Source organism: Amblyraja radiata, chromosome 5 (genome assembly GCF_010909765.2).
Source record: "Amblyraja radiata isolate CabotCenter1 chromosome 5, sAmbRad1.1.pri, whole genome shotgun sequence".
Lineage (NCBI taxonomy): Eukaryota > Metazoa > Chordata > Chondrichthyes > Rajiformes > Rajidae > Amblyraja > Amblyraja radiata.
Genome location: NC_045960.1, coordinates 30882171 through 30954259, shown reverse-complemented (window position 1 = coordinate 30954259; position 72089 = coordinate 30882171). Strand labels below are relative to the sequence as shown.

General features: G+C 43.4%; 1 protein-coding gene and 1 non-coding gene across 3 annotated transcripts; one reads left to right on the top strand and one right to left on the bottom strand.

Annotated features, from left to right (window-relative positions):
- Positions 1 to 25329: 25329 nt before the first annotated feature.
- On the bottom strand, positions 25330 to 25452 carry LOC116973900. The gene has a single exon (XR_004412180.1). It is a non-coding gene; the product is annotated as a U6atac minor spliceosomal RNA (small nuclear RNA).
- A 9385-nt stretch (positions 25453 to 34837) lies between these two features.
- On the top strand, positions 34838 to 67708 carry slc2a12 (solute carrier family 2 member 12). 2 transcript variants are annotated; one of them, XM_033020929.1, is made up of 7 exons: positions 34838 to 34957; positions 42012 to 42128; positions 43639 to 44940; positions 46721 to 46843; positions 51623 to 51755; positions 57266 to 57342; positions 67011 to 67708. In XM_033020929.1, the coding sequence occupies exons 2-7, from the start codon at positions 42032 to 42034 to the stop codon at positions 67043 to 67045; spliced, it is 1767 nt and encodes a 588-aa protein (XP_032876820.1). In that variant the 5' UTR covers positions 34838 to 34957; positions 42012 to 42031; the 3' UTR covers positions 67046 to 67708. The 2 variants fall into 2 exon arrangements, with proteins under 2 accessions (XP_032876820.1, XP_032876819.1); XM_033020928.1 differs by lacking the exon at positions 67011 to 67708 and having other exon boundaries at positions 57266 to 57605.
- The last annotated feature ends 4381 nt before the right edge of the window (positions 67709 to 72089 follow it).

Below are 72089 nucleotides of genomic sequence, written 5' to 3'. Positions count from 1 at the left end.
ATCACTGTGGTAGATGTTTATGTTAAGTTCTATCGTTCTTTTAATTGTGTTGTGTTCTTTTAATTGTATGGCTGCTTGGTAACTCAAATATCACTGTACCTTAATTAGTGCATGTGACAATAAATGTGAATTTGAATTTGAAATTGTGAATTTGAATTTCAAGCCTCGATCTCTGGCACCCTCTCCTACCAACTAAAAGGGCATTGCCGAAGGCATGGGTTTTCTCCGAGATCTTCGGTTTCCTCCCACACTCCATAGACGTAGAGGTTTGTAGGTTAATTGGCTTGATAAATTGACTTGATAAAAAATGTAAAAATTGTCCAGTATAAAATTGTCCAACTTCCAGTATAATCCCCGGTGGACTCTTCAGAAGTAATGACCACAAGGTACAAGGTACAAGGACTGTGCATGCGATGGACCGGACTGAGTACACCACTATCTGCAGCCTCTTATGATCCTGTGCTTTAGAATTTAGTTTTGTTTATTGTCACGTGTACAGAGGTACAGTAAAAAGCTTTTTTGTTGTGTGCTATCCAGTGGAATGACTATAGGCTGTGATGCAACAAGTTAGGACACTTTCGGGCTACTTTCTGTAAATGTTAATTAGAATTATTTTTGAAAGACAAGGTGAAAACTCTCTTCACTACTGACCCGCCAATAAAAACAAGCATGTGGTCTTCTGACTACCCCTTTCTTTTTTTCTTTTTTTTTTTTAATCAAAATTATTTATTCAAATATTAAAATAGTATTTACAATACAATAAAACAAAACACCACCATAATACAAGACGAAACAAATATGCGAAGCAACTGCTAAACAACTATATTGCACTTCTTGTCCAGGATACATTCAACCCCCCTCGGTGCCCAGCGGTCGCGGAACTCCCTCAGGGTGCCCGTAGACAGGGCGTATTCCCTTTCCATCCGCACCCGGGCACGGACGTATCCCCGGAAAAGGGGCAGGCAGCCGGCTCGGGTAGAGCCCTCCACCGCCTGGCGCCTTGACTTGCGGATGGCCAACTTGGCCATCTGACTTCCCCTTTCGGTAGTTTACAATTAGTTCCCTTGTCTTGTTGACGTTGAGCGAGAGGTTGTTGGTGTAGCACTGCCCAACCAGGCGTTTTGTCTCTTTCCTGGCCACCCAGGAAATTACAATAGTAAATTACTTTAATCACCACCCATGATTCTGCTGACTACAGTGATGTAATTGCAGAACTGGCAGGCGGCATTGGGACTATGCTAAGAACAAGTAGCTGTTTGGATTTTCTCTGGGGACTCTGGTTTCCTCCAACATCCCAGAGATATTCTGGTAGATTGAATGGTATATTGCCCATTTGGTGAGTAATTGGCTGGAGTTGACGAACATTTGAGAGAGAATATATGGGGGAATTATAAGAGGCGATTGAGGGAGGCATGGTGGCGCAGTGGTAGAGTTGCTGCCTTACAGCGCCAGAAACCTGGGTTCTATACAGACCTCAGGTGCTCTCCCTGTGACTGCATGGGTTTTCCCCGGGTGCTCTGGTTTCTGCTCACGCTCCAAACATGAGCAGGTTAGTAGGTTAATCAGCTTCGGTAAAATTGTAAATTGTCTCTAGTGTGTAGGATAGCGCAAGTCTACGAGGATCACAGGTCGGCGCGGACTAGGTGCTGCTTCCATGCTATATCTTTAAAGTAAACTGAAGGAAAGAAAGAGTAATAAAAGGATACTTCACATTTTCCTCAGCATATAATATCTCATCCAAACATGGTACATCTGGGAGGGCATTGCGGTGGCGAGGGAATGTTAGCGCTCAAATATCTCTGGTGGGGCATTAGCCTTAATCTCAGACCTTAAGTGTAGATTAGTGGCTCATGCTCTGAGTCATGCATTTGTAGTTACGCCCACTACTTGTTAACGTTGCGGTCTGCTGCATTCCATTGGTCATAAGGTGAGCTCTAAAGTGAGAAGCTGTATTGCTTGTATCCAGTAAACTCTATATAACCTGACATGGTGTGAGGCCATTGTTATTATAAGGACTACAAATCGACATGGTGTCAGAAGTGGGATACAAACCCACGCTTCCAATCGGAGACCAGAAACCACCCCAATACGGTCATGGCCTTTGTCAGTCTGTAAGCGGGCCACCTGTCCTTTGGTCAATGGTGGCAGTTGCCTACTCGTCTTGTCGAACCATTTCTTTTGAACGTCACGCTTCTGTTGCAACCTGGCTTGAACCTCCTTAGGCGGAAGGACATGTGGGACTAATGTTTGCTCTGCTACGGGGAGCGTAGTACGGGTCTGCCTTAACAATAATTGTTGAGCCGGTGAACCCAAGGCAGGGTCACGGGAAATGTTGCGTATGTTGAGCAAATCCAGGAATACGTCAAATTTAGCTCTGTGAGAGCGTTCCATTAGTTGTTTTGCACGTCTGACAGCCCGTTCAGCCAGCCCGTTAGACTGTGGATATTCAGGGCTACTGGTGACGTGGTGAAAATTCCAGTGTTTGGCAAACTCTCTGAATTGTTGGCTGGTGAACTGACTGCCATTGTCAGTCAGCAGCTTGCCTGGAGTTCCGTGGACAGAAAAACGACGAGATAATTTCGAAATCACACACTGCTGAGAAAACCAATGTCGAACCATCCTGAATACGAATCCACGAGCACCAGGTACTGCTTGCCTTGCCATTCAAATAAATCAGCTGCCACTGTAGACCATGAGAACGCAGGTACAGGATGTGGCAGAAGTGGTTGCTTTTGTTGATGAGGCGCCAGGCGCACATCGCACAAGCTGCCACATTGTCATTGATGTATTTGGCCATGCCAGTGCAGTAAAACATGCTTTTCGCCCATGAGTGGCTTCAGCACCTGTGTGACCTGCATGGACAGCGTCAAAATACCAGTGATGCAGCGAAACAGGAACTACGGCTTTGTGTCCTTTTTAAAAAATCCCGTCTTGTAGCACTAGCTCATCTCGAACAGGGAAGAAAGGTCGGACTGGCAAAGGAATGTTGTAGTGTTTGTCTGGCCAGCAGCGCTTAAGGACAGAGGTCAGGGACCGTAGGGTCTTGTCGGTGGCAGTGTGGGCAACTAAGTCCTCCATCCATGATGAAGGGATGAAGGATACGGACATCACGATAAAGTCATCATCCTGCGAGGGCAGATCCTTGCAGGTTTTTCGAGGTGCACGTGAAAGAGTGTCCGCCAGATGCATATCCTTTCCACGTTTGTAGGTCAGGACGATGTCATATTTCTGAAGTTGTAGTAACATCCTTTGTAGGCGCGTTGGAGAGTTATGAATAGGTTTATTGAAAATACTGATAAGAGGTTGGTGGTCGGTTTCAACTGTAATAGTGCGACCAAAGATGAAATCGTTGAACATTTTGCAGGCGAACACAACCGCTAACAGCTCTTTTTCGATATGGGTGTATCATTGTTCTGTGTCAGACATGGTGCACGAGGCATAGGCGACAGGCTTATTGCCATGGCCGTCATTCTGAAGGCATGCAGCGCCCAGGCCATGCTATGAGGTGTCACATGTAAGTGTAACAGGCAGTCTATGATCAAAGTACGCTAGAGTAGGGGTGGCCGACATCTGCCGTTTAAGAGTGTCAAATGCTGTCTGTTGTTGTTCATGCCAAGCAGTGTCTTTGTGTGTGAGAAGGCGTAATGGGGCTGATATTTTGCTGAAATCTGGAATGAATTTACTCAAATAGTTCACCATGCCAAGGAACCTCTGCAAGCTGGGCACATCCGTGGGTGCTGGAAGCTCGTTAATAGCACTGGTTTTTGCTGGATCAGTTTTCAGGCCGTCCTTGGTAAAAATATGGCCTAGGTATTTTACCTCATTCACTCTGAATCTGGAGCCAATCCCTCCTCCTTATTATCCGGATCGTACAAGTTCCTTTCAATCTGCATCTAGTGACCCCCACATGCTCTTGCCAGCACAACTATCCATGCCTGTGACAGTTCCTCTGTGAGTTCCAACTTCGCCTGCGCCACGGTCTCCTGCTTCGGCTCCAGAGGCGTTGGTCCACTCCCCCATGGTGGTGAAATCGCCTGCTCTTTCCCCGTAGAAAATGAATGGAGATTGCTTGTATTGCTTGTACCCAATATACTATATAACCTGACATGGTGTGAGGTTATTGTAAGGACTACAAATCGACACTAAGCACTTGACCGCTCTTCAGAAGATAGGAAGCAAAAGGTAATCCTTCCATTTCTAGCAGCACCTTTACTATCACATGGGTAAAGTGTAACAGTTCCTGAAACAATAGCGTAAAATAGACTGTAGAAACAAGGAACAGCGGATGCCGGTTTATACAAAAGGACACAGTACTGGAGTAACTCAACAGATCAGGGAGCATCTCTGGAGAACATGGATAATTGATGTTTCGTGTCAGGACTCTTCTTCAGACAGATTCTCTGCCTTCAGGCTAAAGAAAGGTCCTGATGTTAAATAGAGTATCTGGTACTTATTTCCTTTCTGTTTGTGTGAGAGCTTATTGAATGCAAAGTTGCTATTGCTTCTTACTTATCCCCCTTGGGTACTCTTCAAACGTACTTTATTGGCTGTCAGTTGTTACGTCTAGATGAACAAAGACAATACACTAACAAATACCTCTCTTTCCTTGCTTTCTTTCTTTAGCCAAGAAGTACAAGCATTAGAATTTCTCCCATTAATTTTTCAAGGCTTCCAGCCCTGGAACCTCTTTTCCTGTGCATTCCCATTCCCTTTAGATTTTAAATGTTTACCTGTAATACAATGTCAGTTTTAATCAGTTATAATATGCATTAAAATAGTGATTATGCTTGCAAGAGTTATGCATTAATTCTCCTCAAAAATCTGATTAGTCAAAATCAATTGCTTGCATGCAAAGGTCACCCTTAATATTTTGATTAAATAATTATCTGTACTTAATATTTACACTTTTTATACCATTTGTTTCACTGAAGTTCCGGTTGACATGAAGTAATTGCTGATCAAATACAACCCCACCTTAATATGTTATATAAAAACGTTCTGAAAACTTGGCAGTGTCGGTTGGTGTCGAGTTACGTGCAACTTCTGAAAGAGTGTGAATGTTCTCAGAGAATCACATCAGAAAGGTATTGTTTTAACTTCTGCTTGGCTTGAGGATTTTCTGTTAAAGTGGAGCTGCTGGTGTAACTATTGTGTAGGAAAGAACTGCAGATGCTGGTTTAAATCGAAGGTAGACACAAAATGTTGGAGTAACTCAGCAGGACAGGCAGCATCTCTGGAGAGAAGGACTGTGTTTCTATTGTGTTTGACACTGGTGAGTAATACTGGGTATATCCGGCTATGTAACCGTTGTATGAGGTTTGATCAGGAGCCATGTAGGCAGCACTGTAGAAGTGCTTTGTCCTAGTTGGGATCAGATGATGATTTTGAGTTTAGTTTAGAGATACAGCGCGGAAACAGGCCCATCGGCTCACCGGGTCCGTGCCGACCAGCGATCCCCGCACATTAACACTATCCTACACACACTAGGGACAATTTACAATTATACCAAGCCAATTAATCTGGAAGCCTGTACGTCTTTGGAGTGTGGGAAGAAACCACAGATCTCGGAGAAAACCCATGCAGGTCACGGGAAGAAAGTACAAAATCCGTACAAACTCCTTAATCGGGATCAAACCCAGTCTCTGGCACTGCAAGACAGCAACTCTACCGCTAATGATGATGAATAAAATAAAGAAGTCAGGTGGAAAATACAAGCGGTAGAATGTGGAGGAGCTAGACGGTGAGCAGAAACTGAGAAGGAGAAGATGTGAGCAAAGACCCAGATACCCAGTAATGTAGAAACAAGGAACTGCCGATGCTGGTTTACAAACAAAAACACAAAGTGCTGGAGTAACTCAGTGGGTTAGGCATCATCTCTGGAGAACATGAATAGGTGAGGTTCCAGTTTGCGACCCTTCTTCAGGCTGATCCCCGTAATGTTTGAAATTGTCCTGAAAGTTTTTATTTTAATTTGCCTGTTGTGTGAATAGGGAGAGAGAGAGAGAGAGGTTTTATGTTTGACTAAATCATGCATTTAAGTTTAGCACCCAAAGCAAGTTAGCTTAGAGGAAACATTTTTGATTAAATCAATATTATTCAGCTCCTTCTTAACTGAGTTGGGAACTTAATTTTTGACACTTTTGAGCTGTGCTTGACATTTGCTGATAAATGAATTGTATAAAGCTGTTGTGTGTTCAATGTTGGTTAGTCTGTTTCTCAGAGCAGTGATGAAATCTATTGGTATAGTTCAGGGCTTTAAGATTGTCCCAGCGTATAATGCAGAAGTCACTATTCCATTTAAGTTTATCCATGCATTCTTGTCCTTATTCACAATACAAAGTTTCCTTGGTGTTATTTGACTGTATTAAAAATGCACATTTATCTTAATAAATGTTCAGAAAGGAGGTTACACATGTTTTTAAAAAAAATGTTTCCAAGGTCAACCTTGTGATTCAAGGTTGTACAAGTGACCGATGGTATGTGTGGTGAAGGTGATAGCTGGTATTTGTACTTCTCCAAGTGACATTGAAAAGTTAAATACACTTGATTATCATGATTAGTTCAATGTTTAAGATCTGTTATCATGCAACTCAAAAATTTTGATGTTTGATTAAAACCGCTCTTGAATTGTGCTTAAATGGAATGTTCTGACGCAACAAAATCTGTTATTCACAACTTTTGAAAGATCAGAAGAGTTCCTTGTAGTCGGTGTCTCTTAGTAAAGAAGCACAAAGAATGGATCTGACATTAACCCCGATCACTTTTCAATGATGTTTATTGGGAAGTTGATTGAGAAATGTTGGATAGGAATTAGAATGGGCTCCATTGTCAAGCACTCTTTAGGAAATATTAAGCTTGCATCTTGTTTTCTTTTTAATGTTAATTGGTAGAAACAAATAACTGCAGATGCCGGTTAATACACACTGGGACACATTGCTGGAACAACTCAGCAGGTCAGGCAGCATCAGTGGAGATGGATAGGTGATGTTTTGGGTCGAGACTCTTCAGTCTGATGAAGGATGGGTGGGTGGTGGGGGTGAGGGGGGTCATGGGTCAAGCAGTGTTTACCACTGTGATGGATCAAGAAGTGTTTACCACTTTTTGTAATCTCCTTCATTCCTGGACGTTCGAGTTTCTGAATCAGGCCGTGATGCAACCAGTCTATGATGTTCATAAGTTCATAAGTGATAGGATCACAATTAGGCCATTCGGCCCATCAAGTCTACTCCTCCATTCAATCATGCTGATCATGTCTCCCACCTAACCCCATTCTTCTGCCTTCTCCCCATAACCCCTGTTACCATATAACGCACAAATCAATGCTAGAAAAGTGAGATACAAAACTGGAACAGATCACCATTTGAAATCGCTGAGTCAGTTTTAAATTCCAATCAGCTGCAACAGGCCAGTTAGAAGAAACGGTTCCTGAATCTTGTGTTGGGATTTGTTGGAACAATGTAAAAGGCCTAGATACTTCATTAAAGCTACTATTGTAATTATAAACTGTTCTTTAAACATTGTGCAGCAAATTCTTATCACAAATCAAAGTAAGGATGGGGATTGGTATGGAATCATAGACCATTATCAACTTGCAGTTGCTTCTGAACTGGATGGTGTACAGGGTGATCACTGGTTGGTGCGGACTTGGTGGGCCTGTTCCTGCGCTGTATCTCTAAAGCCTAAAGTAAAGTATCAAGCCTAAACTGTTTGTAACAGTCCGTGTTGGCACAGGAACTGGAATAGCTTGCCTGACCAGACTATTTAATGTATTTTTCAGCTGGTTCCTCAAAGCTAACCGCAGCCTAAATTGAATAGGTTGCACTGAATTCACAAGTCGAGTCAAATAGATTTTATTATATACAAAAGTATAGTGAGGAGCAGGTAGGTGCAATGATAATCTTTCTTGTAGCAGGTTCAGAGGCACCGAGTCTCAGACCAGCTTGATTCGGCTCTCTCCTTTACATTATAGACTTTCAAGCTCAAAACCTGTGGGTATTTCTGCATAAACACTCATTGGTTATTAGCTTATGGTCTCCTCAGGTTCATATTGAATCTTTCTGCATCTTCTACATGCTATACAAGATGTTATACAAATCATGTTATGCAAAACGTACACTACCAGATCTGGGGACAGTTTCTTCCCAGCTGCTATCAGGCAACTGAACTATCTACCATAACCAGAAAGCAGCGCTGAACTACTATCTACCTCTTTGATGACCCTCAGACTATCCTTGATCGGACTTGCTGGCTTTACCTTGCACTAAACATCATTCCCTTATCATGTATCTGTACTGTAAATGGTTCGATTGTAATCGTGTTTAAGAAGGAACTGCAGATGCTGGAAAATCGAAGGTGGACAAAAATGCTGGAGAAACTCAGCGGGTGAGGCAGCATCTATGGAGCGAAGGAAATAGGCAACGTTTCAGGTCAAAATCCTTCTTCAGACTGTAATCATGTGTTGTCTTTCTGTTGACTGGTTAGTGTCAAACAAAAAGCTTTTCACTGTACCTTGGTACACGTGACAATAAACTAAACAATGTTTGGTGAACCCGCACATAGAATATTTTGTTCGGCTTTGGTCACCCTGCTATAGGAAGGATGCCATTAAGCTGGAGAGAATGCAGAAAAGATTTATCAGGTTGTTGTCAGCACTTGGGGGACAGAGTTAGAGGTTGGGCAGGCTAGGTTTTTATTCCTTGTCACCGCTGGAGACTGAGGGATGATCTTTTAGAAGTGTATAAAACTATGAGGGGCATAGATGGGGAAAATGCACAGTCTTTTTCCCCAGGACAGAACTATAAGGCATAGGTTTAAATTGAGAGCAGAAAGTTTCAATAGGAACCTGAAGGAAACATTTTTGACACAGAAGTGTGCATATGGAATGATCTGCCAGTTTAAGTAGTTGAGGCTGGTACAATAATAATAATAAATTTTATTTATGGGCGCCTTTCAAGAGTCTCAAGGACACCTTACAAAAATTGAGCATGTAGAGGAAAAACATGTAAGGGGAATGAAATAAATAGTAGAGACATGACTAGTACACAAAGTAAAGACAGAATTCAATACAAAACACAGTATGAGGCAATTAATGCACAGATGAAAAGGGACGGGGACATGGGGCTAAGGATAGGCAGAGGTGAAGAGATGGGTCTTGAGGCGGGACTGGAAGATGGTGAGGGACACAGAATTGCGGATCAGTTGGGGGAGGGAGTTCCAGAGCCTGGGAGCTGCCCTGGAGAAGGCTCTGTCCCCAAAACTGCGGAGGTTGGACTTGTGGATGGAGAGGAGACCGGCTGATGTGGATCTGAGGGACCGTGAGGGTTGGTAGGGGGAGAGGAGGTCAGTGAGATATGGGGGGGGTGGGGGGGCGGATGGTGGAGGGCTTTGTAGGTGAGGATAAGGATTTTGTAGGTGATCCGGTGGGAGATGGGAAGCCAGTGAAGTTTTTTGAGGACTGGAGTGATGTGATGCCAGGATTTGGTGTGGGTGATGAGTCGGGCGGCTGCGTTCTGGACCAGTTGGAGTCGGTTGATGTAGGTGGAGCTGATGCCAAGGAGAAGTGAGTTGCAATAGTCCAGTCGGGAGGAGATGAAGGCATGGATGAGTCTTTCAGCAGCAGGTGGTGTGAGAGAGGGTCTGAGTTTGGCGATGTTGCGGAGATGAAAGAAGGAGGTTTTAATGACATGGCGGATGTGAGGCTCAAGGGAGAGGGTGGAATCAAAGATCACGCCAAGGTTGCGGGCCTGGGTAGATGGGGAGACAGTGGTGCCGTCGATGGTGAGAGTGGGGTTATTGATTTTGCTGAGTGTGGCTTTGGAGCCTATGAGGAGGAATTCTGTCTTATCGCTGTTGAGTTTGAGGAAATTATGTTGCATCCAGGTTTTTATAGCTGACAAACAGGAGTTGATATGGGAGAGGGGGGGGGTTGTGGGGGGATTTGGTGCCAAGGTAAATCTGGGTGTCATCAGCGTAACAGTGGAAGTCCAGATTGAAGTGGCGGAGTATCTGACCAAGGGGGAGGATGTAGATGATGAAGAGGAGGGGGCTGAGTACGGAGCCTTGGGGAACGCCTTGAGTGACTGCGGCTGTAGCAGAGGTGTGGTTGTGGAGAGAGATGAAGTGGGATCTGTTGGAAAGGTAGGAACGGAGCCAGCTGAGTGCAGAGCCTTCAATGCCGAGGTCTTTGAGTCTGGTGAGCAGGATGTTATGGTTCACTGTATCGAAGGCTGCGCTCAGGTCGAGGAGGATGAGGATGTTGAGGGAACCAGTGTCAGCAGAGGTGAGGAGGTCGTTGAGGACTTTGAGGAGAGCAGTTTCTGTGCTATGGAGGGGGCGAAAGCCATATTGGAGGGGTTCAAGTAGGTTATACGCAAGGAGGTGGGAATGAAGTTGCGACGCAACGATACGCTCCAGGGTTTTTGAAAGAAAGGGGAGGTTTGAGATTGGGCGGTAGTTAATGAGAGAGGAGGGATCAAGACCAGGTTTCTTTAAGATTGGTGTAACGGCAGCAGTTTTGAAAGCGGAGGGGACAATTCCTTGGGACAATGAGGAGTTGAAGAGATTAGTGAGGTAATAACAACATCTAAACAACATCTAAACAATAACAACATCTAAAAGGTAATTGGACAGATGCATGGATAGGATAGGTTTAGAGGGATTTGGGGCAAAGTGGGGAGGTGGGACTAGTGTAGATGGGACAGCTTGGTCAGCATGGGCAAGTTGGGCCGAAGGACCTGCTTCTGTGCTGTACGACTCTGTGACTGCCTGGAGGTGCTGCCGAGTGCAATTACTCGTAATGGACCTGCCCCACTTACGCGACTTTTTCGGCGACTGCCGGCACCCGTCATAGGTCGTTGCACGTCGCCGAAAATTTTCAATATGTTGAAAATCCAGCGGTGACCAGAAAGACGCTATGGCTCTTCAGGTGACAAGGTACGACTCTTTGAGCGACTACTCACGACCATATAGTCGACAGCCCGGTGACATGTCGCGGGGTGAGGCCTGTATGGTCGTGAGTAGTCGCCCAAAGAGTCGTACCTTGTTCTGGTCGCCGCTGGATTTTCAACATGCAGTCGCTGAAAAAGTCGCTTAAGTGGGACAGGCCCATTACTCTAGCTCATTTGGTTATTCTGTTCTAAGTTTTTCAATATGTTTTGATCCAAAGCAGGCACAATTTGATTGCTAGACAACTCATGGTTCCTCCCACAGTTTCAACATCCACATGTCTGATTTATTGCTGAGTATCTTTCATCGTAATTTGAAACTTTGTTCTATCAGCTCCAATGATTTCCGTGGGTTATGCGTTGCACTCACATTCTCCTCCATTTACTTACTTGTTGCAAGTGTGAATGTTGCTGTCAGTGACAGCATTATTGACAATCCTTAATCCTCTCTGAACTGATGAGCCATTTAGGAATTAACTACATGGGAGGGTTGGTTTTCACAATACAGGCCAGAACAGGCAAGTATACCCTAAGGATATGGAGTACCGGATGAGTTTTTAAAACAACCTTGTTGTTTTCCGGTTACTGAGACTAGGATTAGAGATTAGGAGAGTGCAGAATCAAGCTTGTCTGAGTCTCGGTGCCTCTGAAGCTGCTGCAAGAAAGGTTATCATTGCACCTACCTGTTCCTCACCATAATTTTGCATATAATAGAATCTATTTGACGACTTGATGACTCAACCAGTGAATTCAGTGCAGCCTATTCAATTAAGGCCGCGGATAGCTTTGAGGGATCAACTGAAAATGGCATTAAATAGCCTGGTCAGGCAAGGTATTCCAGTTGCTGCACCAGCCCTGACTGTTTCAATCAGACTTGAGACTTTATTTTAGACTAGAGATACAGCACAGGAACAGGCCCCTCAGCCCACCAAGTCCGCATCAACCAGTGATCACCCTGTACACTATCCAGTTCAGAAGCACCTGCGAGTTGATATTCAGCAAGAATGGTCTATGGTTCCATACAAATCCCCATCCTTACTTTGATTTCTGATATGAATCTACTGCACAACATTTAAAGAACAGTTTATAATTACAATAGTAGCTTTAATGAAGTAGCCAGGTCTTCTACATTGTTCCAGCAAATTCCAACACATGATTCAGGAACTGTTTCTTCTAACTGGCCTGTTCAGCCTATTGGAGTTTGAAACTGACTCAGCGATTTCAAATAGTGCACCGTTCCAGTTTTGTATCTCACTTTTCTAGCATTCATTTGAGCATTATATGGGTATCAGGGGTTATGGGGAGAAGGCAGGAGAATGGGGTTAAGAGTCATGATCAGCCATGATTGAATGGAGGAGTAGACATGATGGGCCGAATGGCCTACGTGATCCTATCACATGAAATTATGAACATTATAGACTAGTTGCATCACGGCCTGGTTCAGAAACTCGAACGTCCAGGAATGAAGGAGATTACAAAATGTTGTAAACACTGCCTGATCCATCACGTGTACTGACCCCTCCCCCTCCCCCCTCACCCCCCTCCATGTTCTCCAGAGAAGCAGAGAATTACAGATGCTGGTTTACACGGAAGATAGACACAGAATGCTGGAATAACTCAGCGGGTTGGAAAAGGTGGTACCTACAATGGTCCATTGTGGGATAATTGTGATCACAGCTCCACATTTCCAGAGTCATAGGTGCCGGCGCTGATTTGTTCTGCACCTTTTTGTACCTCTAGCTTTCCTCTCCCTTGACTCTCTTTCTGAAGAAAGGTCTCGACCCGAAACGTCACCTATTCCTTTTCTCCAGAGATGCCGCCTGTCATTACAGGAGGGGCTTGTTCCCTAGTTTAATATTGCCAGCTATTGGAGAGATGTGAACCATGTTCCTAGCATTACATTGTAACCAGGTACCTGTAGCTCCTGACTGTGTTTTCTAAGGTAGCCTGCGTCTCAGGTCGCCTCCTTACTATTGATTACACACATCTTTGATCTCTAAGGAGGTGGGAGCAGCTGTTTGAACTAGTTGAAATACTTGTTTCACTAAACAAAATAACATAAGGTTGATTGTGATTGGTGTACCGTTGTAATTGGTACTTTCATTAAAGCAAATTGTCCCAAGTCATCAAGGGGCTGCTGCAAACAGGCAGACATGTGAACTGTAATTTCTCTGAAATAAGAATAAAATCCTGGATAAACTCAGATGATCAAGCAGCATCTTTGAAAAGCAAAATATTTTTTGTATCTGTGACACTGGCAGAACTGGTAAAAAAGAACGATTTAAAAAAAAAGTAGTTTCCTGCACTATATGCAGAATAAAGAGAATGGGTCAGATAGGGCGAGTTCTAATGGCTTTATTGGGGCAGTTACCAACACGGTGAGTCTCTGGTGCCTCCTAAGCTTCTTGATAATGACAAGGTAATGACATTATTGGCAATGACAAGGTGTGGGACCTTTCCAACAGGCTAGACAGATGAGTTGGATAAGGAAAATGGAGTCACAATTATGTAGCAACCAAAATATGGGAATTGTTGGAGAAACTGGAGATTCCTGGTTCTACCCCCATAGCCTTTATTGACTTTAACGAAAAATGGTACCCCATAATCATTTGGGACATAATACCCTCACTTCAGATGCACAAAGCTGTGTACAATATAAGATGTTTAAGAAAGAACTGCAGATGCTGAAAAAAATCGAAGGTAGACAAAAATGCTGGAGAAACTCAGCGGGTGCGACAGCATCTATGGAGCGAAGGAATAGGTGATGTTTCGGGTCGAGACCCTTCTTTAGACTGATCTGGGGGGTGGGGCGGGAGGAAGAAAGGAAGAGGCGGAGATAGTAGGCTGTGGGAAAGCTGGGAAGGGGAGGGGAAGGAGGGAGAAAGCAAGGACTACCTGAAATTGGAGAAGTTAATGTTCACACTGCTGGGGTGTAAACTACCCAAGTGAAATATGAGGTGCTGTACAATATAAGGTAGTTGGCAACTCCCATTAAACAATGCAGAACTAACCATTTAAATAACCCAGTGTCGGGCAGGCCATGGGTTTCGGATAAGGATGCCAGGAATGATTGGGTTGACACAATGAGTGTTTGACAGCACCGGCCCTGTACTTGCTGGAGTTTAGAAGGATGAGTGGGTATCTCATTGAAACTTACCAAATGATGAAAGGCCTAGATTTGAATGGATGTGGAGAGGATGTTTCCATTAGTGGGAGAGTTCCAGGACCAAAGAGGACAGCCTCAGAATAAAAGGACGTTCCTTTAGAAAGATGAGGAGGAATTTCTTTAGCCAGAGGGTGGTGAACCTGTGGGATTCATTGTGACAGACAGCTTTTGAGGCCAGGTCTTGGGATTATTTTAACTCGGAGATTGATATTCTTGGTTACTAAGGGTGTCAAACGTTACAGGGAGAGGTAGATCAGCCACGATTAAATGGTGGAGTAGACATGGACGGTCTAATTCTTAAAATGGAGGCTGGATATCAGATGAGCCCCAGGTATACACAAAGTTCTCCCCACATTCTCTGCATGACTCGTGTCATTCTGCAAATTTCAGTTTCAGTTTAGAGATATAGCATAGAAACAGACCGAGGCACACCAAGTCCATGCCCAATTAATTATTGATCACTTGTTCACACTAATCCCTCTTTCTCATCCACTCCCTTCACATTCAGGGCAATTTAGAAAATTAACTTACAAAGCGTAAATCTTTGGCAAGAGGGAGGAAACAGGTGCACCCAGAGAAAACCCAATGGTTACAGGGAGAATGTGCAATCCCCATACAGGCAGCACCCAAAGTCAGGATTGAACCTAGATCTCTGGCACTGAGTGACAGCAACTCTACCAGCTGTGTCACCATGCCACCTCACTCAAGAAATAGATTTGAGGGCATAATTATGTCAAGGGCACCTCTTGTTTAGAGAGCGTCAGCAAGCATCCTGAGGTGTTTTTATTGAACAATACCATTTTGTGCTTATCATATTTTTCAAGGCTGTTAGTTTTGTAGTATTTCAGCCTGATTACTCTTTCAATGTTATCTGTCATTTACAAAGTATCGAAGCTGATTTTCCATTTTCTCCCAGAAAAGAATTGCAAAATTAATCTCACGGTTTTAATCAAATCGTTTGATAATCCACTTTTTTCATGCAGGCCTGACCGTCAATGGCAAAACATATGTTTATTTCCAGTCTTCAATGACCCTTGCACTACTGTAAATGGCTTCTTTATATATGATGTATATGATGTAAACTTTATTGTGACAGCAGAATTTTCATCTACATACATTTAATTATTTAACTAAATTTAAATTTCACAGCTACTGTGGTGGAATTTGAATTTCTCTGAATCATTAATCCATGGTTTTCGAGTATGGGACAGAACAAAGTAGTTAATTCCTAATCCATGCAAAATGACTTTAATCTGTATAGTGTAAGAGGAGGATATATAAATTATCATTTTCAGATACTTGCTTTCGAAGAGACTAGATTTCCCTTTGCAAGATAAACTCTGAAACCAGTGATTATTGATTTTGTCCTGTGTGTCTGCAGTCTGGTCTTAGCTGGATTTATGAATGAAACCATTAAGTTGTAGGTTTTATTTTAATCATTAGTAACACAAGGTGAAAATAAAATCTTATCAGTGGATTGAGGACAAGACACACATGATTAATGGCTGTATCATTTCAGTTCCAGAACCTGCATCCGGTCTTGACCCAAAATATTGGCATACACCTTTTGCCTATGCTTTATCCACTGCTTTATCCACTGAGTTATTCCAGTGTTCTGTTCTTAGCCAGAGGTAGTGGAATTTGTGCTTCCTTTATGGATCCTAGTGCTAGAGGTTGTGAGTTTAGGACGTTCTGTCAGAGTAGCCTAAGCAAATAATCATAGTGCATTTTGTAGATGATGCACATTGCAGCAACAACGCAGTATTTGATGGATACCTATTTTAAATATGTAAAATGGTGAATGGAGGCATTTATAATGTGGGCTCTTTGTTCTGAATGTATTTAGTCCTGGAGTACCATTGGAGCTGCACTCATTTATTTATTGTTTTTAGCTGTGTATATGTGGGGGGTGAGGGGGGGAGATAGGGGTAACTCTTCAATCTCTTCCCTGCATGGGAGTCACGACCTTTTCCCTGTCGGGTCTCCGTTGTCGTTGGGGCCTAGCACCGTGGAGCGGCCTCCAGCCGGAACGACCTGGGGGCTTCAGTCGCGGAGCCTGCGGACTTCCCATCGTGGGGCTGGCCGGCCTCGAAGCGTGGAGAGCTGTGGTGGTTCGCTGCTGCGACCAGACTTCGGGGCTTTGGAGGCTCCAGCTGCAGGCCTGTGGACGGTGACATCGGGAGCTCACGGTGGGAGACCGCTTTTCGGAGCTCCCGCCGCGGCAGCTTCTCCCGCCCAAGTTGCGGGGTTGAAGACAACCCAGAACAGGGACTGACATCGGCCGGCGTTGCTTTAATGGCCGCGGGACTTGCCATCGCCCGCCGGGGGCTCCAACATTAAGACCCGGAGCAGGGCCTTACCTTGCCGGCGTGGCCTTAGCATCCGCGGGACTTACCATCGCACGCCGGGGGCTTTAACATCAGGAGAGGATGGAGAGCAGGGGAGAGACAAGACTTTGCCTTCCATCACAGTGAGGAGGAGACTCACTGTGATGGATGTCTGTGTAAATTGAGTTGGTTGTGTGTCTTGTATAATTGTTTCTTTTTGCTGCCAAAGGGACTAAAGATGAAAATTAGCTATTGGCTATAATCTTGCATATTTACATGTAAATGTTCATCAATATGCACTGTACTTGTTTACATTTAAAAAATTCAAATTCAAATTCAAATCCGTGCAAATAGTTTTCCATCACACTTCTAATGGGATTTACTGTTTTACTGTTCTTTATATAAATCATGTTTCTCGGGGTATCTAAATCTAAATTTTATTAGTTGTTTAAGTTATGACATCGGATGGAAGCTGCATACCAAACATATGTGCAATGACAATAAAATATATTAATATAATAATAATAATTATTATTATTATTATTATTATTGAGGCTTTGAGGTGTCAGGATGAAGCTCCCCACTGTAGGATGCCCAGCCTTTGGCCTTCTCCTGTAGCATTAGTATTATACGGTCGGTCGATTTGAAGTTTTAGTCAAGGTTACTTGCAGGATGTTGACGGAACTTTAGTTAAAGCCCTGTCTCATGGTGCGCGCTGACCCACGAGGTACCCCGAGTGAAAGACTCGTGGTTATGTAAGAGATTCCAAGTGTATGATCAAGAGTTTAACCGAGTTCCCACGGGTATGACTAAGTTTGCCGTTTACTTGTCATTTATGCGATGTTCCAAGTTCCTCTCCCGAGTTACTCTTGAGCCAACCGTGAATGAAGGTCTGTTTTAATAAGCAACAGTGTTAAAGAAGACATCTCCATCCTGAGGCTTTGAGTTAAAGATAGAATTCAGCGCGGCCGCATCTATTGATGTGACCTACAAAGGGAAAATGCGCACCGTCCAGTGCCAGAGCAGTTATACTTATGATTTGTTCGTCGGGAGGTACAATGAAAGGAAATCAACGACAATTGAAACTAGATCACAAAAGAAAATAGGAGGAATCACATTCTGTAGCTGGAACATAAGGGGTATTAATGAACCAATCAAAAGGGGCAAGATACCAGCTCAGTTGAAATCATACAACATGGACATTACTTTTTTACAAGAAACGCATCTTAAACACCAAGATCAGATGAGATTGAGGGCGAATTGGATAGGCCAAACATATCACTCTTCACACCTCGAAATCCAGAGGTACCGCAATTATTATTCGCAAAGGAATACAATTTAAATCAAAGAACATTATATCAGATAAGGATGGGAGATATCTTATAGTTGCAGGAGAGATCCATTCTACGCCAATCACCTTGGTAAATATATATGCGCCCAATTTTGATAATCCTCAATTTTTTAATAAAATCTTGAATACAATCGCAAAGTTCAACTACCAAAATGTTATAATTGGAGGAGACTTTAATTGTGTTTTAGACCCGTACTTAGATAAATCGATGCAAAAACAGGTATTATGAAATCTAAAACTAGTGAACTCTTAAATACATACACAAAAAATACAAACATAACAGACGTTTGGAGGATCGCGAATCCGACTGGAAGGGAATACTCGTTTTATTCAATGGTACACAAAACATACTCACAAATAGATTATTTCCTAGTGGATACAAAACTAATCCCTTATACAATGAACCCTAAATATCACACCAATACGATTTCAGATCACTCCCCGCTAACTTTCTTTTTAAAACTGGAAGGAATGTCTACGAATAAATCGTTTTGGAGGTTTAACTCGCAAATTTTAAAAGACCCACAAGGGAGTATATATCTAAAAAAACAGATGGACTTATTTTTTGAGACAAACAATACACCAGACATATCGCCCACTTTACTATGGGAATCCTTCAAAGCATTTATTAGAGGAGTCATTATCTCATACCAAGCTTTTCAAAACAAAAAGATTAAGAACGAACAAAGACAGTTATAAGACTATTCCAAATTACAAAACAGGAACACTTTGAATTCGGGGATAAACCCCACAAACTTCTGGCACGCCAACTGAAAAAACGGGAAAAAGACCACACAATTTTAAAGATTAAATCAGATAGAGGGGAATTATTAACACTACCCAATGATATCAATAAAAGATTCGTTCAATTTTACCAGAATTTATACACATCCAAAACGCTAACAGACAATAATAAAGTTTCAGAGTTCCTGGACAATTGTAATCTTCCAAAACTAGAATTGAAGGAACAAGAGGAACTGGGAGCACAAATTACATCTAAGGAAATAGAAGACACAATAAACACACAAACGAATGGAAAAACACCAGGACCAGATGGACTCAGTACTGAATTTTATAAAAGTTTTTACGACATAGTTACACCATGTTTACAGAAAATGTATACATATGCTTTTAAAGAACAAATCCTACCTGAAACACTAGCAGAATCAACGATTACATTAATACTTAAAAAAGACAAAGACATAGAAGAACCAGCTATTGCATTGTTAAATACGGATCAAAAAATATTAGCAAAAACACTAGCTAGAAGACTAAGTAAATATGTTAGTAAATTAATAAACGCAGATCAAACGGGATTTATACTCAAGAGACACTCATTTAATAACCTGAGACGTCTGCTTAACATAATGCATTCACACAAACCTCAAGAACAAGAGTTATCAATCATTTCATTGGACGCAGAAAAAGCATTTGATCAAGTAGTATGGGATTATATGATTAAAGTATTGCAAACATTTCAAATGGGAGAGAACTTCATCGCATGGATAAAATTATTATATAACAAACCTACGGCTAGAATATTAACTAATAATATACTATCTACGAAATTCCAATTATCAAGGGGCAATAGACAAGGATGTTCATTATCACCGCTGTTATTTGCTCTGGTAATTGAACCTTTAGCTGAAAGAATCAGAACACACCCGGATATTTACGGTTATAATACAAAATATTCAAATAACATGATATCTTTATATGCAGACGATGTACTACTGTACATCACAAAACCCCAAATTAGTGTACCAAACATACTAAACCTAATTGAGGACTTTGCATATTTCTCAGGATACAGAATAAACTGGAACAAAAGTGAAATTATGTCGATAAAACCGAAAGACTCAACATATCTCTTAAAATTACCCTTTTAAATAGCCACGGAAAAATTTAAATATTTGGGAATTGAAATTACTAGAAATTATCATGCTATGTTTAATGCCAATTATAGTCCCTTACTTAAGAAACTAAATACTCTAATCAAATTCTGGAAAATGCTCCGGATGTCTTTAATAGGTCGAATAAATGCTATAAAAATTATCTTTCTACCACAAATCCTATATCTATTTCAATCAATCCCTATATACCTTCCAAAAAAGTTTTTCAAAAAACTGGACTCAGACATTACAAATTTTATATGGGATTATAAATCCCACAGAATACAAAGAACGCATCTGAGCAAACCCAAAGAGCTGGGTGGTCTAGCACTCCCTAACTTTATGTACTATAATTGGGCAGTAAATATTAAAAATATGATTCACCTGCTGGACAACTCTGCCCAGCAGGTGGACTGGATTGTAATGGAGAGAGAGGACTGCTCTCCGTGCAATATAGGAGCGACTCTCCTCTCACCAATGAATCTGAATAACAAAAATTACAATAAAAATCCAATTATACATAGCACAATTAGAACTTGGAAACAAATAAAACAGAATCTAAAATTAAGAAATCTATCTCTTTTATCGCCAATAGTCAATAATCCGTCGTTTAAACCCTCTACTATAGATAAATCATTTACACAATGGGAAAGAATAGGAATCAAAACGCTCGGAGACTTGTATGAATTTGGAAAATTACTGTCATTTCATCAATTACAACTGAAATATAATTTGAGAAATAATCAATATTTTAAATATCTTCAAATGTGTGACTATCTGAAAAAATACACAAAAGACTATCATAACATGCCTCCAGACTTACTGGACGAAGCAATGAAGACAAAGGCCGAATCAGCAAACCTAATATCATACTTATATAACACTATTTTAAATATAGAAATACCTACAACTGACGGTATTAGAAGAGACTGGGAACAAGAACTAGCTATAAAAATTTCAAAAGAGAGCTGGGATAAACACTTACTATATGTGCATAAATGCTCGTTCAACGTAAGACACACTCTAATTCAATTCAAAGCATTACATAGACTATACTATTCAAAAACCAAAATAAATAAACTTTTCCCTAACGTCTCACCCATTTGTGATAAATGTCACTCAAGAAGCTACCATAGCATACTCTTTTGTTTTTTGTATAAAAATCCAAAAATTCTCGAACAAAATATTTGAAATCTTCACAAAACTATTTAAAATAAAACTGATACCAAAAGCAGAATGGATTATCTTTGGAATAATGGAAGGTAGCCCTGAACTAAACATGTTTCAAAATAATTTATTTAATTACGGGCTAATTATGGGGGAAAAAGCTTATACTCAAATTCTGGAAAAACGCTCCTATACCAACAATAAAAATGTGGATTTCAAACATGTTCGAAACATTACACCTGGAAGATATGAGACTCCTCCTCGCAGGCAAAGCAGACCACTTCCAAAAGACGTGGTCTGCATTTATGGACTTACTACAAGCATAAGGTGCAATAGTAATTTAAAAAATAAATGGTGCCTGGATCTAGTAACGGGGGGTGAAAAATATGGTTGGTATATCCCTTTTTGCGGAGTTTTTTTTATAATAGAGCGATTGTTTATCTTTCTTTCTTTTCTAGGGTCTATTTCTTAACTTTCTTCTCTAACTCTTTTTCTAATGGGCTTTCTTTTCCCAACACTTCCCTGCACTATCACGACTCTTTCTCACTTTCCTTACTTCTTTTATTTCTATCTTTCTTAAAGCTCAAAAAATGAAGGGGTACAACAAATGTAATAAGATATATGTGGTGTGTATTACTGTAACTTATTGTACTTCTAATAAAATTGAAATTAAAAAAAAAAAAGAAAAAAAAGAAACTAGATCTGATTGAAAGAAAGGGGTCTGTAGGGTTTTGAACAGTTCACATGCCAGTTCCATTCCGCAGTACTCTCTCAAAATGATTCTTCATCGAAAATCTTAGAAGTTGATACAAGTTCCTAATTAAATAAAGTACTTAATTTCCCAGTTGAGAATAAACAGTTTTAGAATGAAACAATTTATCACAGGTTCAGAAAATGTAAACAAAAAATTGATTAAGCGATTCAGGCAATCAACTAAATGTGAACTAATCATTCAGCATTTATTACATTAATTAATAACGTTACGTTAGGAAATATTATTTAATGTTCATATCCTGAGGCCAGTCCACAGAAACTTTTCTGACTGTAACGTGTTAATCTGACATCAGGCCGTTATTCTAAACAGATTCGCGAGGCCAACCTTTCGTACCTTACAAAGTGCACGTTTTCATGTCCATCGGCAAAATTATGATTTTTTTTGTCTGTCGAGTCAATTGCAGGTTGAAGAATAAAAGCAGATTTTTTAATGCCCATTTAAAATAACTCGCGGCAATTCAATGAAATTTAGCGCCAGCAGCTGCGATTTTCTGGTTGATTCAAAACCACTTTTTTGTCCAGTGCAAGTTCATTTATAACCACAACACCGATGCGTGTATATTTTTAAAGGTTCATCATATTCCACTGGGGGAAATGGCGATAAAGAAGGCCTTGTGAACTTATACTCTGAAATGGACGTCCTTTCAATAACCGTGCATTACAAACACATTGGCTGAGGTGAGATTCTGAACACTTCACCCAAGACATAGTAAGATAAAAGAACCATTATCAATCCAATAATAGGTACCTCCATATTGACTCTAACGTTTTCATTAAAACAAAGTAACAAGTAGAGTATTAGACCTGTTTATCCCAAATGCTCACCGTTCTTATTTAGTAATGGTGTAGAAATATTTGAATTTCAATATTTTGACATTAAAGATAATCGAACGCCTGGCCAGCTATTTATAATCCTGATATGCAAAGTTTAAAACAAAATAATACTCTAAAAGTTATTTTACAAAGAAATCTCGAGATATTTCATCACAAATAACACAACTATTATGATTACGATGAGCTCTTTTCTGGAACAGAGTAAACCGCTTTTGATCTGATTTAAACTTTTTTTTCTTTGTGCAGCTGCCGAGTTCAGAGTGCCCACGAGTTAACACGGTAGACTCAAGAGTCACTAAGTTTAACTCAAGGGCCACCAAGTTCTTACAACAAGTTTAAACGTTTCAATTTTTAACTTCAACAGTACATTTTACTCGTGGGAAACTTTAAACGTGCTTGAATTTTTTCAAAAGTCATCAAGTTTCACGGGTACCTGCCGTTAGCGCCACGAGTCGCTAAGTTGCGTCCACGAGTTCCGACGTTCCCGCTACGTTAATTGTATGTGATTACCACGAGTTAAATTTGTTTTAAACTCGGGGTACCTCGTGGGTTAACTCGCACCGTGAGACAGGGGTTTAAGGCTATTAAATATCATGGGAAGATGTTTAGACTCTAGTTTGGAGGTGGTCTTTGCATGGCATTTTCTACTTCCTGCCCCCCCCCCCCCACCCTCACATCAGTCTGAAGAAGGGTTTCTATCCGAAATGTTGCCTATTTCCTTCGCTCCATAGATGCTGCCTCACCCGCTGAGTTTCTCCAGCACTTTTGTCTACCATATTCCTTCATCTCCCTCTACATATTTATGAGGATGTTGCCAGGACTAGAAGGTCTGACATATAGGCAGAGGTTGAGTAGGCTGGGACTTTATTCCTTGGAGCACAGGAGGATGAGGGGTGATCTTATAAAGCTGTATAAAATCATGAGGAATAGATCGGGATGATGCACACTCTTCCCTAGAGTGGATGAATCGAGAACCAGAGGACATAGGTTTGAAGTGAAGGGGAAAAGATTTAATAGGAATCTGATGGGTAACTTTTTCACACAAAGGGTGATGGGTGTATGGAACAAGCTGCCAGAGGAGTTAGTTGAAGCTAGGACTATCCCAACATTTAAGAAACATTTAGACAGGTACATGGATAGGACAGGTTTGGAAGGATATGGAATAAACATGGGCACGTTGGGCACAGTTAATGGTCCTATAACTTAATTCTTTGTCAAAGACCCATTTGAAACGAACTCCAAGCCGTCAGTTATCTGTACCGTATTAGATGCAACTTAAGTATTTAAACAAACACTTCCCATCTCCTGAAGAGGAAATGTAATGCTTTCCTTTCTTGGTGCTATCCCTGCATTTGCAGCGAGCACATACATGGATCGCTCTGACAATCCGAGTTGCAGGAGCGGTCTACTCAGAATCTATGTCCATAATTGATTTATCAAGTATTTATCTATCTATCTATCTATCTATCATGCAGAGACTGGTTTCCCGAGCCACAGGCTGAACTAGCAAGTTTTATGTTTAGAATAACCATAAAAGGTTGTATTATTATTCCCGACAAAGCGGAAAGCATGGCTGCATAGCCCAGTCAGACAGAGCGACAACCTAGAGCGGGACCTTGCTGACTTTATTGCAAGACCCGACTAATAAGGCAAATTGAAGGGCGACAAACATAACTTCTTTCTCCTTGTAGCGCGTGTATTTTTTGCCACTGTTATGCCACATATTTTTGCAACTGGTGAATGAGCCTGGAAACAAACATCAATTCGGTATTCCATTGAGCCATAATTTCATTAAATGCTTTGTGATCCAACACCCATTTTGTGTTGTCATTGATTATACGTGATGATATTCAAACGTAAATTGAGATTAGGTAAATTATTACAGGATATTCTGTCTTGATCGCACACATGTGACTAACATACGCCACCACCATAGTGATCAACTTAACGTTTGAGCATGCAGATTATGCACATTCACTCAATAACCCTTTAACCTATAGAATGCACCTAGTGTCTATAGGTAGTTCATACCAAGAACTGAATAATTGTTAAATGATGCAAATCTCCTCTGCCTCTGAACTAATTTTCCACCTTAGAGCCCCATCAGTTTATAATATAACTTAAATTTTACTGACCAGATTACTGGAGCAACGCTGAATATTTTTCGTCTACCATAATGACCGTGGTAGCTTCAGCTGGTAATAGCATAAGGTCTGTCAAAAGACTTATATGGTATTTGAGATTACTACTTTGCACAGCTGAATTACAGCCACTATATTGCCAATTATACTTAATGAATAGAAGGCTGTTTTATCACAACAAGATTGTTCGAGGCTCCTATTAATTCCAATCTCTTACCCCAAGGCGGAATCACAGGCTAATTAATAGTTAAAAGTAAATCCCAATGATGAATAAATCTAATTGGTATCACCTTCATTTTCTTAAACATAGTTTGAGGCTGAAACAGTTGATTTTAACAACATACAGCTTTAGAATATCCACCAGACATAACAAATGTTTTTGAGCTCTGAGCAGTCCAAGCATTGGTTTTCGTAAACTGGTAAATAACCTGGGAACTGAAGTTAACTCATTTTGCAATGTTTTATCATTGCCTTATCCAGATAATTTTCAAAATGTCTCCGGTGATCTCTGTAAATGGGAGCATCCTAAGGAAATCAGATTTGAAGTTTCCTATTTTGGAATTTTTTTTACTGCACATGCGAGTTAAACGACATTCTGCATTTTTTCCACAATGAACAGTCCATGCCTGCGAATTCCGTACCTGCTCGAGCTACAACTGTGGCCCATTTTCCGAGCCAGTCCCGAAAGCCATTCCTGGTTATAATACTGAGCCTGCCTCGAAAGACAACTCTGGACAATTCTGTGCTTGGAACCTTAGTATTGTGCAGCTTTACATGGTTAGATGCCAACCATGTGTGTGTTGTAAGGCCACTAGGACCCCTTCCATCCTAAGGGAAATGCTGTTTTCATACAACACATAAACTAAACTCATGTTATCATTATCATTAGTACAAAACAAGTGTGAATATTATCAACTTGTAGATGGTCCCATATTTTTCCTGAGCCCGACTTGGGTCTCGGATTTAAGACCTCCATCCAGCTTTCATGCTGCCACCAACTTCAGTGAACTGCTTACTGCCAACGAAGGCGTGTGATGTGTTGTTGCCACAACGATGAGGCTTTGCTCGTTGTTGGTACCTCGATTGGTCCGACAGCTTTTGCTTCCTTATCCAGGTTTTACCTGTTGAATAGGTCTTACCTCAAGAGAAGGTTCAGCGGCTTGTTTTAATGTCACCCCTGAAGTGGTGTTCATTCCCGGCATTTATAGCATGAGGGGAACACTAGCCCCTTCCGGATATTCTGCCACCTTCGTTTGCGAGGACTCCCTTGAATCCATACGCATTTATTCCAGTATGTTCCACAGACATACTTTTAGAATTTTGAAGTCGGTTACACTGACCACTCGCACTCCCCTCCACAGAGAGGGTTTCTTAGACAGCCATGAACAGGTACTGCCGCAGGCCCCTGCCTCGTAGTATGCTTACCAGCTATACCTCCGATCTCCGAGTCAGAACAAACTGATTCCGTGTGTTCACTTCCTCCAAGAGGGAGATATCATGCAGTCCTTCTATAGGTGCTGCTGCCAGAGTCTTCCGAGGAGACCCTCGAATATAAAGCTCCTCTTACTGTAGCATATCGTGCTGGAGCATCCTTTCCATCAGGAGCTCTTCCCAGCGCCCTTCAATAGGTGCTGCTGCCACGGGCCCCTGAAGAGACTCGCGGATATAAAGCTCCGCTTGCTGGAGCATATCATGCTGGAGCTCTTTTTATTGGCTCAACAGCCCTTCTTGGCTTTCAATATGCTCTGCAATACCTCCAACCTCATGGTCAGAACAAAACTGCCCCGGTAAGCTCACCTCCTCCATGAGGGAGGCATTATGCAGCCCTTCTACAGGTGCTGCTGCCATGGGCCCCCAAGAGGACCCGTGGATATAAAGCTCCTCTTCATGGAGCAGATCTTCCCTATACAGCCCTTACCAGAAGCTGCTGCCACGGGCCCATGGGGTGACCTCATGGATATAAAGCTCCTCCTGGAGCATGTCGTGATGGAGCATCCTTTCTATCAGGTGCTCCATCTTTACCTGACGTCCACAGATGTCGCTTCTATTGGGAGGAGAATCCTCCTGGCCCGACTCCACGGGCTTACTTTTGAATGGCTTTTTCTGCCCACAGGATTAGCCACGGTGCTCTACAGTCGGCACCCTGATACCACATGGGCTTACCCCTCCACGGGAACCACAGCGGTCTGGAAGCCGCTGACCGCCTTGTCAGCGGCTGGAGTAGCGCACCCGAAGTCCGCCGGCTCCCGCGTTCCGCGGTCTGGACCGGGGTCTCCCCACAGCCCAAAGCCGGTTTCCCCGCGGCTCGTCCGGACTGCGCTACAACATCCAGCAGGAAACCTCTGTAAGAAGAGGTTCCTGCAAGAAAACACAACCTGGTAAGTATTAAAAACTTACCTGCAGGATTAAACTTACCGCTGGCAGGAGTGCTTGTCGGCGGCTGAAATTGCCTGCCAGTCCGGTGCTTCACCATGCGGATGACGATATGACACGCATGTGGACTGGCAGGGCTTCTTCACGGAATCACTCACGTGACCGGAGTAAAATCTGTCCTATCTGCCTATTTCTAACCTTATTTCTCACTAGCATGTGGCACTAGGAGTAAACCCGAGATTGCTACCCTTGGAGTTGTGCTTTTTAATCTCTGCCTAACCCCCTATATTCATTTTGCAGGGCCCCATCCCTACTTGCATCCCAACAATGACCTCTTGCTGCTCACCATTCCTCTTGGGAGTATTCTGCAACCACTCAGAGACATCCTGGACACAACCAGTGAGGCAACACGCCATTCTTGGGTCCAATTTTCTGCCTCAGAATTTGATATCTGAAGCGTCTAACAAGGCTCTGTCTGACTCTGCTTCTCGCCAATGGCTCAGAGGCAGGCCTGACACTGTAGACTGGACCACTCTGCTGCTGCTCTGCCCCAGTCAGTCCTCCGCCCTAACAGCATACCTGTTGTGCAAAGGAACAGCCCCCGGGGATGATTGCCCTCTCTGCCTACTCCTTTGCTTGGTGGTCACCCATCTACTTTCTGCCTGTACTTTAGGCATGGCCACCTCACGGTAACTCCTATCTATGACACTCTCACACCCCCAGATAATCCTGAAGTCATCCAGCTGCAGCTCCAGTTCCTCAATATGTTCCTTTCTGCAGCTGAACACACTTGTTGCAGGTGTAGTCCTCAGGGGTACTGAGGACCACACTTAAATCCCCCTGACTTCCAATATCTTACAAGCACAACATTCAAATATTTCACCTGCCATCTAAATGACACCAAAACCAACAAAGAATTATAAGTTTATAAATTCCAGGAACATTATTAGGCCATTCAGCCCATGAAGTCTACTCCACCATTCAATCATGGCTGATCTATCTTTCCTTCTCAATCCCATTCTCCTGTCTTCACCCCGTAACCCCTGACACCCTTACATTATATTATACAGAAAAACAGACTGACGCTTAACCTGCCATTACCCTTTCCACAGTACTTCTCACCAAAGCCTCGTGAGCCAACACCTCAGTGCTGCATTTTCCCACAACACAGCATTTAAGCCTCGTGAGTCATTACCTCCGTGCTGCACTTTCATAGAAACATAGAAAATAGGTGCAGGAGTAGGCCATTCGGTCCTTCGAGCCTGCACCGCCATTCAATATGATCATGGCTGATCATCCAACTCAGTATCCTGTACCTGCCTTCTCTCCACACCCCCTGATCCCTTTAGCCACAAGGGCTACATCTAACTCCCTCTTAAATATAGCCAATGAACTTGCCTCAACTACCTTCTGTGGCAGAGAATTCCAGAGATTCACCACTCTCTGTGTGAAAAATGTTTTTCTCATCTCGGTCCTAAAAGATTTCCCACGACACAGCCTCTCCTCCAACATGGCTGCTCCGCTGACCCAGTCCTGCCTTTTATTGGCTGCTGAGTCTCATCCTCTCGCCTCAGTGTCGCACAACCCTCAACACAGCACTTAAGCAATCGCCACTTAAGCCATCGCCATTAAACCATCGCCTCCATGCTGCGCTTTCCGCCCACACAGCACTGAAGCCTCATGACCCATGACCTCGATGCTGCCCTTTCCTTCTCCTCCAGCATGGCGGCTCCACTGTCCCATCCCTGCCTTTTATTGGCTGCTAGGTCTCGTCCTCAGCCAATCAAAGGCCTACTTCTTTGAACGTCCCAACAACAACATGATCTCCACCAAAGATTATAATAATAATAATAATGGATGGGATTTATATAGCGCCTTTCTAATACTCAAGGCGCTTTACATCGCATTATTCATTCACTCCTCAGTCACACTCGGTGGAGGTAAGCTACTTTGTAGCCACAGCTGCCCTGGGGCAGACTGACGGAAGCGTGGCTGCCAATCTGCGCCTACGGCCCCTCCGACCACCACCAATCACTCACACACATTCACACACATTCACACACAGGCAAAGGTGGGTGAAGTGCCTTGCCCAAGGACACAACAACAGTATGCACTCCAAGTGGGATTCGAACCGGCTACCTTCCGGTCGCCAGTCGAACACTTAGCCCATTGTGCCATCTGTCGTCCCTCTATATTCTTTGATCTCCACTCTCCCACCGACATTTCACAATTGATTCCTCAAAATGGCTGCTCACCCGCTCCCTCCATCACCTTTGAAGGTAAAAAATAATATTTTGAAGGTGCCTCAGATGTGGGTCGTAAATGACTGGACAGGGGAGATAGGGTGGAAAGGAGGTATTTGTTGGTGAGTTGTGTGGGGCTGGAGAAGGCAGAAACTGCTAGGGTCATTCTGTGTGAATTTGGGGGGGGGGAGATGGGGGGAAGGTAGAAGCGGGCAGTGCGGGGCTGGGGAACAAAAAGGTTGGAGGCTGTGGAGGGGGGATGACCAGATTTTTTTTTTAGTGGTTTAGTTTTAGTTTTAGAGATACAGCGCGGAAACAGGCCCTTCAGTCAACCGAGTCCGCACCGACCAGCGATCCCCGCACATTAAACAATTTATACTTATACCAAGTCAATTAACCTACAAACCTGCACGTCTTTGGTGTGTGAGGGGACACCGAAGATCTGGGAGAAAACCCACACGGTCACACAAACTCCGTACAGACAGCACCCGTAGTGGGGATCGAACCCAGGTCTCTGGCGTTGCAAGCGCTGTAAGGCAGAAACTTTATCGCTGTGTCACTGTGCCGCCCAGAGGAGATGAGATCAGAAACAGTCTGGGAGATGGCGGCCTGGTGTTCGTCTGTGGGGTCATAGTCAAGGGCTAGGTATGAGGAGGTGTTCGAGAGCTGGTGCTTGGCCTCAGTGTGGTAGAGGGGGACGTGTGATGTTGCACAGGCAGTTGGCAATAAAAAGGTCCAGAGAGGGTGGAAGGCCGGCAGAGGGAGACCATGAGAGGGAATAATGGAGATGGGAGATGGGTTCGTCACTGGGCGGTGAGGAATCCTCACTGGAGAAAATGCCCGGAGGCGGACACGATAGAAGGCGGACACGACATGGCCCTGCACACTGACCTTTCTGTCCTGGGCCTCCTCCACTGTCAGACTGAGGCCCAACACTAATTGGAGGAACACCACCTCATATTTCACAGGCAGCTTACAACCCAGCGGTATGAACATTGACTTCTCTAACTTCAAGTAACCCTTGCTTTCCCTCTCCCTCTATCCATCCCCATCATAGTTTTCTGATTAAATTTTACAGAATGTATGGCTCATTGTCACCTTCCCCTCAGCAAACAATTCTACATTTTCCTCGATCACGTCTGCTTTGATCTCTCGTTTTCACACCTTATCCTTCCATCCCTCTATGTCTTCCTCTCCCCTGACTCTCAATCTGAAGAAGGGTCACCCATTCCTTCTCTCCACAGATGCTGCCTGTCCCGCTGAGTTACTCCAGCATTTTGTGTCTATCTTCGGTGTAAGCCAGCATCTGCAGTTCCTTCCCACACATGATGTTGAGCAGATCTTCCATCACCTCTGACCGGGCATTTTTCTCTGGTAAGGAGTCCTTGCCACCCAGTGATGACCCCTTCTCCTGTCTCCAACATTCCTCCTCCTCATGGGCTCCCTCCCTTCTACCCTCTCCGGACCTTTTCATTTCCAACTGCCAGTGCAACATCAACCATCTTGGCTTCTCCACTCCCCTTACCAACCACAATCTCACCACCTCTGATGGCACAGCCCTCCGCCAGAGAGGGTCGAATGGGGAGTCAAGACCATGATGGGCTCAGAATTTGTTGAGGTGTGGACGGAGGGTACAAAGGTAAGGCCTCTGCTGAGGGCAGACTGTTTTGCATTGGAAAGAGGGAGGTTGGGGCAGGAGGGTGGAGATAGTGAAAACCTCTGGTCATCTGCTCCAAAGTTAGGCTTTCCATTGTAGTACATCTGAGATGTCCTCTTTCTTTCGTGAATGTGGTTTCCCCACGTGCTGTCATAGGTGGATCCCTCATTTGCATCTCCTCTGTGCTCTGTAGGTCTGCACTCGCCCCCCCCCCCCCCTCCCCCCAGACGGAACAAGGATAGTTCCCCTGGTCCTCATCTTTCACTCCACCAGGCTCTGCTTCCAACACATCATCCTCCGACATTTCCATCATCTCCAACATGATCCCACCAGACAGATCTTCCCATCTCCAGCACTTTTTGTCTTCTATAGAGACCACTCCCTCCTCAAATGTTGGTTTAATCCCTTCACATCAAACCACTCCCCTCTCCCTACTTCACCCTGCAATCGCAAGAGATGTAACACCTGTTCCTCTTCCATCTCTGGGATAGACTAAAATGCTGGAGTAACTTAAAATGCTGGAGTAATGCAGCATTTCTGGATAGAAGGAATGGGTGACATTTTGTCTCTATCTCCCTCTCCCACCATCTCCCTCACTGCCATCTAGGATCTCCAGCAGCCCTTCAATGTTAGCCAGAGGGCCACGTGCACCTCTGCTAACCTCATCTATTGTATCTGGTGTTCCCGATGTGGTATCCTGAACATCGGCAATACCAAGCATAGACTTGGCAACCGTTTAGCCGAACACTTGCCAGGGCTTATTGGATCTTCCGGTTGCTAACCATTTCAACTCCTCTTCCCAGTCCCATACTGACTTTCTGTCCTGGGCTTCCAGCTTTGCCACAGTGAGACCACATGCAAACTGGAAAAACTGTACCTCATATTCCACTTTGGTAGCTTACAACACAATGATATGAACATTGAATTCTCCAAATTTAGATCACAACAAGTATTGGGAAGAAGTATTGTCAAGATCGTTGTGGGAGCCTGTGGGGTTATGATGGTTGGTTGTGCCTAGCCTATCCCCTGGGATGGAAACAGAGATATCCAGAAAGGCAAGGGATGAGTCAGAGATGAACTGTGTGAAGATGACAGCAGGATGGAAATTGGCAGCAGAAGTGATGAAATATTTGAGTTGTTAGTGAGAGCAAGCAGTAGTATTGATGCAGTTGTCAATGTGGCAGAGAAAGAGGTGAGAGAGGGTGCGTCAACAAATACTGCCCCAAATATCCAGTTAAAAAGACAGATGTAGCTTGGCCCCACGTCAGTGCCCATAGCTACAGCTTTGATGTGGAGATAGTGAGTGGAGGTGAAGGAGAAGCTGTTCAAAGGGGTGGGAGATTGCAACCTTCACGTGGTCCGCCCTGTTTTGACAAATGCAATCAACCCGGCGTGCACAATCAAATAAGATCAAATAGATCAAGTTGTCCTACAACTTTAGGCGGTGCACGCCATACGCAAGAAGAAGAAGCTGTTCAATATGATGTCAGTGAAAATTAAGAAAGCTGCACATGCAGCATCTGCAATGTTTTGATTTTCAGAACTAGATTTGTCTTCTATTATCAAAACAAGGCTATGGGTGGCAGGGCCGGCCTTAGGAGGTGCGGGGCCCAATTGGGAGCTATTTTCATAGAAATATAAATATGTAATTATAAATGAGTCATATTCAGGCATGTGCCGTGAGTAATTACTCAGGGTAGGCAGTCAGTCAAAATCTTAAACCACGCATGCGCAGATTGTTCTCCTCTCTGTAAAAATAAAAAATAAAAATAAAGAAAGTAACAATTCAATTTGCCCAAGGCTTCCAAATCTCCTTCTTTCTGAATTACTGAATGGGTGGGGGGGTGGAGGTGGAGTGACGTGGAGAGATGGTGGGGAAAACGGGAGCACACCGGGACAAGTTGAATCAGTTGTGATCTTATTGAATGACAATACTAGTTCAAAAGACCAATTGGAGGGAGAGTTCCTTTCACAGCGTTTGGGGAGTCTGGCCAGGGGTAAAGTTGCGGGAACGGCAGCAGCGTTGAGAAGGAGGGGGTTGGGGATCATGCCAGTAACCCACTCACTCACCGCTGCCGCAGTGTTACAGGCGCGGAACCACCGCATTGTGGCCGGATGGCTACGGGTGGCCTCCGGGACCTCAGCATCTTCTGCCGGCCCGCTTACCTCTGGCAGTGCTCTCCGTCTGAACAGTGAGGGGACCAGCTCAAGAGCAAAGATCATAGAGCAGAGTGGGTCAGCAGGTGATGGATAACAGGACAGCGGGCAGTGGAGCATTCTCCTATGTGAGCGCGAACAAGGGACCAATTGAGGTTACTCGCACTGACATATTGAGTAAGCTCCACCGCCCGCTGTCCTGTTATCCATCGCCCGTTGATCCGCCCTTGAGCTGGATGCTGGCATGATTCCCGACCCCCTCCTTCTCAACGCTCCTGCCCTCCCCGCAACTTTACCCCTGGCCAGACTCCCCACACGCTGTGAAAGGAACTCCCCCCCAGCAGCACTGTCCTTTTACAGCTGCTCCCCACTTTACAGCTGCTTCCCATCAGCTGCTAGGAATGAGGGATAGACTTGGCTTTCCCTCAGTACAGCAACATCGTTCTTGATCTATCTTTCTTGGCTAACAACTACGTGTTAACTACTGGCTGTTAACAAGTGCTAACAGTGGTAGTGAACAAATCGTTTTTGTCTGATGGCCGGTGCAGCGGTTTTTATCCGTGTTCAATTTTTTAAATAATCCGTATTTAACAAGGCAAATGTTTTTTTTTAAAATCTGTATTTAACAACGCGAATTTGTATTTCCGTACGCAATACGGAGAATTAGCGTGGGGCCCAATTGGGAGCAATCGGTCCAATTGGCTTAAGGTCGGCGCTGATGGGTAGAGCTTTAAACATTGGCTGGGTAAGAATGGGGCCATCATTAATGGTTCAAGGGTTTATTTATTGCCACGTGTACCAAGATACAGTGAAATACCTCTTTTGCACACAGATCAGCAAGAGTATCCTTGTACGTAAACACAATCCCCCTGGTTAGCGCAGAATGTACAGAACAGCCCACTAAGTCCATATGCAAGAGGTGCCACTTTGGCATCATTTTTCAGTCCCAGCTTTTTTTTTTAAATTTCAAAATAGACTTTATTCTGGTAATAAATATATACAATACATGAACCGTGCAAAAAATTCATCCGACATTTTCAGAGACTATACAAAATATTCAATACAGTCTACATACATTGCACAAATTTCACAAATTTATCCCCCACCCTTGCCACTCATGTGGCCCACTGGCGTGGAATCCCTTCCCTTATTTTGAGGGACGTCTCCACCACACCCTGCCCCCCAATGTCCAGCAGCGGAAGGAACCTAGACTGTGGTCCTCCCCCACCGAGCCTTGCCGTTGGCTGCATCGAGCTTCAGTGCATCCCTCAGCACGTACTCCTGCAGTCTGCAGCGGGCCAGTCGGCAACATTCCCCGACGGACATCTCACTCCGCTGGGTGGTAAACAATGTTCGGGCAGACCAAAGAGCGTCTTTCAACGAGTTGATGACCTTCTGCAGCAGGCCACAAAGGCCCATTGCAGCCGTGCCTCCATTCTGGTCGTTCCGCGAACCAAGGTCCCTCTCCCACCCTCTTCAGCTATCGTTGAGGTCGATCATTGTACAGTCCACATGATTTTCCATTAATGTGTAATTACGTGTTCTCTCTATGTCCTAGATCATTGCTTCTACTTTTTCCCATCTGCTGGATGCTGTATGAGATTCGACCCTGCAGCTCTCAATGAGGAAAGTTTGCTCTTAAACCGGCAAGTTCTCTTAACGTCATTTATTTTAGCCTCTCCTTGTTTTGCATTTCTCGTTTTGATGTAGTTAGTGCAAGGTACAGTAGCTGTAGCAACAAAGGTGGCTCGGTGCCCAATGTAATCTACGCTCAATCTAAGCAGGAAGTGTGAGAGCCTGTAAAATCTTGGTTGAAATTATAATACTCTTTCAAATTTAAATCAGTTTACTTACGGCGGACACATTGCAGTGCTCAGGTAACAGTGCCTTCTTCTAAACTCCTGAACAGCAAGGAGATGAGGTGACCTACAGGTAAAGAATTTCATTGTAGTAACTGATTGATTTGTTATGGTTGAACTACAACCTCATTGCGTTGCTGTCAGTAAATGAGGAAGAAATAGAATGGAGTTTGAGAGAAGCAAACTATTTTGGTGGGTGTGGTCAGGACCAAAGACGCAGGGCTTTATATTTAAGCTGTACGTCAGAAAGCAGCAGAAACTCTTATTTTTAACCAGAGGTCATGGAATAGAGAAGCAGAGTTAATGATTTACAGAGGTGAAATCCAGCTCCTAAGTGTGAAAAATGAGCGCTGTACAATTGACGCTTGGGAGGTGAAATACTTTGGTGTTCCTTTCACTCCTAAGGCAGGTGGAATGCAATATTTCAAGTTTAAAAATAAATAAATGCACGGTACCCCTTAAATGCAAATCACAATTCTATGCCTTCCATTGCATGTTTCTGTTTCAGTTGATACCGACATGAGGATACCACAGAAAAACTACAAAGGTTGCGTAAAGAACAACACAACTGTTTTTTTTTGTTGGAAGAAACTGCAGATGCTGGTTTAAACTAAAGATAGACACAGAATGCTGGAGTAACTCAGCGGGACAGGCAGCATCTCTGGAGAGAAGAAATGGGTGATGTTTTGGGCCAGCCCAGCCCATGAACCAACGTCCCTTTCCTTGCCCGCCCGCCTTTGATTCTCAAGAGGCTTCTCCTGCAGCTGAGCTTGAAGGCACCGGAGGCAATACCCCCGGTCCCTCTCCTACCAGCCGACTCCTCGTGTCTATTATCACTAGCGGCTCTGTCCTCCTCAACTCCCCAGTCTTCAGCTAACTTCCTAACATCCCCCACAGTCAGCTGCTGCCTGCTGGGTCCTTCATAGCGGGGAACCAGGCCTGCCGCTGCACGTGGCAGGCCCCAGATCCAAACATGTTCACAGTGGCTGCCGGGTCCGTCCTCGTTCTCGTTCTCGTCCTCGGCAGCCCACTCTTGTTGGGCTCTGTCATGTTGGACTCCTTGGCATATCCCAGGAGATTTCTGCTGCCACCGTAGCATATCCTGGGAAGGGCCATTCTGTGCGCTGTGTAAAAACAAACTTGAAATTATGTCATGGAAATAATGTGGCAGTTCTCCTGAAGAAATGGTTTAACTACTGTTTAGTTTTGTTTAGTTGATTATTGTCACATGTACCGAGGTACAGTGAAAAGCTTTTGTTTGCGTGCTATCCAGTCAAAGATAGAACACGAATATAATCTAGTCATCCACTGTACACAGAAAAAGGGTAAAGGATGCAGCCTTCAGTGCACAGATATACAATAACATTGAAGTACGATAAAGTGCAACTAAAGATAGTTCGAAGATCTCCAATGAGGTAGATGGGAAGTTCAGGACCCGCACGCTAGCTGATGAGAGGACCGTTCAGTTGCCTGATAACAGCTGCGAAGAAAGTTCCTGAATGTGGAAGAATGCAGTTTCAAACGTCCGCACCTCTTGCCTGTTGGAGAGGGGAGAAGAGGGATTGATTGGATCCTTGATTATGCTGGCAGCCTTGCTGATGCATGATGGTGCAGATGACGACAGCGGAAGGGTGGCTAGTTTTTGAGATGGTCTGGACTCCATCCACTTCTTTATGGGCAGAGATTAAGAAGACATCTGCCAATTATGGATGCATTGAATTAAGAGCATTTATAACGGGGAAACAGAAGATATTTGCCGATGGCAAGATGGCGCCGGTGTGTGTGGCTGCTCGTCTGTCGCTCTGTCTGTGTTTGGTGTTTTACCTTGGCACTATACAGTCAAAGTCTCTGCTGGTGTACGACCGTCAATCTCTCCAAGATCTACGACATAATGTTGGTGCGTTTGTCGGTGCGTTTGACTATCGCGAATATAATACCCTGCCACCGTTCTTATCCGGAATCTCGACTCACCTGGACTGGGCCTTGCCTCGAAGGAAGCGTCGCCGACGCCGTGGAAAGCGCAGCGGTCGACTGGTGAGTTTTAAACTGGGTGCGCCCGGGCGCGGCCGTCAGCAGCTCCCTTGTCAGCGACTTCTTCGTGGGCTTCGCCTTCGGGGTCTCCAGCCCAGTGCTTTTCAGCTGCCACCGGACCACCTCCTCCCAGAGGGTACAGAGCGCTGCCTGCCTGCTGCGGCCTGGAGAGCTGCCCGGACACGCCGCCTCGGAGGGGAGGGGGGCAGCCACCAGGTGAGCCCGCTCTTCCGGGGTCTCCAGCCTGGTGCTTCTCAGCTGCCACCGGACCATCTCCTCCCGGAAGATGTAGAGCGCTGCCCGCCTGCCACGGCCCGGAAAACTGGACGGACACGCCGCCTCGGAGGGGACGGGGGCGGTCGCCGGGTGTGCCGGCTGCTTCAGGTTGCTCCTTTCTCCCCCCCTCCCCCCCTCCCCCCCTACCCACTTACGATCGGAGGCTGCAGCGGGACCGGCTCCGCTCCCCCTGCTCTCCTCGGCCCCGCCATCACGGGGTGAATATCCGGAACCTGCGGACACTGCCCCGGACTCCCCGATCTGCAGACCTAAAGAGTCCATCCCCTTCCCGGGTTGGCCTGGTGAACGCCAGATCGCTGGCAAACAAAACTTTTATCTTGAGGGATTTCTTCTGCTCCCGGGCCCTGGACTTCCTCTGTGTGACAGAGACTTGGATCGGTCCTGGTGAGTGCAGCGCTTTTACTGAACTTTTGCCGGTGGGCTGCTCTTATTTCAACTCGCCGCGGATGTCGGGCCGTGATGGTGGAACTGCAGTCATTTATAAAAGCAATTTTAAATGCAAACAGTGCACTACATTATCAACGTTCTCCAGCTTTGAAGCTACTTTATTTGAGGTGGGTCGCTCCGACGCGGTGCTTTGTGCTGTCATCTACCGACCCCCCAAATACCACAAGGACTTTGTGAATGACTTTTCTGAGTTTCTGGCTGGGATTATGCCCAACTATGACCGTGTCCTTATGGTTGGGGATTTTAACATACACGTGTGCTGTCCTGATAAGCCGTTGGTGAAGGACTTTTTAACTCTTATTGACTCTTTTAATTTTGTGCAGTGTGTGTCTGGTCCCACACACGAACATGGACATACATTGGACCTTGTTCTCTCTTATGGCTTGCCTGTGTTAAACTTGGAGGTCTGTGATAGTGTGTTTTCTGATCACATGCCTGTACTATTTGATGTTGGTTTTTCCAGTGCTGCAGTTAGACCTGTAGCGTCTGCTCGGCGCTGTGGGACCTTTAACCCTTCTGCTGCTGGCCAATTCTCTGCTGCTTTCGATCAGCTCTGTGCCCCCTCTGCGTCCACTTCCCTTGGTACGGAGGAGATTAGTTCTTGGTTCCACTCCTCCTGCAGAACTATACTGGACTCTGTGGCTCCGTTAAAAACTTTGCAGCCCAGAGCTAAACCCGAGCCCTGGTTCAGTGACGCAACTCGTACAGCTCGACGGGAGTGTCGCAGAGCTGAACGAAAGTGGAAGAAGGACAGGCTGCAGGTTTCATCGCAAATTCTAAAGGACAGCTGATGAAATTACCAAAATACTGTTAAAGAGGCCAAAAGATATTACCTGTCTAATATAATAGTGTCTAAGCGTCACGACCCACGTGTGTTAATCAAAACCATTGATTCTGTTTTAAATGCCCCACAGCCTGTCTGCCTGGAAGCATCGTCCGAATTGTGCAATGGCTTCCTGCACTTCTTTATCAATAAGGTTGTTTCTATAAGGGCTCTCATCTCAGCTCCTGCCTCTGACCCCTCTGTTCCGGCCCCATGCCTGGTGGCATTCGATAAGTTTGTGCCTCTGACATTGTTGGGTCTAGAGGATGTGGTTAGCCATATTAAGCCGTCGGGTTCCCCTTGTGATGCTGTCCATCCTCTTCTTTTTAAAGAGGTTTTCCCGAGTATAGGGCAGTCGGTTCTCGCCATCATAAACAGTAGCTTGTGTTCTGGGGTTGTCCCCGTAAATTTTAAACATGCAGTAGTGCAACCACTACTTAAGAAACCCGGCCTGGATCAAACTGTTCTGGCCAATTTTAGGCCGATCTCCAAGTTGCCATTTATCTCTAAAATCATGGAGAAAGTAGTTTATGCTCAGCTGAAACTCTTCCTGGATGAGCACAATATTCGGGAGGTTTTCCAGTCTGGATTCAAAGCTATGCATAGCACAGAGTCGGCTCTGCTAAGGGTTTTTAACGACATCCTCCTGGCAAACGACTCCGGTAATTATGTGGTTCTTGTCTTGCTGGACCTATCTGCCGCCTTCGATACAGTGGACCATGGAATTTTAATTTCCCGATTACAGCGCCAAGTGGGCATTTGTGGCAGTGCCCTGGGATGGTTCAGGTCCTAGGTACACAAAATTGCTGGAGAAACTCAGCGGGTGCAGCAGCATCTACGGAGCGAAGGAAATAGGCGACGTTTCGGGCCGAAACCCTTCTTCAGACCTATCTGGTCTGGCAGACAGAACCATGCGTGTAAGCCTTGCTGGCTTTGAATCCTCCTCCACTCCCTTGGCATATGGGGTTCCACAGGGATCAATTTTAGGGCCCCTGCTCTTCTCTCTATACCTACTTCCTCTGGGCTCAATTTTAAGAAGGCATGGCATCTCCTTTCACTTTTACGCAGATGATAGCCAGTTATATATGCCACTCAGGAAAGAAGACGACTATTCTCTAAAATCACTTCTGTCTTGTCTTGAGGACATTAAGTCCTGGATGGCCTTAAACTTTCTGGGACTTAGTGAAAAAAAGACAGAGGTGATTTTGTTTGGCCCCAATGGCTGCCGTGAACCTCCTTTGTTGACTTGGGTCCACTGGCATTGTCCGTAAAGCCAACAGTTTTAAACCTGGGTTTTAGGATGGACGGTGATTTTAAACTAGATAAACAAATAGGCGCGGTGGTTAAGTCCAGCTTCTTTCACCTAAAGAAGCTGGCAAAGGTGAAGCCCATCCTCGAGCGGCAGCATTTTGAAACAGTAATCCATGCCTTTATTACATCTAGGCTGGATTACTGTAACGCACTCTACTCTGGAGTCGCACGAGCTTCATTGGCTCGTCTCCAGCTGGTTCAAAATGCTGCCGCTCGCCTTTTAACCGGAACTCGAAAGAGGGAGCACATTACGCCAATGTTGGCCTCCCTTCACTGGCTCCCAGTGCACTTTCGAGTTCATTTTAAAATTATTTTATTTGTTTTCAAATCGTTGAATGGGCTCGCCCCGCCTTACCTCTCTGAGCTGCTCCACCTATATGCTCCTGCCCGGTGCCTCAGGTCAGCTGATCAGCTGCTCCTTGAGGTACCAAGGTCTAAGCAGAAGCTCAGAGGGGATAGAGCCTTTTCTGTTGCTGCTCCGGTACTCTGGAACACCTTGCCGTTGCACATCAGACAGGCCCCCTCACTGTCCATCTTCAAATCCTCCCTAAAAACTCATTTTTATTCTCTGGCTTTCGACACTGGCTGAGACATTACTCCTGTTCTTAGTGCTTTTAATGTCTTTTAATTTTTACTGTTTTTTAGTCCTTCGTTTTACGGTTTTTAATGGTTTGTAATAACTTTTTGTCCATGAGTTCTCATGTACAGCACTTTGTGGCAACTGCGGTTGTTTAAAGTGCTTTATAAATAAAGTTATTATTATTATTATTATTTATTATATTTGCAATATCAAATTGCCTCAGATAATCAAATAATTCCGGGTGCAAACTGCTTTTGAAGCAATGCCATTTGCCTGATTTTACTTCGGAGTCACGTGAGTGATACCGTGAAGAACCCGCTCAGCACGCATGCGCGGCATTACGTTCAGCAGAGCAACAGCGGCACAGCAGGAGTCAGGCGCTCCCGCTACGGAGGTGAGAGAACGGACCGTCAGGTAAGCTGACGTCGGGTTTTTCTTTCACAGGGAGCCTTCTGCTTTCAGGCAGAGAAGAAAGGCTCTAGAACAAACCTGTCCCCCGCTCGACTCCACGGAGGAGCGTTCCATCTTGGGGGGGGGGCAGCAACAAGGCGGTAGGATCACCTAATCCAGTCGTGGAATTCCGGGCTTACCCGCCAGAAACACGGTTATGTGCCATGACCCTACTATCCTACATAGAAACAACCAAAATATTCGAGGGAGATGAAAAGCCTTGTGGGTCAGTCATAAAAAACCTTACGGTCGGATGACGAGCCAAACCATTTCGAGATGGCTCAAGCAGGTGCTAAAAGCTGCTGGGATAAAAACTAACATGTACAAATTTCATTCCACCAGGGCAGCATCCACGTCGACGGCTAAAAGAATGGACGTGCCTATAGACCACATCCTGGCTACAGCAGGATGGTCGGGGGAAAGACCGTTCAGAAATTTTATAATAAGCCATTGGCAAAACCTGTTTTATTTGCAGGAAATGCATTTCGTTGTCTCTGTACTGTACACTGACAATGACAATTAAAATTGAATCTGAATCTGAAAGATTTTACAGACTGCAAATATTTAATTTAAGCCCAGGGGAGCAATTTAATTTCTTTGTTGTTATTGTTAAAAAATACCATTGTGTTTTTCTACAAACAGATTCATTGGTTGATTACGATAACACACTTTGTCCCTCAAAGACTTCGGCAGTGATGTAGTAATAACTGTTACACGGTTTGAAATCACAGAGCTTTGAAATCTTCACGGAATCACTCACGTGACTCCGAAGTAAAATAGTAAGATTAAACGAGAATTTACCAGTTTGAAGTTTGATCTGTATTTTATGAGGAGTTACGATGAGGGATTATGTGCCCTCCGCTCCCACCCTCAATAATATGGATCAAACTGATAAACTGATGTCTCCTTGTCTTTACTATGTTATTTCAATAACTGTGTCTATCTGTGATTCCACACCGCTGCTTTGAAGTATACCGCGCATGCGTGCTGAGCGGGTTCTTCACGTAATCCCTCATCGTAACTCCTCATAAAATACAGATCAAACTTCAAACTGGTAAGTTCTCGTTTAATCTCACTATTTTGGTGGTCTGAAGCTTCTCCATGATGTCAGGAAGATGCATTTCATATTTTTACATTGTGCCTCTGTATAGGCAGATAAAGAAGCATATCTTTAATTCTGTTCTTCAGAGCAAATTGTAGCAGAGAACATGGAGCCAGAATTTGAATTGGAAATTGTGACCAAGTCAATCGAGAATCAAGATGATCTTGAATTTCCTCAACCTGACCTGCCTCTGCCTCAGAAAGGTATAAGTTTTATAGTACATTCCTTAAAATCGTCCTATTAACTTGATATTTTTCTCTTTACTGACCCAAACATACATCCCTTCGCCCACTCCTAGTTTAGTTTAGTTTAGTTTGGTTTAGAGATACAGCGCGGAAACAGGCCCTTCAACCCACTGAGTCCGCGTCGACCAGCGATCCTGTACACCAGCACTATCCTACACACACTAGGGACGATTTACAATTATACCAAACTAATTAATCTTCCAACCTGTACGTCTTTGGAGTGTGGGAGGAAACTGGAGATCCCGGAGAAAACCTATGCAGGTCACGGGGCGAATGTAGACACTCCGTACAGATAAGCACTTGGAGTCAGGATTTAACCCGGGTCTCTGCCACTGAGGCAGCAACTCTACCACTGAGCCATCATGCTGCCCAGGCTCTTCTTAATCTCATCTATAGACAAACTAACCTTACCCAAAGATTTCCCACATTTTCTATTGTCTAATCTCTCAAGTCTAAAAGTAATGCATGTTCAAAGTACCTAGATTTGGGTAGAAACCTAATTCATTTTGAAATAATGTATTTATCATCAATTATCATGCAATTACATTGAGTACTATACATTGGCATACATAAATTGCTTTACCAATATAAATGATCAGTTTTATTATTGTTATCGTTTATCGTCAAGTTGGGAAATGGGGAAGTACAATGGGATCTGGGGGTCCTTGTACATCAGTCTATGAAAGTATGCATGCAGGTACAGCAGGCAGTGAAGAAAGCGAATGGCATGTTGGCCTTTATAAAAAGAGGAATCAAATATAGGAGCAAAGAGGTCCTTCTGCAGTTGTACAGAGCCCTAGTGAGACCACACCTGGAGTATTGTGTGCAGTTTTGGTCCCCTAATTTGAGGAAGGACATTCTTGCTTTTGAGGGAGTGCAGTGTAGGTTTACAAGGTTAATTCCCGGGATGGCTGGACTGTCATATGCTGAGAGAATGGAGCAACTGGGCTTGTACACTCTGGAGTTTAGAAGGATGAGAGGGAATCTCATTGAAACATATAAGATTGTTAAGGGCTTGGACACACTAGAGGCAGGAAACATGTTCCAGATGTTGGGCGAGTCCAGAACCAGGGGCCACAGTTTAAGAATAAGGAGTAAGCCATTTAGAACGGAGACGAGGAAACACTTTTTCTCACAGAGAGTCGTGAGTCTGTGGAATTTTCTGCCTTGGAGGGCGGTGGAGGCAGGTTCTCTGGATGCTTTCAAGAGAGAGCTAGATAGGGCTCTTAAAAATAGCGGAGTCAGGGGATATGGGGAGAAGGCAGGAATGGGGTACTGATTGGGGATGATCAGCCATGATCACATTGAATGGCGGTGCTGGCTCGAAGGGCCGAATGGCCTCCTCCTGCACCTATTGTCTATTGTCTATTGTCTATTGAGAAGGCATTAAATAAGTCCTCTCTGTTTGGATTAATTATCCCAGTTTTGACTGCCTTAAGTTTTGTCAATGACTTGTCTTTTTTTCTAGGATCATTCAACTTTGCCCTCCTTTCTGCATCTGTAATTGCTTCCATAAGTGGACTTATCTTTGGCTATGAGCTTGCAAACATTTCGGGAGCGCTTCTGCAACTGACCATCGATTACCAGCTTACCTGCAGGATGCAAGAATTACTTGTCAGTGCAATCTTAATTGGAGGCTCAATGGGTTCCATTGCTGGTGGTTACATGATTGATCGATGGGAAAGAAGGATAGGAATCGTTCTAACAACTTCGTGTTTTGTAATTGGCAATGTCATTATGTCTTCCTCTATGTCCTACCCAATACTCGTTCTGGGTCGCATCATTGTGGGAATCGCTACAACCTCAGGTGTATTTTCAGCATGCATTTATCTGTCAGAGATTGCGCCATTCAACAAAAGAGGAATGTTGGTTGCTCTGATTGAATTCCAGATCGTTACTGGAGTTTTGATAGCATATGTTGTTAATTATGCGTTCGCTAACATCTCGCAAGGTTGGCGATGGATGTTTGGTATTAATCTCATTCCAGCTGTGCTGCAACTCATTGGTGTGTTCTTTCTCCCATCAAGTCCTCGCTTTATGATTAAGAAAGGCTATGATGAAAAGGCAAGTCTCATCCTAATGAAAATCAGATCCTATTCCAATGTTGCCGATGAAATAACAACCATCAAATCTTCCTTGAGCAATGAAAGCAATTATACATTTCTGGACTTATTTCGGACAAAGGAAAACATAAGGCGACGAGTGGGCATAGGATTTGGTTTGGTTATATTCTTGCAAGCTTCAGGCCAACCAAATGTTTTATATTATGCATCAACTATCTTAAGATCCGTTGGATTTGCAAGTGAGAAAACGGCAACCTTAGCTTCAATAAGTGTAGGGCTGGTGAAAGTGCTTGGCACAGTTACAACAATGTTCCTCATCGATCGAATAGGACGCAGAGCATTTCTTTACATTGGAAGTATTGGTATGATTGTAATGTTGATTTTTCTGGCAATGGTAGTGCATGAAATTCCATTGCAATTCAGGGATGTCTGCCATCCACCCAATTATACTTATCATCAGCAAAATAATGTCACATATTCAATGCCTGGATATAATTCAACAACTCCCACTGTCTTTGCATCAAAGGCACATGTTGGTTCATCTGAAATTAGAAACTCTTCAATTATGGAACAAAATAACATGGGAAATACAACAATGTCTGTGAAGAATAGAGATGGGATGGAACAAGTCTCTCCTTTGTTGAAATGGCTGTCCCTTGCTTGCCTCCTTACATATATTGCTGCCTATTCAATAAGTTTTGGACCAGGTAAATATCACTGTCAAAATTAATCTTGCATGGATGATACTTTGGATAGGAAATTGATAAACTGTAATCTCAGTTCCGTTTAGTTTATTGTCATGTTTTGTATCAGGTACAGTGAAAAGCGTTTGTTGCGTGCTATCCAGTCAGCAGAAAGACAATGCATGATTACAATTGAGCCATTTACAGTTTATAAGCTAATAATTTTTAGTGTAAGGAAAAGCCAGCAAAGTCCGATCAAAGATAATCCAAAGGTCACGATAGAAGTAGATGTGGCAGGATGATTCAGTTCCCTGATAACAGCTGGGAAGAAATTATCCCTGAATCTTGAGGTGTGTGTTTTCACGCCTGATGGGAAAGGGGAGAAAAGGGAGTGGCCTGTGAGACTGCTCCTTGATTATGCTGCTGGCCTTGCCAAGGCAACATGAGGTATAAATGGAGTCAATAGAAGGGAGACAAAAGTGCTGGAGAAACTCAGCGGGTGAGGCAGCATCTATGGAGTGAACAAAATAGGCAACGTTTCGGGCCGAAACCCTTCTTCAGACTGATGTAGGGTGGTGGTGGGGTAGGGTGGGGAGAAGAAAGGAGAAAGGAAGAGGAGGAGCCCGAGGGCTGAGGGAGAACTGAGAAGGGAGGAGACAGCAAGGGCTACCGGAAATTGGAGAAGTCAATGTTTATGCCGCTAGGGTGCAAACTGCCCAAGGTGAGGTGCTGCTCCTCCAATTTCCGGTGGTGCTCAATCTGGCCATGGAGGAGGCCCAGGACAGAGAGGTCGGATTCGGAATGGGAGGGGGAGTTGAAGTGCTGAGCCACAGGGAGATTAGGTTGGTTAATGCGGACCGAGCGGAGGGGTTCGGCGAAACGATCGCCAAGCCTACGCTTGGTCTCACCGATGTAGATCAGCTGACATCTAGAGCAGCGGATGCGATAGATGAGGTTGGAGGAGAGGAGATGCAGGTGAACCTCTGTCACACCTGGAACGACTGCTTGGAACCTTGAATGGAGTCGAGGGGGGAGGTAAAGCGACAAGTGTAGCATCTCTTGTGTTTGCAAGGGAAAGTGCCCGGGGAGGGGGTGGTGCGGGAGGGAAGGGAAGAATTGACCAGGGAGTTGCGGAGGGAGCGGTCTTTGCGGAAAGCAGACAGGGAGGGAGATGGGAAGATGTGGCGAGTGGTGGGGTCACGTTGGAGGTGGCGAAAATGACGGAGGACTATTTGTTGTATGTGATGGCTAGTGGGGTGAAAGGTGAGGACTATGGGGACTCTGCCCTTGTTACGAGTGGGGGGATGGGGAGAGAGAGCAGTGTTACGGGGTATTGAAGAGACCCTGGTGAGAGCCTCATTTATAGTAGGGGAGGGGAACCCCCGTTCCCTGAAGAATGATGGCCTGGTTTGGAACACCTCATCCTGGGAGCAGATGCGGCATAGACGGAGGAATTGGGAGTAGGGGATGGAGTCCTTACAGGAAGCAGGGTGGGAAGAAGTGTAGTCCAGATAGCCATGGGAGTCAGTGGGTTTATAGTGGATGTCGGTCAGAAGTCTATTGGGGACATGCCAAACTTCCTAAGCCTTCCAGAATTAGGGTTTAGAGTTAGAGTTCTTTAGTTGGTTAAATGTATTGTAATATAATGTTGACCTCATTGTCGTGATTATGAATTGTGCTTCATTTGCACCGAAGGTTTGAAACCTGCTGAGCCTTTACACTCGTGCTAACATGATGCGCTGTTAAATTTGTAAAATGATTGCCTAAGAACAGTATTTAAAGTTTTTTCTGTCTTTAATTACAGTGGTGTGGGTACTGCTGAGTGAACTATTTCCACTTGGGATAAAAGGCAGAGCTGTAGCTTTCATAGGAAGCTTGAATTGGTGTTTGAACCTGGTTATTGCTCTAACCTTTTTGTCCATGACAGGTAAAGAAAAGTTAATTATCGGATGGCTTGAGATTATAACGTAGACAATAAGTGTTACAGTTTAAAATTTGAATTGTAATGTTTTGCAAATCACTTCCCCAGACTAACAAAATGGAATTGTGTGTATGTAGTGTCCTTGACTGCTCATCCCTCTATCATGGAGGACTGGACCAATGCTGTTTCCCTAGTGAAGAATCAACAAAAACAAAAGCATTAGATTGAGTGCAATGAAAATAGAGTCCACTTTTTCAGTTTTTAGTTTATTGTCATTTGTACCACTGATGTACAGTGAAAAGCTTTTGTTGCATGCTAACCAGTCAGCGGAAATACAATACATCATTCCGATCGAGCCATTCACAGTGTACAGATAAGGGAATAACGTTTAGTGCAAGGTAAAGTCAGTAGCCCGATCAAAGATGGTCCCATGGTCCCCAATGAAGTAGATAGTAGTTCAGGACAGCAGGATGGTTCAGTTGCCTGGGAACAGCTGGGAAGAAACTGTCCCCCATTCTGGAGGTGTGCATTTTCACACTTCTCTCCCTTTTGCCCGATGGAAGGGAGGTTGGTTTGTGTGATGGTCTGGGCTGCGTCCACAATTCGCTGCAATTTCTTACGGTATTCCCAAGCCAAGCTGATCAGTTCCCACAGCATTTTTGCAGGGAAATGGAGCTGTTCCCAAACCAAGCTGTGATGTATCCTGATAAAATGCTTTCTGCGGTGCATCTGTAGAGGTTGATGAGGGTTGTTGGGGACATGCCAAACCTCCTAAGCCGAGAGGCAATAAATCTAAATAGTGTGGTAAAGTGCCTCAAGATTATTTTTATATGAATTCTCTCGCTCGTTTCAATCTTCAGACCGTCCCTTTCTCCCTTCTTAAACAACGATACAACAAGAGTGATCTTCCAGTCCTCCAGCACAAAGCCTGATTCCAGCGAAGTTTGGAAAATAGTGCTTGGAGCCTTGTCTATTTCCTTCCTTAATGCTTTTCAGAGTCTGGAACACGCCTTATCTGTCCCTGGATATTTAAGGTGCCAATCCTTCAATATTTATCACCCTCAAATATCGTCATATTTAATATGGACAAACCTCCTTGCTTCCTGCTCTTCATGTACATTTCCGTCTAGTTTAGCAAAAAACAAAGCTTGGGAGGAACTAAGCGGATCCAGCAGCATCTGTTGAGAGAATGGACAGGTGATGTCTTGTATCAGGCCCCTTCTTTAGTCTGATTGGAGTGGACGTGTGGGGGAGAGAGAATGCAGGAAAAGAAAGGTGAGGTCGACAAAACCTGGCAAGTGATGTTAAATATGGGAAAAAGAGGAGGTCTGAAATGTAAAGCTGAAGGGAGGGATATGGTGGGGAGGAGAAAGGGGGAATAAAAGGGAAATGCCAGACTCGATGAGCGTATGGAGAGGGGAAAGGATGAGGGTGACTGGGTGGTGGGTGATGGTAGGAAAATTGTGTGTGTATTGGGGTGGAGGGCTCGGGGGAGATTAGAAAGGGTTGGGAGGGTGTTGCTCTCCCACCCCATTTCTCTTTTTCAGCTTTCTTCCCCCTCCTCCCTCCACTCTAATCAGTCTGAAGAAAGGTCCCCAATCAAACATCGTCTGTCCATTCCCTTCACAGAGTACCACTAACACTTTATGTTTTGCTCACAATTCCAGCACGTGTAGTTTTGCATGTCTCCATTTAATTTAGTATTGTCAGCAAACTTGAAAATATGACATTCGGTCCCCTCATAGATGATAAAGATTATGAATATTGGAGAACAAGCACTGATTCCAATGGCACCCCAAAATTCACAGCCTACCAGTTGGAAAAGGAGCAAATTTATTCCCACTCTTTACTTTCTTTCCAATAGCCAGTTCTGAATCAATGCCTGTAGATTACTCCCAATTTGCATGTGCTCTGACCTTGTTGGCTAATCTCTTGTGTGGAACTTTATCGAACATTTTCGTAAAATACAAATACATCACTGCTGTTCCTTATCTATTTTACCAGTCACATCCTCAGAGAACACCGGCAGATTCAGTGATAAATATTGCCACACTTTTCCAGCTGTTATGTAATGACATCCTTCATTATAGATCCCAGCATTTTCCCCACCATTGATAAAGGCTAATTGGTCAGTATTACCCTGATTTTCCTCACCCTCCTTTCTTAAATAGTGGAATCACATTTGCCATCCTCCAATCCACAGGAACAATAGAAAACCAAGAGGACTTTGGAAGATGATATTCAAAGCATCCACTTACCATAAAACATTCCCAGCAAATAAAAAAACAAAGTGCTGGTGGAATTCAGCAGACCTGGCAGCATTCGTGCAGGGAATTGGACAGTATATTTTGGTTTGCAAGCCTTCTTCAGAATGATGAATGGTCCCGACTCCTTAATGCGGCCTGTCCTATTCCCTCCACAGATGCAGCCTGGCCTGTTGAGTTTCACCAGCACTTTGTTTTTTTGCTCAAGTTTCCAGCATCTAGTTTCTTGTGTCTCCATAAAACATTCCCAGTAGTTTCCAATGTTCTGTGTTAACATACTTTAAGGTAATTTCAGTTTCAAAACTAACTCTCCACTCCAAACAAGAAATATGTATTAGAAACAAGGAACTGCAGATGCTGGTATTTACAAAAAAGACACAAAGTGCTGCAGTACCTCAGTGGGTCAGGCAGCATCTCTGGAGAACAGGGATAGCTGACGTTTCAGATTGGGACCCATCTTCAGACTGAGTCTGAAATTGCAATTGTAAATTTGCTTTAGACTCTTGCATAAAATAGTCCGTTTTTCATTTCAATTAAAGCTTCACAAAATCCAGGTTTCTACTGCAAACATAATATCCAATATAACTAGATCATCTGATTAACTAAATTGCAACTAAATATTTAGTCGGTTGACCGAGTCACAATATTTGTAATATTTGCCAAAATCTAGAATTGTCTAATGTCCCTTAAAAAAAAGCAGCACACTAATATTTTGAACGTTCAGGGATCGTTATAACAAATCAATGTTTGTTTTTTTTAACAGATCCGGAACACGGTGTACTTTGATAAATCACGCTTATTCCATTGTGACAACTCGGTAGATTTGTAGCGAGGAACTGATTGACTTTCCTGTCCAGCTCATGTTACCAAATGAGATCTTGGCTGAAAGACCCAAAAATGTTTTTTTCCCTTCAACTGCAAAGCCAAATGTAAATGTCAGATAAGCTGGGACACAAAGTTATTTTATTACAAAATTGGCATTTACAATGATATAAATTTTCTGCTCTTGGCTTTCAAAGGTACGCCAAGAATATATGCAGATGGACAAATATTCAGCGAAGCACCACAATTTGTCTGCACCATTCCTTTCATTTCTCATTAAATGGTTACCCTGATCAGCCAAAATCCTCTAGTCAATAGCTGAATGGATGTGTGGAAAGAACACTTCATGCTTCCTTTCATGATCCTTGAAATACTGCCTCTTGAAATCCCAGGGGGAATTATCATTCTTCAATATTACAATTTTACGATCAGTTCAGACGCTGCCTGAACATGTTATTGTGGCAGGTCCAGCCACAGCATCTGTGGAAATCATGTGTGGAAAGTGCACAGCATCTCCATCCACGCTTTTGCAGTCGCCCAGATGGAGTAGCTGGATCCCTTTCTGTGGAAGCTTTCTGCTTGCAAATTGGCCACCATGTACATTGAATTATAATAAGGGAATAATAATTTCCCTTAAATATTACTTAATTTGCTCTAAAGTACTTTTTGATTCACTGAAATCCAGCCAGTGCTATTTGAAGTTAGTTGTTTTTCTTGTTTGCATATGCATTTGTGATCCAGATGTCAAGGCAGGGCCCCTTATCCGCTTTATGGTGAATAAAAGTCTTGCCTTGACAGAGACAAATCTGAATGAAAGGGAGACATAAGAAACTGCAGAGACTGGAATCTTGAGCAAAACACAAAGTGCTGGGGTAACTCAACGGGCCAGGCAGCATCTGGGAAGGGAATGGACAGGCAGCCTATCGGGTCCCTTCTTTAGACTTAATGACAAAACTTCGCCTGTCCATTCCTTGCCCAGCCGCTGCCTGATCCACTGAGTTCCTCCAGCACTTTGTGTATGACAGGGAACTAGAAATGCGAGGCAACGCTATCATATTGCATTGAAATATCTCCAAACTCTTGATTCAGTGAATTTTGGTTTGGGACACACTTGGCTTCTCACTGAAGAATATTTGTCTTTGCACTTCAAAACAATATTTCAGTATTTTAAGTACTTTGAGGCATTTAACCATGATAAGACAGTACTGAATCTAAACTTCCAATATCTGCATTTATAAAGGTTGGATCAGTTCATTTGCATTTGAAGGGAATCTGAGTCCAACCTACTCAACTATTCACTAAGCAAACTCGCCCAAAAGTCTGTGGATGTTTGGCTCAAATGGATCTCTCAAGACTGACAACAATTTATTGTGGATAATGAACTGCTAAGGATGAACTAGCAGGTTAATGGAGCTGTGACACAAGTCAGTCATAAGCTTGGTGGATTGGATCCAAAGGGCTGAGTGATCCACGTTTTATGCTCTTGTCAATAAAAGATTCATTAACTGGCATGAATTAATTATTTGTTCAAAAGATTTTAAAAAAACCACTGCAAGTCACCTTTAAAACTAATTGAAAGAGAAGTAAAAGGTGAATTTACACCATAACAGTCACTCTTGTGTGATTAATTGCAATTTTAAAAGTATTGTAATTCTTTGTATTGTTTGTATTTGTAAATTGTATTGCTTATTTGTTCCAGATTATGTTGGGCTGACATGGATGTTTCTGATTTATGCCATGCTCAGTTTTGGCGGGCTGATTTTTATCATTTTATTTATACCTGAGACTAAGGGTCGGACGTTAGAGAACATATCAGAACAACTAGCCAAAGGGTAAGTTGATATGAAATTCCAAACTTGTAAATTGAGAGCAGCAAATGTAAACCTGCCTTGGGATTGGCTGATACTTTTTGCACGGGTAGATAAGAGGTTAGTAACATTTGCAGCACAATAACAGTAGGTAATGACCGTCTCTTTAGTTTAGTTTATTATTGTCGCATATACCAAGGTACAGTGAAAAGCTTTCGTTTGTGTGCTGTTGAGGGTGGCACGGTGGCGCAGCGGGACTGTTGCCTTTCAATAGAGACCCGGGTTCAATCCTGACTCTGGGCGCTGACTGTACGGAGTTTGTACGTTCTTCTCCGTGACCTGCGTGGGTTTTCTTAAGGATCTCCGGTTTCCTCCCACACAACAAAGATACACAGGTTTGTAGGCTAATTGGCCCCAGTGTCTGCAGGTTAGTGTTAGTGTACGGGGATCGCTGGTTGGTGTGGACTCGGTGGACCGGAGAAGCTATTTCCCTGCTGTATCTCTAAACTAAACTAAACAGTCAGTGAAAAGACTGTACATGAATACAATTAAGCCGTCCACAGTGCACAGATAAAGGATAAAGGGGACAACGTTCATTGCAAGATATAACATTGAAGTCTGATAAAGTCCAATTAAGGATAGTTCAATGATCTCCAATGAGGTAGATGGGAGGTCAGGACTGTACTCTAGCCAATGAGAGGACCGTTCAGTTGCCTGATAACAGCTGGGAAGAAACTGATCCTGAATCTGGAGGTCTGTGCTTTCAAACATTTGTACCTCTTGCCTGATGGGAGAGGGGAGAAGATTGAGTGACCAGGGTGAGACTGGTCCTTGATTATGCCGGCAGCCTTGGAGAGGCAATGTGAAGTGTAGATTATGGTAACTCGCTCACTCAAGAGAGTGCAACAACCCACCAGTGTCAAGTTCCTCACATTCATATACTTATGTATTGCCAGTGACCAGAAGCTCAGCTGAACTAGTTGCATGGATGTGCCTACAAACACAGGTTAGAATATGGATATCCTAATTTCTCAATGGCAATTAGAGATGGACAGTAAATACACACAAAAAATAATTTAATACAAGAAATCTCTTAGTATATCACTTTAATCTTTTCTAGACTGCACGGTTAATTAAACTTTGCTAGCAAATTAGTTGTAGAATAGCAGATTATTTGGAGCCTAGTACTGAGCTGGTTATTCACTCATGCATATGTGAAAATGAAAAGAAACACATTTGAAATTCGCGACAGTGAGAGTAGGAATGGAGCGAGGTGGAGGATAAATGAGTGGATGAGGGACTGGTGCAGTGGGTATGGATTCAAGTTTCTGGATCATTGGGACCTCTTTTGGGGAAGGTGCGACCTGTACAGAAAGGACGGGTTGCACTTGAACTCGAGAGGGACCAATATCCTGGCGGGGAGATTTGCAAAGGCTACTGGGGAGACTTTAAACTAGTATGGTTGGGGGGAGGGACTCAAATTGGGAAAGCTAGCAGTCAGTGTGTGAGGCAGGAGGCAGAGAATGGTAGCACTCTGACCCAAAATGTAGGGGAGAGTGAAGAAAAAGACAATAAACAGAGAATAAGAGAGGGGGGGTTTCTTAAATGTGTATATTTTAATGCTAGGAGCATTGTAAGAAAGGTGGATGTACTTAGAGCCTGGATTGACACCTGGAAGTATGATGTTGTGGCGATCAGTGAAACATGGTTGCAGGAGGGCTGTGATTGGAAACTAAATATTCCAGGATTTCGTTGCTTCAGGTGTGATAGAATTGGAGGGGCAAGAGGTGGAGGTGTTGCATTGCTTATCAGGGAAGATATTACAGCAGTGCTTTGGCAGGATAGATTAGAGGGCTCGTCTAGGGAGGCTATTTGGGTGGAACTGAGAAATGGGAAAGGGGTAGCAACACTTATAGGGGTGTATTATAGACCGCCAAATGGGGAGCGAGAATTGGAAGAGCAAATATATAAGGAGATTGCAGATATTAGTAGTAAGCACAAGGTAGTGATTGTGGGAGCTTTCAATTTTCCACACATAGACTGGGAAACACATTCTGTAAATGGGCTGGATGGGTTGGAGTTTGTAAAATGTGTGCAGGATAGTTTTTTGCAGCAATACATAGAAGTACCTACTAGAGAAGGGGCGGTGCTGGACCTCCTGTTAGGAAATGTGACGGGTCAGGTGGCAGAGGTATGCGTTGGGGAACAGTTCGGGACCAGTGATCACAATACCATTTGTTTCAATATAATTATGGAGAGGGTCAGAACTGGACCTAGGGTTGAGATTTTTGATTGGAGAAAGGCTAACTTTGAGGAGATGCGAAAGGATTTAAAAGGAGTGAATTGGGACAGTTTGTTTTATGGGAAAGACGTGGAAGAGAAATGGAGGACATTTAAAGGTGACATTTTAAGAGTACAGAATCTTTATGTCCCTGTTCGGTTGAAAGGAAATAGTAAAAATTGGAAAGAGCCATGGTTTTCAAGGGAAATTGGACACTTGGTTCGGAAAAAGAGAGAGATCTACAATAATTATAGGCAGCATGGAGTAAATGAAGTGCTTGAGGAGTATAAAGAATGTAAAAAGAATCTTAAGAAAGAAATTCGAAAAGCTAAAAGAAGATATGAGATTGCTTTGGCAAGTAAGGTGAAAGTAAATCCAAAGGGTTTCTACTGCTATATTAATAGCAAAAGGATAACGAGGGATAAAATTGGTCCATTAGAAGTCAGAGTGGACAGCTATCTGCAGAGCCAAAAGAGATGGGGAAGATATTGAACAATTTATTTTCTTCGGTTTTCACCAAGGAGAAGGATATTGAATTATGTGAGGTAAGGGAAACAAGTAGAGTAGCTATGGAAACTATGAGATTCAAAGAAGAGGAAGTACTGACACTTTTGAGAAATATAAAAGTGGATAAGCCTCCAGGTCCGGACAGGATATTCCCTAGGACATTGAGGGAAGTTAGTGTAGAAATAGCAGGGGCTATGACAGAAATATTTCAAATGTCATCAGAAACGGGAATAGTGCCAGAGGATTAGCGTACTGCGCATGTTGTTCCATTGTTTAAAAAGGGGTCTAAGAGTAAACCTAGCAATTATAGACCTGTTAGTTTGACGTCAGTGGTGGGCAAATTAATGGAAAGGATACTTAGAGATAATATATATAAGCATCTGGATAAACAGGGTCTGATTAGGAACAGTCAACATGGATTTGTGCCTGGAAGGTCATGTTTGACTAATCTTCTTGAATTTTTTGAAGAGGTTACTCGGGAAATTGATGAGGGTAAAGCAGTGGATGTTGTATATATGGACTTCAGTAAGGCCTTTGACAAGGTTCCTCACGGAAGGTTGGTTAAGAAGGTTCAATTGTTGGGTATTAATGGTGGAGTAGCAAGATGGATTCAACAGTGGCTGAATGGGAGATGCCAGAGGGTAATGGTGGATGGTTGTTTGTCAGGTTGGAGGCCAGTGACTAGTGGTGTGCCACAGGGATCTGTGTTGGGTCCACTGTTGTTTGTCATGTATATCAATGATCTGGATGAAGGTGTGGTAAATTGGATTAGTAAGTATGCAGATGATACTAAGATAGGTGGGGTTGTGGATAATGAAGTAGATTTTCAAAGTCTACAGAGAGATTTATGCCAGTTGCAAGAGTGGGCTGAAAGATGGCAGATGGAGTTTAATGCTGATAAGTGTGAGGTGCTACATCTTGGCTGGACAGATCAAAATAGGACGTACATGGTAAATGATAGCGAATTGAGGAATGCAGGTGAACAGAGGGATCTGGGAATAACTGTGCACAGTTCCCTGAAAGTGGAATCTCATGTAGATAGGGTGGTAAAGAAAGCTTTTGGTGTGCTGGCCTTTATAAATCAGAGCATTGAGTATAAAAGTTGGGATGTAATGTTAAAATTGTACAAGGCATTGGTGAGGCCAATTCTGGAGTATGGTGTACAATTTTGGTCGCCTAATTATAGGAAGGATGTCAACAAAATAGAGAGAGTACAGAGGAGATTTACTAGAATGTTGCCTGGATTTCAGCAACTAAGTTACAGAGAAAGGTTGAACAAGTTAGGGCTTTATTCTTTGGAGCGCAGAAGGTTAAGGGGGGACTTGATAGAGGTCTTTAAAATGATGAGAGGGATAGACAGAGTTGACGTGGATAAGCTTTTCCCACTGAGAGTAGGGAAGATTCAAACAAGGGGACATAATAATAATAATAATAAATTTTATATTTAATGGGCGCCTTTCATACAAAATCTCAAGGACACCTTACATAGTAATCGGAATAAAGACATATAATCGGAGTAAAACAAGTAATTAAAGACATCACAATGACACAAATTAAAAACAGAATTCAATCCAAAAACAGAAAATCAAAAACACAGTGTGAAGAGAGAGCAGCGGCAACCAATTCGTGCCAGCGTCCACTCTCCCTTCACGGCAGCCATGACTTGAGAATTAAGGGACAGAAGTTTAGGATTAACATAAGGGGGAACTTCTTTACTCGGAGAGTGGTGGCTGTGTGGAATGAGCTTCCAGTGAAGGTGGTGGAGGCAGGTTCGTTTTTATCATTTAAAAATAAATTGGATAGTTATATGGACGGGAAAGGAATGGAGGGTTATGGTCCGAGCGCAGGTATATGGGACTAGGGGAGAATACGTGTTCGGCACGGACTAGAAGGGTCGAGATGGTCTGTTTCTGTGCTGTAATTGTTATATGGTTATATGGTTATAAATAATAAAGTGTGGCCTTGATAGCAATGAAGATGAATTTGGCTGACCAGAGACATATGATCTGGTCATTGCTTTAGCACATATTTTCTCAGGTGGGAAGCTTACTCATCTGATGCGTTCTCTGCTACCATCAGTGCTGCTCCCTCATTGTTTAGTTTAGTCCACGTTGAGTCCATGCCGACCAGCGATCCCCGCATACTAACACTATCCTACACACACTAGGGACAATTCACAATTTTACCAAGTCAATTAGCCTGCAAACCTGTACGTCTTTGGACTGCAGGAGGAAACCGGAACGCCCCGAGAAAACCCACGCAGGTCACATGGAGAACGTACAAATTCCATACAGACAGCACCCGTAGTTAGAATCAAACCTGGGTCTCTGGCAGTGTAAGGCAGCAACTCTACCACTGCGCCACCATGCCGCCCACCGAATGATTGGAATGATCTTGGAATGTTTGTTTCCATTCTGATGGCAGTGAAGTAAAGCTTTAAGTTTTTCACTTGTCATAGGCAAGTATTAATAACTATAACAAGCTATATTCTCATTAGAAAATAATACTTTAAATAATTCTTCTTTGGTATATGTTAGTCTATCCATAGTTATTTTCAGTTAATGGGTTCATGACAACATACTTTCACTCTGGCTCACTTTAAACAAAAGTAACCTATTGAAAAATCTTTTTCCTAGTTTGTCACCCAGAATACATATATTAATATAAGGGAGAAGAATGATTTAAGACTGAAAGGTTAAATTTCAACTTGAATTCTCACAAGCATGAAATTTTAATGATCTCTCAGGTACGATATAACTGGAGCTTGCAGTTTGACTGAACGTATAAAGAAACTGCTCCCAGAACGATGTTGGAAACACAAAGGTGGTGAGCACTTAATCTGGGCTACTGCTACCCAATACCACACAGATGGTTTGGAGAACTATTTTGATGATAGTAGTTTGTAACACACAGTTCAAAATTTATATCTTTTGAAGTAATATTGCACTAATATAATGTTCTGTTTTCATTCATAATTGTCAATTAATTCTCATTTATTCTGAAGGAATGGCCTGCAAATATTGGTGGATGGTATTCGTTGACAGTCATAGGGATGTGCAGCACAGAAATAGACCCTTCATCCTAAATCGTCCGTGCTGACCAAGATGCCCCATCTAAGCCAGTTCAATTTGCCCATATCCCACTAAACATTTCCTATCCATCAGCCTATCCAAATGTATTTTAAATGTTGTTATTGTACATGCCACAACTACTTCTTCTGGTAGCTTGTCCCATATACCCACCACCCTCTGTGTGAAATAGTTTCCCTCAGGTTCCTATTCAATTTTCCACTTGTTTTATACCTAAGCCATCTAGTTCTCGACCCTGAGAAAAAGATTGTGCATGCATTCTATTGATTCCCCTCATGATTGTATGCACCGCTATTAGACCGCCCTTCAGCTTCCTGCACTCCAAGGAATAAAATCTTAGCCTGCCCAACTTCTTCCTATAGCTTAGGTCTTTGAGTCCTGGCAACATCCTCATAAATCCCTGTACCTTGATTTTGTTTAAAAAAAAGATATGTTTCCGCATGAAAATGTCTTAAGGTTCCGCATGGTAGGCTGCTCTGGAAGTTTAGATTGCATGGGAACCAGGGAGAGCTAGCTAAAGGGCCTGTTCCACGAGCATGCGACTCCATGCGGCACCATGCGGCAAGCACGACCTAACGTGGTCCCTTGAGCTGTACGGCCTCGCGGGGCCGGTCCCACTTCGATCGCCGGAGCCGTATGGAGTTGTGCGGAGCTGGTCCCGACATCGTGCGGGGCTCCGAAAAACTGACCGTGTTCAAAAATTCCGCGTGGCAACGGCCTGCCGGCCCGCAGCCGCCTCAACGCCGTACACACCGCCTCGACGGGCATATGCAGCGTCTTGACGCCGTACGTCCATCTTGACGCCGTACCTTACACGCGAACTTCCCGCGGACTTCGCTCGAACTTCACGTCACTCACTCGAACTCCGCGCGGCCCCCGTTTCTGGTTTGGTCGCGCTCGCGGCATGCAGGTGCATGCTGTTGGGACCGGCCCTGTACGGGGATCACTCGACTTCCGCGCGTCTCCCGCTTCCGGTTTGGTCGCGCTTGCCGCATGCAGGTCGCATGCTCGTGGGACAGGCTCTTAACTGGATAGATAATTGACTTCATGGAAGGAAGCAGAGGGCGATGTTGGAAGGTTGTTTTTTGGACTGGAGGCTTGTGAATAGTGGTGTGCCTCGGGGATTGCTGCTAGGCCCATTGATGTTAGTGGTTTATACCGATGATTTGGATGTAATGTACGAGGCATGATTAAGTTTGCAGGGGACACAAAAGTGGGTGGTATCATAGGAAGATAATTATCATAAATTACAGCACAATCTTGGTCAGTTGGGCAAGTGGGCTGAGAAATGGTTAATGGAGTGTAATGCAGACAAGTGTGAGGTGTATTTTGGGAAGTCAAACTAGCTCAGGACCATCATAGTACATGGCAGGGTCCTGGAGAGTGTTGTAGAACAGATTGATTTAGGAGTGCAGCTACATAGTTTTGTGAAAGTGGTATCACAGGTAGGGTAGTCAAGTCAACTTTATTTGTCACATACACATACAAGATGTACAGTGAAATGAAAGTGGATGAATTTCCTCAGCTGCCTGAGGTGGTAAAGGCACTGCCTTGCCTTTCTCACCAGTACGGCAGTGTGTGTAGTCAAGAGGTTTTTTGGCACATAGGCCATCAACAGTGGTGTGCTGAGTATATGAAGGATGTTATGTGACAATTATACAAGATGTTGGTGAGGCCAAATGTGGAGTATTGTGTTTAGTTTTGATCAACCTGCTATAGAAAAGATATAGTTAAGTTGGAAAGAGAGCAGAGAAGATTTACTAGGTTGTTACTAGGACTTGAGGGCCTGAGCTATAGAGAGAGGTTGGGCAGGTTAGGACTTTATTCCTTGGAGCGCAGGAAGATGAAGGGTGAAATTATGGAGGTGTATAAGATCTTGAGTGGAATAGATAGGGTAGATGCACCAAGTCTTTTACCCAGAATAAAACAATCAGGAACTGAACGATATACGTTAAGGGTGAAAGAGGTAACATTCAATAGGATCCTGAGGGGCAGCCTTTTCACACAGTAGGTGGTGGATATAAGAAACGAGCTGCCAGAGGAAGTAATTGAGGTAAGTACTATAACAACATTTAAAAGACATTTGGACAGGTACAGTACATGGATATGAAAGGTTTAGAGGGATATGGGCCAAAAGCAGACAAGTGGGAGTAGTGTAGATGGGGCTTCTTGGTCGGTGTGGGCATCTTGGGCCGCAGGGCCTGTTTCCACGCTGTATGACTATGTTTAAGAAGGAACTGCAGATGCTGGCAAATCGAAGGTACACAAAAAAGCTGGAGAAACTCAGCGGGTGCAGCAGCATCTATGGAGCGAAGGAAATAGGCAACGTTTCGGGCCAAAACCCTTCTTCAGACCCTTCTTCTGAAGAAGGGTTTCGGCCCGAAACGTTGCCTATTTCCTTCGCTCCATAGATGCTGCTGCACCCGCTGAGTTTCTCCAGCTTTTTTGTGTACCTGTAGGACTCTATGTTGCCCAAAGCAAATGCACTAAAGGTAGACAAAAAAGCTGGAGAAACTCAGCAGCTGAGGCAGCATATATGGAGCGAAGGAAATAGGCGACGTTTCGGGTTGAGACCTTTCTTTAGACGAAGAGTCTCGACCCGAAACATCGCCTATTTCTTTCACTCCAAAGATGCTGCCTCACCCGCTGAGTTTCTTCAGCTTTTTTTTCTGCCTTCGATTTTCCAGCATCTTGTTCCAGTTCCTTCTTAAACATAAGTGTGCTAAAGGGTCTCCAAACTAAACTATCCACTTGGGCAGCATTCTTATATTTGTTCAGTGCACATGCTCTCTGGCAGAACATAACTCACTTATCTCAGTCCAGAGAGCTCAGGTGCATTTTTTGCAAGGGCCAAAGAATTCAACACTAATGGTTATTGCCTTCCCTGGTGGAGATTAATCTGCTGAATCTATAATGCACTGAACTGTAGAGCACCAGTCCCTGTTTGCTCAGCTAGAACAAGTCTTTCAGCTGATGGGTCACCTGAACCATGCTCTGAAGGTTTTCGGCATTATTGACAGGAATAGCTCTCAGGTTATACGAGTGTGTCATGTTCCCTGACAACTACCTAGATTATTGCAAGCTTGACTGACTGATAAACATGATGGCTTTTAAATGTATTGTGGTGTTGACTTTATTGTAATCTTTCTTCACTGACACTTCACCAATAAAATTTGGTTAATTTTTAACTGCAACCCCCTACCCTAAACGTTCTCAAATGCAATCATTTCCATCTCTGCAACCTTCTCACCTCGTATTAACAGCAGATAGCAAGTGGACAATTGATTCCTTCCCAGGAGGTAAGTTGATGGCTTGATTATTTAAGCAATCTGATGTGGTTGGGAGCTTCACAGTTAGCTTGTCATCTCAACATAGATGTGGATTAAACCAAATGAAAGGAAACTACCAACAGAGGTCCACTTGAAGTGCCAAGTAAATGCTTCATTTTGATCTCCAACTGAGTTCCTCATCATCATGGATGTCTGTTATCAATCAATTCAATGCACTGTCAAGCAGAAACCTAGGACACTCTGAGATATAATGCTCAGAAACTCCAGAACTGACAATGTTTCAAACTAAACAGTTTCAGCAGATACTTCCACATCACTGCCAAATTACAAATTAGCCCGGATATGTAATGCCGACTACTAAAAGCAACATTTCCAATCCAACCATTTATCAGTCTACCATTATTTCTTAGACAAACAATTGAAAGTATTTAAGACTCTTACTCATAAGTAGACTGCTGAATGGTTGGGTTTTGCCTGGGCTAGTTGGCTCGACATTTTACATAGTTGAAGTATGGACAGACTAACATCTGCAGTAAGTTGTGAATGGATCCCTAGACATCGTGGACAAATTTAAGATAGACACAAAATGCTGGAGTAGCTCAGATGGTCAGGCAGCATCTCTCGAGAAAAGGAATAGGTGACGTTTTGGGTCGAGACCCTCCTTCGGACTCCTGAAAAAGGGTCCTGAGAGAATTTAACATGGATCATCAATAAAGAGCCTTAATAAAACTTGGTCAATAGAAAATGTGAAAAATGTTCCACGAGAAGATTTACCTGGCAGGAAGAAAGTTGGTTGTGGCTACTCAGGCTATTCAGCACAGACCCAACAGAATATTACACTAGTCCTCTACAGTGTCCTCGGTCCAACAGTCTTCAGTTGTTTTATCAATGACCCTTTCTCCATAGTCAGTAGTGGGAATACTTGTTGCTATTTTATAGAGTTTAGTTCTACAAGCAATGAAGCAGTCTATACCATTATGCAGCAAGTTCAAGATAACTTTCTGTATTGAACTGATAAGTATCATTCATGTCTCATTGTGCTGAGCTGTGAGCATTTCCAGAAAGAGTGACTGGAACCACATCAACCCCCATACCATACTCAATCATCCCTTGACTTTCAACATTCTTACCACCATTAACATCCTTGAGGTCAGATTCAGATTCAACTTAATTGTCATTGTGCAGTGTACAGTACAGAGACAATGAAATGCAGTTAGCATCTCCATAGAAGAGCGACATAAGAGGTCATCGCTATTTACAGAAACATTCAAAATGGGAACCCCCAAAGTTAAAACTGATCTGTCGTGTTTGCTGATAAAACTACTAAATTGATCAAAATACTTTAAGGTGTCAATTTTTCTCTTGGCAAATGAAAAATGTTCTCACAAAACTAAAACAATCAAGAAATTAAAATGTCTCCAACATTTGGGTGGATTTTATTTCATTGAATAATTTTAGTATCCTCTCACCTCAAATGACCATGCTTCAACGGTGATGTGGCTACACGCTCTAGTTGAGTGTCACTGCCTGCTGAGCATCTGTAGCAATCCTTCACTACAAAGTACTTCCACTGACGTGACATTTCATGAGTGTTTTTTATTTGAGAAAGACTTTCAAACAAATTGGAGTATGAATTATCAAACGATTCACTTTTGGACTGATTTCCTTTAAACTTGAACAGCTTTTGTGTTATGGAGAGCCAAGTGAGAGTGGGCCTGTGAGTAACAGCAGCTGCGGTTTATTTGCTTTCCTTTCTGTCAGTGAAGCTGTTTATCTTTTTCACCAGTCAAAGGGTTGAAACTCAATCATCTTGCTCTTTCCATTTTTGGGGTAAGTGAAAGAAAGATTTACATTTAAACAGTGTGTTTGATGCCGTGGAACACATCTGCCAGTGCTTTTCAGCCAAAAGTTACTTTTGAAATCTAGTTTTACTGGCAAACACAACGTGCGACTCACACAAAGGTTTATGAATAATTGACCATTTATCTGATTTTGCTGGTGTTAGTTGAGAGGTACTTGGCGACATACAGCATCCACTCATTTGATAGACACAAAATGCTGGAGTAACTCAGCGGGACAGGAAGCATCCCTGGATAGAAGGAATGGGTGACGTTTCGGGTCAAGACCCTTCTTCAGACTAGAGTCAGGAGAAAGGGAAACGAGACATATAGATGGTGATACAGAGAGAGAGATATAGAACAAATTAATGAAAGATATGCAAAAAAAGCAATGACGATACAGGAAACAAGCCATTGTTTCAAGTTCAAGCAAAATTTAAGTTGATGTTCCTCCAATCTCCACTTATTTGAGTTCAGTTCCTTACTTTTCCATTTTGTATGTTAATGTGGATGGGTAGATGGTGGGTGTGGGAAGCTTCCGATACCTCATCCAAAAGACAACAGTTTTTGGCATCAAAATGCCCTTCATTGAGAACCCCATTGCCCTGTCTGTTCCCCATCTGAGCTGCGAGGTTCATGAGCATGTTACCCCCAGAGACTATCCATTGCCACTCTAACAATGTTGCCCACTTCCATTGAACTTGATGAGACGTTTGGTCATAATGCCACATCTGCCCTGGTCATGATGAATCTATTTCATGGACAACATTTGTAAAGCCACAACTTGTAGTAGATGCTAAATAGAATAAGTTGTTCATTTTTTTAAAGTTATATTTTCATGAACAATGTTGTTCCAAAAGAGCAGCCTCTGCAAAAATATTACTATTGTTCAAAATTTGGAATGAATTGTAAATTTCTTAGAGCTAAAGTTGGGAGGCAGGATTCCTGGCAGGAGGGTAGTTCATTTCTTGTGGCTTTAAAGGAGCCAAATTTCAGAAGATTAGTTCAAAGTACAAACTATACTAAATTGTCCATTTATTTTCACACCACAATTTATGAACTTAAACGCTCTGGTATTTGCCCAGAAGAACAATGATGCTAAAATTCACTGAGACCGAGGTCGAGTGGAAGTTCTTTTTATACCTTACTTGGCTCGTGATGGGAATAAAATTGGAACCAGTCAGGCGGCTTCGTCCATTGAATTTTGTTGAAGAATGCTGTGTGGAATCATCTTAATATTACAAACACACAGAAGTGTTATGACCAGTAACACATTTGTATTATCTTATAACACCATTGGTGATTTTATAATCCCTAGGTGCACCAAAATTTAAAAGATTAATAAAACATGTGTTTCTGTTTCTCTTCTGCATATTTGTTTTTCTGTTCCCATTATCACTGCCTTCCTGTGGACTACAGCCTCAATTTTTCTTTTGTAAATTGTTTCTCAGATTCAGATTCAGATTCAGATTCAATTTTAATTGTCATTGTCAGTGTACAGTACAGAGACAACGAAATGCATTTAGCATCTCCCTGGAAGAGCGACATAGCAAATGATTTGAATAAATAATAATAAGTGTCCGAGGGGGGGGGGGGGTGATTGGCAGTCACCGAGGTACGTTGTTGAGTAGAGAGACAGCCGCCGGGAAGAAGCTGTTCCTGGACCTGCTGGTTCGGCAACGGAGAGACCTGTAGCGCCTCCCGGATGGTATGAGGGTAAACAGTCCATGGTTGGGGTGAGAGCAGTCCTTGGCGATGCTGAGCGCCCTCCGCAGACAACGCTTGCTTTTCTCAATAGATACCATTGTTATATATGTTAGCAGAAATTATTTTCATCTGTATATACAGTAGTATCTCTGAAAATCCAATATCGATTGGATAACATGTAAAGCAACGTTTTTCACTATACCTCAGTACACGTGACAATAATTAACCCAACTGAACCCAAGGTAAACAAACAGTAATTCACTCTCCCAATTTAAGTCGCCAAATCAGTGGGATTTCAAGCTGTAACTTTGACTATAACGCTAAGAATGGCATCAAATCAACTGATCATTGGTTGTTAGAATAGAAAGGCACAGAAGGCTGCCATTTAGCCCATTGTGACAGTTGTGATTTTTAAAATTCATTATTCCATCCCTCTGCATCTGTAATGTTTATTTCTTCAACCTATTTATCGGGTTCCATCGGAAAGGTATTACTGCTTCAGTTTCCATCATACAACAAGAGCGGATCAGAAAAATTTGTAACTCATAGATTTTCTTTCTCTTGAAATGTTGTTCTTTTTGTCAATAACCATTGCTTATTGACTTCGATTTTTATAAAAAGTTTCATTCTTTTTACTATATAAACACTTTATGATTTAATATTTCTCTATGAAAGATCCTTTTAACATCGCCTCACATTTCTCTGCATTAAACTTAATCCGCTGTGCATCTACCCATTCAACAGTCAGGATCACATTGAATGGCAGTGCTAAAGCAGGGCCAAATGGCCTACTCCTGCACCTGTTGTCTATTGTCTTTTCATATCCTGCTGCGATCGATATGTTTTTGGATCATAAACAGATTGCTGGAAGAACTCAACAGGACAGGCAGCATTTGTGGAGGCAGTGGGATGGTCGATGTTTCGGGTCAATACACTGTATCAGGACTGAGAGTGTAAAGGAGATATAGGTGAGTATGAGAGGTAGGGACTGGTAAGCAGTAGGTAGAACCAGGCGGGGGAGGAGGAGGGGTGCAATAAGGTCTCAGTTCCCCTTCACCAATGTTCCATTTGCTTTACATCCCTCTCTGAGCATGCTCCACTTAACACTTCCTTACTAATCAGATTCCAGCATCTGTAGCTTCTTCTATTACCTCATCACCTTCCAGCCTCTGTCTTTATCTCCACATCTTCTCCACCATAGGCTTAATCTGCCCCATTTCTGCTCCCCCCATGTCTCTACTTATCACCCACTATCCTTTGTCTCCCAACTCTACCCCTCCTCTTCCCCCACCCGGTTTAATCGGCTCATCTGCCCCTTCCTCACCTGGTTCCACCTATCGCCCTCTTATAGCTCCCTCTCACCTCATTGTACTGCCTATCTTTCCTCGACACTCCCGGTCCTGTTGTAGTGTCTCGACTGAAAACCATCTCTCTATCTCCACACATGCTGCGTTCCTCCAGCAGAATGTAAATAAGTTGTGGGATGTGCAAATGTGCAGCAGTTTAACTCAGGAAATGTGTGGCGATGTATTTTGGTAGTAGGAATGAGGGAAAATAGTACCGAATAAAGACTATTGTTCTAAATGGGGTGGAGGAGCAGACATCTGGTATACGTGGTACAGAAACCATTGAAAGTGGCAGGGCAGATTGAGAAAGCAGTTAATGAGGCATAAATAAGTTTGGATTTACCATGCTAAGTCTTTATAAAACTGAACCTTCAGAGTGGATCATCCTCAACTCGATGTTTCACTTTTGCTTTCTTTCTCTTTATCTCTCTCGTAATCCTATATCTCCTTCCCTCTGTTATGACATCTATACGTGATTTTACATTGAATTAAATATTCCAAATTGGACTTCCTGATTTTTACTTTATGTAGTCACGAGTATCCTGATTGGGTAAGGAGATATGTAAATAGGGTAACCATTGGTTACGTATGATGGGCACGCTTTCATTTTGGCTTGCCAACTAACATGTAACACAATAGTTCTAATCGAGATAAAATCCAGACCAATATGTAATCAGTTTTGTGTAACAGGGCTTGAAGTACAAACTTTTGACAGTGAACCATTTCCCACAGCTGGCATCTTGTTAGTCCCTTGGTAGATTCAATGTCTGTCCCAAGCACTGTCAATGTAGACAAAACAAACCTCTAATTAAATCAAATTAATAACTTTAATCAGTTATCAATACAAGAACATTAGCACTTGCATGCTTTCCTTAAGCTGCCATTGCCTGTCACTGTTATGAATCTTGAAGTTTAGAGGCAGTCAGTGATGTCTCTCTGATTTCCATCTCTGAGCTAATGGAGATAACTCATAACTTAAACTGCAGTTGCATCGAAGGGTAAAACAAACGTGTTATGCGAAGACAAGAGCCCACAGGAGAATGCAGGTTAATCTCCGCAGAATGTGAAGTGGCAGAATGGAATGGCACTGGGGAACAGGTAGCAGATGAAGCAGTTCTTGCTTTTGACACTCCACACTAACATGAGCAATGTCCTCTGACTCAGGCAAACAGGCTGATTAAAGTTGTCATACTAATTTCTGCAACTCTGTTCTTCACCTAGATGAAAATATATATGAGAACATGGAGGAAGATTAGACTTGGCACTTTGACTGCAGCTCTGCAGGACAACCTAAGGCACACTACTTAGTCCATCATTGCCAAGTACCTGGTCACAGAGAAGCATCCTGATGATGCACACCGATGATGGGGATGGATACTTTCATGGTAATACACAACTCACAAGAGGCCAAATGGAAAAGGAGCTACAAGAAGAGCATAAGGTTTTAAACAAGATTTTTATGAAAATTGATTTCATAAACTATTTTTCAAAATACACAATATCTGGCCAGTGTGTTGGAGACTACCAGCAGCATGAGAAGAAACATTAAGGTGTCTACTTAGTATAGAAACCTATGGGTGAATGAAAATCAGGGAAATTACTGAGAGGTGACTTAATCATTGATCATTCTGGACTAGCTTGCTTCCAAATTGACGTGGTTGACTGAGAGAGCTTGAGGACCTTCCGTGAGCAAAGTTGAGATATGCACAAAGATGACTGAAATCTAGCCTATTGGACAAACTATGTAGTCAACATTCACCAGAGGATGTAGCCCAATGCTTTCTCCATCATTGTTGTGGACTTCAACAATCATCATCATCATCGTTGAAAACATCAACGGGTACGGTGCCTTACAATGCTATGTACGACAGTGATCACAGCTTCTACTGAAGTGTGGATGGCCGTTGGCTCGCTAGGAGCTCATCCGCCTTTTTGACAGGTCTTGTTTCTGGTCCCGCTGGGGGTCTACAGCCTCCTCCTCACCTGGCAAACCAGGTGGGGTAGACGATTTATTCACCGACTATTCGACCATGGACCAGGTAGCACGGGATCACATGGTACCCGTGGCGGGGGGAACTTGAAGAGGACACTTCAAGCTATCATCAGCATGTCCCCTTCAGCACCAGAGGATCAAACAATTTCGACCACTGCTACTCCACTATCAGCGACGCTGATTGCCTCCATACCACACCACTTGAAATCCCTGTGATCTCAGTCTCTGAGGCCGGTGTCAGAAAATCCTTCACGAGAGTGAATCCTTGAAAGGTGCACCTGACCACATACTGACCCATGTCAATTTGTCTACCTCCATAACAGATCGAAGGCGGATGCGATCTCGCTGGCTCTCCACTCTGCACTGGACCAGTGGTACAACAGTAGCACACACGTCAGACTGTTGTTCATTGAGAACAGCTTGGAATTCAACACCATCATCTCTTTTGAATTCATTGTCAAACTCAGAGGATTGTATCCCAAATCAAGTCCAGTCGAGTTTTTTGTCATATGCACAAGTACGGGTGAGGTACAGGTACAACGAAAATCTTGCCCATAGCAGCATCACACGCACATATACACAGACATCATTAAAAAATATATAAATTATACATACATTCTAAAAGGGTGTGAAAATAAAAGGACAGCAAATAAAAACAAGACATTACTGCTAAACACAATTGTAAAACAAGTCCATGGTACTGCAGGAGATGGTCCACAATGTTTAATTGTTGAGGTAGGATTAGGTTTGTGCAGATCAATTCAAGAACCTGACGGATAGAAGAAAGTAATCGTTCTTGAACCTGGTGGTTTGAGACTACAGATAGTGGGATTTATTGATGATAGATAGATCATCGCCCTCTACCGGCAGTGCCTCACGTAGATGGTTTTGATGGTGGGGAGAGTTACGCCCAGAGACAATAGACAATAGGTGCAGGAGTAGGCCATACGGCCCTTCAAGCCAGCACTGCCGTTCAATGTGATCATGGCTGATCATCCACAATCAGTATCCTGTTCCTGCCTTCTCCCCATATCCCCTAACTTCCCTATCTTCAATAGCCCTATCGAGCTCTCTCTTGAAAGTTTCCAGTAAACTGGCCTCCACCGCCCTCTGAGGCAGAGAATTCCACAGACTCACAAGTCTCTGTGTGAAAAAGTGCTTCCTCATCTCCGTTCTAAATGGCTTATCCCTTATTCTTAAACTGTGTCCCCTGGTTCTGGACTCCCCGAACATCAGGAACATATTTCCTGCCTCTAGCATGTCCAAATCCTTAATAATCTTATATGTTTCAATGATATCCTCTCATCCTTCTAAATTCCAGAGTATACAAGCCCAGCCGCTCCATTCTCTCAGCATGATGGCTGTCCACCACCCTCTGCAGCCACTTGCATTCCTCTGCATTAGAATTGCCATGTCAAGCCCTGATGCAACAGTCAAAATACATTTCCACTTGTTAGAATATTCGGAGACATGCAAAATCTCTTTAAACTTCTAAGAATATGGAGGCACTGGTACACCTTCCTTGCGATTACATTGGTGTACTGGGCCCAAGAAAGGTCATCTGAATTTAAAGCTTCTAACTCTCTCCACCACTAACCCACCAAGGGATATGGAGAGAAGGCAGGAACAGGGTACTGATTGTGGATGATCAACCTTGATCACAGTGAATGGCGGTGCTGGCTCTAAAGGCCGAATGTCCTACTCCTGCACCTTTTGTCTATTGTCTAATGTAAGCTGGCACATGCTCTCCTCATGTTCCCTTTCTGAAGTCAACGATTCGTACCTTGATTTTATTGACGTTGAGCAAAAGGTTGTTGTTTTGATCCCGTTCAACCCGGTGTTCCATAGAAACATAGAAAATAGGTGCAGGAGTAGGCCATTCAGCCCTTCGAGCCAGCACCGCCATTCAATATGATCATGGCTGATCATCCAATCTCTCTTCTGTCCGGCAACTCATCACCACCTGTGATTCAGCCAACAACAATGGTGTTATCGCATTGGAGCTGTCCTTAGCCACACAGTCATGGATGTAAAAAGGGTGGAGCAGCGGGCTTAGCAGGCAGCCTTGAAGCAATTGGGCCTTTGTCTTCATCAGCAGACGTCAATCAGTATGGATTGGCAACAACACCCTCCTTCTCACTGACCATTGGCACCGGGGTACCTTAGGGCTGCATGCTCAGTACTCTGCTCTACCCTGCCTATACCTGTCTGTGTATCCAGACACAACTCCATAACTATCTTTAAATATGCTGACAATACCATGTGTAGGAAAGAACTGCAGATGCTGGTTTACATCGAAGGTAGACACAAAATGCTGGAGTAACTCAACGGGACAGACTCTTGAAGAAGGGTCTCAACCTGAAATGTCACCCATTCCTTCTCTCCAGCGATGCTGCCTGTCCCACTGAGTTACTCCAGCATTTTGTGTCTACCTTGCAACACCATAGTTGAATGAATAATAGATTATGACAAGTCAGAGTACAGGAGGGAGATCGGCAACCCGGGTGAGTTGCACCATAACAACAATCTTGCTCTCAATGTTAGCAAGACCAAGCAGCTGATTGTTTAAAGGAGGCTGGAGAAAGTGGTGGAGCTTGCCCGGCCCATCATAGATACTGACAACCCCACTATCAAGGGGATCTGTAAGAAACACTGCCTCAAGTAGGCAGGTAATATCATCAAAGACCCACACCATCCCGACCGTTGTCTCTTCTCACTGCTACCTTCGGGTAGAAAGTACAAGAACCTGTGAACTGTTACCTCCAAGTTCAAGAAAGACTTCTTCCCACCAACCATCAGGTTCTTGAACCACCCTGCCCAAACTTAACCACAACCCTACCTCAACACTGAACCACTAATGACTTTGCCCTGCTATGTTTGTTCCATGTACTTTGACCTTTGTACTGTCATGTTGCTTGTTTACTTTAAATAATTGTTATTTTCTGGTATATTTATTTGTCGCTGTTGTTGCATCGAATGTGCCTGTAAAACTGCAGCAGGTAAGACTGATAGTTCCGGTTCATACCCCTGCATATATCAAATAAACTCTCTTGACCTCTGTATATATATATATAAACAATGTGATTGAAATTGTAGGTCAAATAATAAATTTACCAATGATACAAAAATTGGTGAAGTTGCAGATAGCGAGGAAGATAGTCAAAGAATACAACGGGATATAGCCCATTTGGAAATTTGCATAGAGAAAAAAGGTTAGGGTGTGGCCTTCTCTCTGGAGCACAAGAGATTGACGAATCTCAATGGGAGACGCCAGAGGGTAATGGTGGATGGTTGTTTGTCGGGTTGGAGGCAGGTGACTAGTGGGGTGCCTCAGGGATCTGTGTTGGGTCCTTTGTTGTTTGTCATGTACATCAATGATCTGGATGAAGGTGTGGTAAATTGGATTAGTAACTATGCAGATGATACCAAGATAGGGGGTGTTGTGGATAATGAAGAGGATTTCCAAAGTCTACAGAGTGATTTAGGCCATTTGGAAGAATGGGCTGAAAGATGGCAGATGGAGTTTAATGCTGATAAATGTGAGGTGCTACACCTTGGCAGGACAAATCAAAATAGGACGTACATGGTAAATGGTAGGGAATTGAAGAATACAGTTGAACAGAGGGATCTAGGAATAACCGTGCATAGTTCCTTGAAGGTGGAATCTCATATAGATAGGGTGGTAAAGAAAGCTTTAGGTATGCTAGCCTTTATAAATCAGAGCATTGAGTATAGAAGCTGGGATGTAATGTTAAAATTGTACAAGGCATTGGTGAGACCAAATCTGGAGTATGGTGTACAATTTTGGTCGCCCAATTATAGGAAGGATGTCAACAAAATAGAGAGAGTACAGAGGAAATGTACTAGAATGTTGCCTGGGTTTCAACAACTAAGTTACAGAGAAAGGTTGAATAAGTTAGGTCTTTATTCTCTGGAGCGCAGAAGGTTAAGGGGGGACTTGATAGAGGTCTTTAAAATAATGAGAGGGATAGACAGAGTTGATGTGGACAAGCTTTTCCCTTTGAGAATAGGGAAGATTTAAACAAGAGGACATGACTTCAGAATTAAGGGACATAAGTTTAGGGGTAACTTCTTTACTCAGAGAGTGGTAGCGGTGTGGAATGAGCTTCCAGTGGAAGTGGTAGCGGTGTGGAATGAGCTTCCAGTGGAAGTGGTGGAGGCAGGTTCGATGGTACCATTTAAAAATAAATTGGATAGGCATATGGATGAGAAGAGAATGGAGGGTTATGGTACGAGTGCAGGAAGGTGGGACTAAGGGAAAATAATTGTTCGGCACGGACTTGTAG

What these genes read in the sequence shown, in the direction of transcription:
- slc2a12 (XM_033020928.1), top strand. Translation starts at nt 42,032, where the DNA reads ATGGAGCCAGAATTTGAATTGGAAATTGTGACCAAGTCAATCGAGAAT. An exon ending in AACCTTTTTGTCCATGACAG is followed by an intron (nt 46,844 to 51,622) that starts GTAAAGAAAAGT and finishes TATTTGTTCCAG; the next exon opens with ATTATGTTGGGCTGACATGG. An exon ending in TCAGAACAACTAGCCAAAGG is followed by an intron (nt 51,756 to 57,265) that starts GTAAGTTGATAT and finishes ATGATCTCTCAG; the next exon opens with GTACGATATAACTGGAGCTT.